We start from the raw sequence: 72,089 nt of genomic DNA, 5'->3' as shown, positions 1-72,089 counted from the left end.
GTTTGCGCCTGAAAGTATCTTCAGGACTGGGTTAAGGTGGTACACACCAGGGCAACTCGTTGCAAAGGTGGAGCAAGCTACCAACACTCCTATCCTAGTATCTCCTATAATGCAAAACACATCTCCTTGCGGATATGTCTATTGTTATGCATTAAGGGAAGGGCCACTACCCAGACCGGTTTCGACCTTTATTGAGGTCTCTTCAGTGGGAGCCAGGCCCAAGTCGAGATATCAGGCAGAAGCATTTGCAGGTCAACCTGCAAATTGACCTGCAAATGCTTCTGCCTGATATCTCGACTTGGGCCTGGCTCCCACTGAAGAGACCTCAATAAAGGTCGAAACCGGTCTGGGTAGTGGCCCTTCCCTTAATGCATAACAATAGACATATCCGCAAGGAGATGTGTTTTGCATTATAGGAGATACTAGGATAGGAGTGTTGGTAGCTTGCTCCACCTTTGCAACGAGTTGCCCTGGTGTGTACCACCTTAACCCAGTCCTGAAGATACTTTCAGGCGCAAACTTTGTTTGCTCACACTTGGATAAAGGATTAAACTAAATTTATTATACTCTAACCAAGTGGAAAATAAACTTTCAATTTCTTCTAATGGGTTTATGTCTCACATAAGTAGGTTGTGTTGCTAACCAACTTTTCACGGTTTGGCAAATTTGTATGTTTCTGTAAAGCTTTGATACTTCCAAAACTAACTACTGTATTAGGATTATAGTAATCTGCTAACTTTTCCATTACTATCAATGATTTTTTTTTTCTTTGCAGGTGAAAATCAAGAAACATCGCAAAAGTGGCAGTTACTTGCTTTTATAGCAGTACTGCTAATATTAGTGACCGGAGAAATTTCCATAATCATATGGGAAGTAGTATCAAAAGCAGGCAACCAAACTTGCCTCATCAAAGAAATGTTACGCCAAGAAAAACACAATTTGCATTGGTGATATATGTAAATTCCTATTTCTGCATATTGCATTGTAAATAATATCTGTGAAATAAATATGTAAACTTAAAAGAACAAACAGTGTCTTTGATGTGTGTTATGTATGTATGTTTAAGTAAGAACACTTTTGAAATAACCGTGAATACACACACGATTTGTTTATTTATTTATTTATTTATTTATTGAACTTTAAGATCTTACTTTTAGACAAATCAAAATATCCGGATGAATTATGAACAAAATATGAACTTGATTAGAATATGAATATAGAAGAAAATACAGATGAGGTATGGAAAAAAAAATGTGTGTTTGAGTGATATCAGTATATAATTAAATTATTCAGAAAAACTCGAAACACGGACACCATCACAACTCTACTCTAAGAATTCCCACCTTTAACAGGAAAGAAAGAAATACCCCATAATGTATTGGAAATTAGTACATCCATCATTAGACAACCAAACAAAACATGACGACAATGACTGATGTGTGTCACCCTGCGAAAATTACAAGATATCTTATCTCAAAAACATCGCCCACAATTCCATAGCCAAACCAAAACACCACGTGATATTTCTGACAGAAGTGGGGCCCAGCGAAATTCCAAACTCAATAACAACAAATATTCGCGTCACGATTCCTTATCTTATCTTGATCTTGATCTTGTCAGAAGTGTCCACCAATGACAACGCGATTACTTATACACTAATATATTTCCCTTTCCATTCAAAACAATAACGTCACTTATTTACAAATAACAAATGACGACATTTATTTACTAATAACAAATGACGTCAATTATCTACATCTGAAAACAACACACACCCACGTCACGAATCCTTATCTCTACCATCACCCATAATTCCATACGCGAACCAAAACACAAGAACTGAAGCCAGTGATACATATGCCCACAGGGAAATTCCAATCATTCCACACCCATGAAGCCACGCACACCGGAAGCATTTGGTTTAAAGTGTCCCACCAATCACAACACGAATCCTTATCTCTATCATCATCCATAATTCCATAGGCGAACCAAAAAAATCATCCATAATTCCATACGCGAACCAAAACACAAGAACTGAAGCCATTCACACAGTTGCCCACAGGGAAATTCCTAACATTCCAAACTCATGACGTCACTCACAATGACGTCAGGAAGCCACGCACACAGGAAACATTTGGTCAGAAGAGCCTCCCCTACTAGGAGCTGAAGCCATTGACACATATGCCCTCAGGGAAAAGCCACGCCCACCGGAAGCATTTTTTCAGAACCGCCTCCCATACTACTCATGTCATCTAGTGTTAATGTCAAGTTACTGAAATAATTTGTAATTTTAGCCTCTTCTCTTTCAGGTACTGACTTCGTTGGGATGTACATCCACTGCATGTCATTATTTAGTGATCGAGTAAGTATTAATTAAAAACGAATGAATGAATTACAGTATAGATTCTGCTTTACTTTTATAATTTTTTGCTTTTTCTGATATTTGAGGTTCACGAACTTTTCACGAAAGCAAGCTTAGAGCATGACCAACTATTAAACTGCAGCCTTTGGATTTGTCGTTCGTAACATGAACCAGACATCAGTATATTTCTGATTCTTCCAGTTTCAAATGTCAAATTTCAAAAATATGACAAGTCTCTACTTTATTATATTAAAATGATTGACCACTCTCTGCTGTTCAGTTACAATTGTGCGAGTGAGTAGGTCAGTGAACTCATACTGTTTACACAATTGTTTAGCAATAGTGCAAAGTTCGTTTCTACACTAAACTTCATGTGGCAGTTTTCTCCAAATCTGAAGCAGGACTTGCTGATGCGCGCTGTTGTTTGAAGTCTGCTACTGAACCATCCATACTGATATTGATATGCTTCGCATCCATATTATTTTTATAGTACCCGAACGTTATATTAATTTCAATGGACTCGCATCCATGTACGTCAAGACTTGTTTATCTACACTCAAATCCAGCTACATCTTGGAAAAAATGGCGTATAATCCTGTAAAGTGTATTCTACCTACTCCTAGCGGGTGTAGCGCTTCTATAGTAGGGCCATTTTGTAGTTAGTTCCAGCATTCTATTATCGCACTGCTATTTTATCTATTAGTTATTATCAATAATAATTAGCAAAGTTTCTCTACTTGTTTTTTATTATTTCTAATATAATGAATATAAGTGGATAGCTAAGAGTTCTGAATATTACTTTTGTGTCTAATTTTTTCACAGGCAGTAGAAATGGCAGAACTCTGTGTAAATAATGTGGCACCTCAATCACATGGCGACACAATAAAAGCAGGATTAGACATATGCAGAGATATAGGCCTTCAAAATCTAGTAAGTAAAATGCATTAGTATTAAACAAAGTGCATAACCAAAGAGCGTATTTGAGTTCAATATTTATGAATTTCCTTTTCAATTTTCTTTTGAGATTACTGTATGTAATTAATATTCAGTCACTGCCTAGCAACAAAATAAATAAATAAATAAAAAAGGAATATAGGTTCCTTTGTTGATAGATGTTTTTGACAGAATAGCACGGATAGCTGTTAAGTTTGAATTGTTTGAAGTAAGCTAGAAAAAAACTAAGGCTATGAGACAAAGTCCAATTTGTTTACGCTCCTTAACTGCATTCTGGCCAGTTTGTCTCTTTTGTGGGAAGAAAAACCTGATTTTCTGGAAGGAAACCCTTCGGAACTCTGTATCAGGGAGCCTGTGAAAGAAATTTTCGTTTAAATTCTATTTAAAGAGGCCTCGTCAGTCTTTTGTTTCGACATCATTGATTAATAATGCAATTACTAACAAATACCCTTTTATTATCACTGATGCCACTGAAATGCTATTGCTTTTTTATTCATTTCAGTATTTTAATTATTATTTTTAATACTTGTATCGTATATTTGACTAAATTAAATTATCAAGAAAATGAATTTTGCTTGTTAATGCTTTATTCATAGTCATCAGGATACTTATAGATTTTAGTCACTTAACAAGCCGTTATTTTTCCTAGAAGTTCGAAAATGATGGGAGGTATTGTCAATACCCAATATTTGTCACCTAAGAATTGTTGATGTTAGGAAAGGGATTCGAGTAACTAAACCTACGATAAAAGCACTCTTTATTGTTGAGAAACACCAACTATAGTTTTTTAAAAGTTAGGGCATATTGTTCTTTATCTTTATGTCTTTAATTAGGAGAGGAATTTCATTATTCGATCATCTCCAATTATCTCAAAAATTTGGAGACCTCAAGAGTTTTAATTGAAAAAGTTTGGTCTTTGGAGAAGGATTTCCGCATAATGTAAAAAAAAAGAAATAAAAATAAAAAGTAAAAAAAAATAATAAAATCTTAATTATCCCATCCAGGATGCTTAAGGGTCAAAGCTGTATAACTCGCAGGTCACCTCCACGTAGCCTTTTAAAGAATGCGGAGAACCGACTACAGCCTCTAACCTAATGTCCTCACCTCCTCAATGTGCACCCTGTTAGGTATTTACCCAGATAATGAGCAAATGAGGATGGGGTGGTAATTTGGGATTAAGCCCACCAAACTGTATTCATATTGAATTAAACCATAATGAAAAACGATGGTACACCATGACAGAATTTCATGCCGGTTGAGGCATCGTCCAGTTAAATAATAAGGCCTCGGCTGTTTTCGTCAGGGAAACATGGAGAAAAGCGCAAAATCAGGTACTGGAACAAATCTCGGAACACATTCCAACTTAGCATTAGCAGAGCTCAAGATTGGTACTATCAACGTAAGAAGCATCGATGGAAAAGAAATTGGTACTGTCAACGTACGAATCATCAATGGAAAAGAAATGGAATTAGCACAAGAATTGGATAAATACCAGATCGACATAATGGCGTGACAGAAACAAAGAAGAAGGCAAAAACAGGTAAGATATTTCTAAGCAACAAATTCAAAATGCTATATTCCGGTATTAATAAAAAGAAAAGGAGTAGGTATAATATTCACTACTAAATATGAGGATAATCTTGAATAAGTAGAGTGATGTAAGCAAATAGCCGAATGGGAAACCGGACAGTTCGACTTGTGCTTTTAGTTCTACAGACGGCAGCTGGCAAAGTGAAAAATGAAAGTTGGTCCTTTTTGGAGATCTAAACAGCAAAGTAAGAAATGATTACCAGATATATAGAAATATTTTTTGAAAATTTGGTGAAGAGCACAAAGCTAATAATAATGGTAAATGCCTACTGGTGATCTGTTCAGGACATGGATTAGTTATTACTAACGCCATGTTCTAACATAAAATATGTATAAATTCATATGGAGAGAAGGTGAAAGAAATAAGCAAAATCACATTCACTATGTTAAAATTGATACCGATGTTTTCCCACTGGCTCAGGACACAGAGTATATATATACAGACGATTTGAAACAGGAAATGATCAATAACTCGTTTTGAGCAGTATGAAACTGAATTTCATATTGAAAAGAAGAGTGTGTAAGAAAGTTTTAAATTGAAACAAAGTTGAGAAGCTTTCAGAGGTGAACTGTAGACTCAAATACACAAACATCATTGAAGAAAAAATGAAAGAGTTTGAAAACAAGAACCAAACTTTGGAGTTTCATTGGCAAACCCTGAAAAATATATTGATTGATTAAGTCAGATAAGCATATGGTTACTGTAAGGATGGAAAAATCAGAACTCCATGGTTGACTCAGGAAGTTAAAGAGACAGTCAAGTAAAAGAAGAAAGCGTATCGAAAATTCTTGAGAAGTCGGTCAGCTTGTGCTCTTAGAGAATACAGAGAAAAATGTAAGAAAGCGAAGCCTTGTGTAAAACTAGATAAATAAATGTCATGGTAAGTCTTGCTAAGAACATAGAAAATAAATATCAGGTAGGTGGCAAAATATTATATTCTAGCAGGAGGCTAATGAAAAATCATAGAAATGGAGGAAAAGTATACTGCAAAAGGAATCGGAATCACGTGAAAACTGAAGATAAAGATATTTTAGATGTTTAGAGTAATTACCTTGAAAGACCGTTAAATGAAACAAACAGTGTCAGCACAGTTGTTGAAAACTCCCAACAGAAATGCTGCCAGGAATACATATTCTTACTTTTTTTATTGAAGTAAAAAATATCATCAAAAATCTAAAATGCGGAAAGGCAGTAGGAGTAGATGAAATTCGACCAGAAATACTCAAATATGGAGGTATAAAAATATTACAGTGGCTGCATTGCATAATTCAGAAGACCTCGTCAGAGGGTTGAATTCTAGATGATTGGAACAGTGCTCTCATAATATCTATCCATAAAAAAGAGAAATAAAACTGAAAGTGAGAATAAAGAGGTATTTCCCTACTTAGTGTTACTGGTAAGTTTTATTCAAGTATATTTGAGAAACGGCTAATAAAAATTGTGGAAGGGAAGCTTGGTGAAGAACAAGCAGGATTCAGGCCAAATAGATGTGTCAGATTCAAATTTTCACTTTAAGATAAATAGTCAAGAAATTTTGGGAATATAAGAATTGGCGTTTGCATTCTATAGCGCTTGACCGCACGACGAAAGGCGTTCGAATCTAGTCGCCGACTAAAGGAACTTTTTCTAAGCATTTTCTCGATCGCTTCCAGAGTTAGTCGATCTCTGGCCATGGCTAGCGGGTTTTGTCTCCCGAGAACTCGGGTTTTTCGTCCCATAAACTCAAAAAAATCGGCCGTCAAACCCACACTATTTTCAGACATTAAAAATGTTATGTTAGGGTTTAGGGACCACCAGACGGCGGCACTTACTAGCCGCCTTCTTCAGTGCGTGCCGATTAATTAGTGATAGCCTTGGGCCAGCTATATCTGATTGGCTACCAATGGAGATTGAACTGCCCACTCAGTCTCCAAAAATTAGATAGGTCTAAGAAACGGCCTCGCCTACTCCCTATACGGGAACAAAAAGGCATTAGCTGATGATTTTGAAGAATGATTTATATTTAAATTTATTGATCTGGAAAAGGCATATTGAAAAGGTGCCAAGAGGAAAGCTGTCCAAAATGCTACAGTTATATGATGTAAATGGGAAATTGTATTAAGCAATACATTATGTCTATTTAATCTTTACATCAGCAGTAAGAATTTAAGGAGGTATAGGAAGATGGTTTGATATTAAATCAGGTGTGTGACAAGGGGGCACATTATCTCCACTGTTGTTCGTGATATATATATGGATAACGTTATGCAGGAAAGTGGTATTAAATCTGTTATCAAAATTGGATATGTTAGTCTTTGCTCTTTACTTTATGCAGATGATGTTATACTTTTAAATAAATCCAGTACAAATCTGTGAGATTCCATGACTAAATCGAATAACTCTTGTAATACATTTGCTATGAAAATCATCAATAAAAAACAAGGACATTGAAAATAGGCAGAAACACTGATAATCTCAACTATATCCTGAATAGTAAACCTATAGAACAAGTCAAACATTTTAGCTCTTTAGGCGTCATTTTTAATGAAGATTCTTTGCCAGGAATAAAGATCCAGAAGAAGACCAAGATGGAGATGGATTGATACAGTATAAAGTGCCTTAAAAGACAGAAATATAAGATCTGATACGTTGGAGTGTTGACAGATAACAGATTAATTTGGAGGAAAATTGTCGATCGGAAGTTCGTAATGGTATAACGTTTTCATGTAGTACTATGATAATTATCCTGTACACCCCCTGGAGATACATATCGGGAATTTTATGATGACAAATATCCCATGCACAGTATCAAAACACTCATAATGGTATAGAACCTTTTTTGGTTGGGATTCACATAAAAAACAAAACAAACAATGCCATTTCTTTTTGAAACTCGTTTACAGGGAATGGTGTTAATGAAGTTATTTGTGTATATTTATTTTGTAGGGTGCTAAGTGCTTTGGAAAAGTAAGAGTTTCTGTCAATATTATTTTATTTTCTTATTTTTGGAAAATGTAAATAATACTTTTGGTGAAAATTACTTGCATTGGATACAAGAAGGTGATTTTCTCGCGTTAAGATATTCCGTTATTGGGATTTTATGGGAAGTATTGTTACTGAATTAACTTTTATCCATTATATTCTGTTAGACATTCTTTTCCTATGATCACAGTTTTATCTTTTCAAAATACCATATTTACTTTCACACATACACGCATTGTTCTGCCAGAACGATGCGTGTGTCTGAAGACACTGAATGTAAGAATATTCTATCTGAAGAGTTAAAATACTCTTGTTAAGCATAGTTTCTTAATTAGTAACATGCGCTCTCACTCTGTCTATATATACCACGATTTCAAGTAGCAAAATTTAATTCAGTTTACAACACTGATTCAACAATAAATACAAAACTGAAAAAGGAATTAACTATTGAATGAACCGCAATACTATAATCCCACATCCAGACTTAAAGTGCTTAAAAGGACTGGCTTAAAAGGGAGAAGCAAGAATGCTTTTCATATTCCCCGTTATCTGTAGAGGACAGTGTAAGGATAAGGTGTTATTGAGCTATATAAAGCTCTGATCATGGCAAGAAGGTAACAGCAATAGCCGAGTCTCAGTAAGAACTTCATTGACTACAGCATTGCCATCCATTACCCTCCCAGGCTACCCATTTTAGTCGCCTCGTACGACATGCATGCATTATCCCGGCCACCACACGGTAGCCCACAACCAGAAAAAAAATTATAATTCTTTTAGAAAAATATCATAAAAAATTTAAATAGGTGTACTGAATTATTTAATTTTATTAATTAAAAAACAAGAATAATCAATATAAAAATCAAATAATTATTATATATAATAATAGATCATATATATAATAATTAGTATTTTGCTGTTTTTTATACAAAGAAGCAATTATTGATGGGTGACATTTTATTATTAAAAAAAACTCGGGAAATATTTCAGAACTTTTGGATACAGTTCTGTAAGATGAGTTTATTGACCATATTTTAAGATTTTTCCTGCTTTTCCTTCCACGGGAAAGGAGAATAATATGGGTGTCGTTTCTGATTTTTTTTTATGCGATTACCGATTTTTTTTTCAATCAGAGAGTGAGACATTTTTTTTCTCTCTAACCCCTTTTTAACTTCAACTATTTTAATGTAAGTATATGCCAATGAGTGGAATTCTTGACACGAATTGCGTAATCAATACACTCCTTATCAATGAGATAGGACTGAGAAGGTAAACTTAAGTAACTTAAGAAACTTAGGTAAGTATTGTTTTATTATTACAGTATATGTGCATTAATGATGAAAGACATCTGCTATGATAGCTTTGTGTGAAGTTGAGTGGCCAATTCAAACAGAAAGCATCGGCAAAGATAAATTTAATACGTGAGAACTGAGCTTCTGCAAAACAGACTATAAAAATATTAAATAATTTAGAAGTGGAATTATGAGAGGTGTATATGTAGTAAACATAAAATTTACTACACATTGAAAAATCTAATGGAACTTAAGAGGATCCAAGTGTGAGATAAAACAAGTAGCATGATTTTTGTTTGTAATAAATATTTTTTTTTTCATATGGTCTCTTTAAAATGAATTTCCAATTGCTATAAGATTGTCTTTACACAGAATATAAGCGGATAAAAAAATGAAAAATTATTAATTTCTCTATCATTCAAAATGGACGGTACACGAACCTTTCATATCAAATCAAATTTTGTATATTAAATACTATACGAAAAGATTAGTACAGCATATTTGTATTTTTCATATTTGTCATTTTAAGTAGAAAAAAATAAAACAGTATGTATTCTTTTCAGTTGGGTAGATGTACCGAAATTCTGATGGGACAGGTAAGAGAATCATGATTTTGTTCTGTACTTACAAGTATATTTTTTATTTAGTAGGATTTGTTCGTATGCACATTTATTAATGTATATGGACCAACAAAACATGCAGAAAAAATTATTTTGAAAACAAATGAAACATCTACTGCAAAAAAACAAACAAAAAACATTGCCTTAGTAGCAGGGGATATGAAATATAGAAAATAAGATAAAAGACCAACAGAGAATAAACAAACTACCACAAAAGGAATTTAAACATCTTTAAAGACTGTGGACTTACTGATGGTTTCAGGTTTTTATATCCGATGAAGAAATAATTCACCCACGTCGCTCCAGGCAATATAGAATAGACATAATTTACCTTGCAATCCATCGAGGAAAAACTGTGAAGAGCGTTAAACATACTCCAGTCGTATTCAAATTAAAACTCAAAGACAGTCTATCCGAATAGGAAGTAGAATAAAGAACCAGAAAAGAGAGAAAAGGAAGAAGATTTAAAAAAGTCACCTATCCTACACTACTCGGACAGAAACAAACAGACAGCTAAAAGGAGAAATAAGTCGATTAAGAAAAGAACTACAATACAAGGAAATAGAAAGTGTATGACTATGGACGTGTTTAAAAACTACAGAAAATGATGAAGACAAAATATCTACTGCCTGACTGTTCGAAACAGACAGCAACGAAAGAAGACAGATAAATGCATTATGAAGGGGGAAACGTTGCATGAAGATGCAGACTTACTGAAGACGTCTCACAAACACTTTACAGCTCTATTCACATAAGAAAAGAGTGATACCATTGAACGAAATAAATTCGTGTCATTTTTACCCAAGCTAACTCGAATGGAGGCTGAAGAGATTGATGCCCCATTACAATATCGGAATACAAGAATACAGTAAAGCATCTCCCAACAAGAAATCGCCCGGAGCAGATGGTCTAACCGGTGATTTCTGCAAAAATATTTTCAAAAGTTTGAAAATTTGTTTATGAGGATGATTAAACAAATGTTAGAAACACAGGCAAAACCAGAAAACCTCAACACTGGATCCATCACCTTACTACCAAAAGTTTACAATCCAAAAAAACTGAAGGATATAAAAAACGGAGAGGTACCACGTTGTTAAATACAGATTATAAAATAATTTCAAAAATTCTCAGAAACAGAATATAGAGATTCCTACAGAAACTTATATCGCCTAATCAAACATGCGCAGTAAAAGGAAAAAATATAAGGGATACCATGACATATCTAAGATTTATATGCTATCAGTTGATCAAAAGACCATGCATATTACTAAGTCTAGACATCGAAAGAACGTTTGACACAGTGAGCCATGAATACATCTTTGAAGACATAAAAGAAATAGGATTTGGAGAAAATTTCAAGAATGGTCAAAAATATTTTATGAAAATGCAGAAAGCCGTAATCATAAATAAAAAAAACTCTCCGCACCTGTCCAAATCAACTGTTCCGTACGACAAGGCGACCTTCTCTCTCTCTACGGCCCTCTTTGTATTAGCACTTGAACCACTAATTAGAGCAATAAACACAAATAAACAAATTCAAGGAACAAATATTCATGGAGAAAGCGAAGTAAAATTACTAGTTTATGCCGATGACAAACACTCACTCTAGAAAATGAAAAATCAACGGAGGAAGCAATGAGAATATTAGACTCTTTGCAAAGGCCTCAGCTCTTAAGGTGAACGTGGCGAAGTCTAGCTGTTTGACGGTCGGCGACTAGAAAAAGGAACCTAAAATACCGGCGAGAATGTTGAGGAAAAAAAAACTACTTGCCAGTATTAGGAATAAAAATTGGAGGCCCAGACATATATGTAGATCAACGGAAAGAGTTGTATGAAGCCATATTAAAAACTTAGTAATATGAGAAATAGACACCTTTCTGTCAGAAGCAAAACTAGGATTTGCAATATGTACTTAGCCTCTCGACTGTGGTACAAAATACATAACATTCCATACCACGGACATGGGATATTAAAACAATGGGCAGATAAAATTCATAGGCTCTTTGCTACATATGGGTTTCTCTATATGAACAAATGCGCCGTACAACGCTCTTACACGAAACAGAAGCTGGAGGTCTCGGTCTAGTTAATATAGACCTGAAACATTGATAATCAGAGCCATAACTGCAGTAAAAGCGCACATAGTAAATCATACTACGGATACCTAATTTCTTATCTATAAAGGTGCCTTCCTGAAAAAAAAGGCATCAGTTCTCTTCCTTCGATCGGTAAAGACCACCAAGAATGCTCACTGAAATGTCTAGAGGATACTGGTTTATAGAAGAAAATTACGACATTGAGAAGTTACTACTCACCAAATCAAGAGCAATATATGAAAAGCTATCTGGAACCATTTCCCCAAAACCTTCAGCATCGAGAACAAAATAGTGGAGAGATCAAACTAAGTTCAGTTTTAAACAACGTATTTAGTATTCCAATAAGTCCGTTCTATAAAACATTTTTTTTCCAAAGTTCATCATGCATATTTGCCAACCAAAATGTGGGCTGTGACAAAAGGAATACCATTGGATGGTCTTACAGCCTGTCATTTCTGAAACACTTTATCACATGATGATTTATTGTAAAAAAGCTGAAGAAAACTGGAGTCTTGCAAAACAGTGGATGACAGAAAATCAAATAATAAATTAAAATCTAATATTTTGGCTAAACGAGAAAAAGTTAAGCAGACTACAAACAATCATAACTATTATACCTATGTATACTATATGGACATACAGGTGTGACCATTATTTCAGAAGGTGATGAAAATATCCAAAGAAAATTCCATAGATACATTCAAGATGTCATGAGGAACTCTTTCCTTTTGAAAAAGATGAACGAAGAGGAATGGGAGTCTTTAGGAATTCACTTTGCATCAAATTAACCACTGCTATCTTTCAGATAGCTGAACAGGAAGAACCATTATGTGTGTGTGAGAGAGAGAGAGAGAGAGAGAGAGAGAGAGAGAGAGAGAGAGAGAGAGAGAGAGAGAGAGAGAGCATCAGTACAAGAGAATTTCTGGAATGCTAATTGAACTTTAAGATATTAAAATTATAATCAGATAACGGTGTGTTAAAATAGCTAACAATTAAATAGTTAACATCAAAGCAAAGGTATTGAGAGTAAAAATCTGAATGCAATTACTTCTAACAAATAGTAATATCCTGAAGGCGGTTAAAGCATATGTAAATATATAATGTTTCTATTTATGATGCATTTCTTTTTATTACTATGTATTTATTTGTTATTGGTTTAATAAAATATACTCATTGGAAGTGGTTTTTGCACTTCTCAGCGTTAAACCGTCCGAACAGAAAGCGTCGTGAATTCGATTCTAATCGCCAACTAGAGGAACGTTTTCTAAGCCTTTTTTCGATTGGTTCCCGAGTTTGTCGATCTCTGGCAGATGCAAGCGGGGTTTTTCCCTCCCGGAAACTCGGATTTTTCCTGTAAACTCAAGAAAATCGACCGTAGAACCCAGACTATTTAAGACATTAAAAATTTTGTGTTAGGGCTAGGAATCACGAGATGGCTGCACTTGATGAGCTGTCTCTTCACTGACAGCCGCTTAAATTAGTGATAACCTTATGCCAGCTACCTCTGATTGGCTACTAGTGGAGATTGAATTGCACAATCAGTCTCTAAAAGTTAGATAATGCTAAACGGCATCATCTACTCCCCTATAAGGGCAGTAAACGAGGCCGTTTAGCCCTAAAGACCATAAAGGCATTACCTGATTTTTTTTTAATATTTCTTCATTAGCCATAAAAGCATTACCTGATTTTTTTAATCTTTCTTCATTAACATAAATTTAAAGAAACAACATAATTACTTAAGCAAGATTTCCTCAGAGTTAACGAGAAATATTTTATTTCATAATTCATTCAGGCTATTTTAACTTTCAACAGTTTTTTTGCTATCCTGGTTGGTCTAGAAATATGAACAGCTTTAAACAGCTGTACGTCATCCAGTATGCACCGACTTGCCATAATCAGAAAATAATCCACAAATTACACCTCTAACGCTAGTTAAGCAAAGTCGTAAGGAAAATTAACTGCAACGGTCATTTAAATTTTTATTTGTTTGTATTTGTATTACTGTATATAAAATATACACGTCATACTCTATTTATATTTTCTGCTAAATGAATTAATTTGCTGCTTTTATATTTCAGCTTCCGCCTTCAGTGACTGAGATAAAGCATGGATCAATTGTGGGTGTAAGTTGTCTTCCCCCCCGTTTTATTTAGAGAATACAAATATGCAGAATGAAATATGAAAGTAAAGGCGATAGAAATATCAATATTGGCACTACCGTTACAAACCAATATCTGCGTCCTCGTGTCTTCTTCCTATGTACATATGTTATTCTTATTTGAACTTATCTTTGTAAGTGAAAAAATCTTCATATGAGAAAAAGAAACTTTACAATAATAGAATTAATAGCGGAAAGGATAATAAATTTTGTAAAACAATTTTCCAGACCTAATATACATTCTTTTTTATTTGGAAAAATGAAACGTTCCTTTGTTATTAGTTTTAATAATATATGTTTAAGCCATCCGTGTATATTTCAGCGAACTAATCAATAACGAGCTATCAAACAGCCAACACAAAACACCTTTAGTCCTTATAAGGACTGGCTTAAAGGAGAGAAGCAAGAATGCTTTTCATCTTCCCCGTTATCTGTAGAGGACAGTGTAGGGATAAGGTGTTATTGAGCAATTAAAGCTCTGATCATGGCAGGAGGGTAACAGCAATAGCCGAGCCTCAGTTAGAACTTCATTAGCTACAGCATTGCCATCCATTACCCTCCAAGGGTATTGGATTGAATGAATCAATCACCGCATCTCACGGTCGACTGATTTTTTTTTTTTAAACATCCAATCTTTCTTTTAAGATAAAGTAATATATAGATTTTCATTTTTGCTGTGTATGCATTTGTGACTATTTTCTTTAACGATATCGCACATCTATCTTCAAAAAGGATACTTAAATATGGAACTTGGTTCATGCAGTCTTATTTATTTATTATTATTTTTTTTTGTTTTACGGATAATAATTAGTTGTAGTTATATCAAATTAACAATATTTTAAGATTTAAAATGTCACAAGAATAACGAGTTAAATATTACAGCCTTAACATATTTGCAATCTTAATCGTTTTTTCCCCATTTTAGCAATGTCTCTCACGTTTGTTGACTAAAGAAAGGACTTCAACGGACAGGATACATGAAGATGTGTTTCGATGAAGCACTGACAAGATCTAAAAAAAAAAAACCAACAACAATTCTCTATAGATACTGAAATTTAATGGATTCGTTCGCTCTTTCCTTGATAGAAAGAAGAAAGATACGAAGGCATGCAAATTGTAGACTGTTGTTAAGATGATTTTGCAATATAAACTCATTCGTAACCGTTTATTTAGGATTTGTATAGAATGTTTTACAAGGATTTGTAAATAACCTGTAATAAAATCAAAGTCACCCATTAGTTCATGTATTACGTAAAGAACAGTAAGCCAATAAGCACTTTACTCTTCAATTACGTAAACGAAACGTTTGCGACAGTAATTAAAGAAGTTTGAAGTGAAAGATACGCTTATTATCCGAAGATTAACCTCTCCAGAATTATCTTCGTAGGTCAGTAAGGAGCCTCCATAGCTCAGTCAGTATACTATATGGACATACAGGTGATTGACGAAGCCCTTTGTTCGCAAAGACCTGGGTTCCATTCCCGTCATTGACGTGAGGAACCTTTCTCTGGTCTCTTTCGACTAAAGGTGAGTTAGCCGGTCTCATACGGAGATAGGTGGTTTTTTCATCCCATCCCGAAACTCGGTTTCGTTCGTCCTCCAGAACAGGCAAACTAGCCCCATGAACACACGTGGATTACAGTCATGAATACGTCTCATCCATATTCCGGTCCAGAGCCTCGATAAAATTGGGGGGTTGGGGAAAGCAATAGTGAACTACCCTGTAAAAGTCTCACCAGGAATACTTTGTGGACAATGCCTACTTAGTCACCTATTATCAAAAAGGACTGAAATCTTCTCAATATCATCTTATGAACGATATTTAGATGAGAATTGCGGAAACATCTATTGCTTAATCTGAAATCTATTTTCTGATCACACCTCATAACTATGTGAACATTTTTCATATTATGACCAATTTTGTTACGATATCTGAGTTAGAATCCCGTGTAGGATGACAAGAACCTTTCTGAGGACTTTTTATCTGAAGGTGAGTTAGCCTGGAGAAAAACCCATGCCAAATTCAGGTTTGGCAGGGATTTTCCCCTCTAAACAGGTCATTTGGTCAGAAGAACACACGCAATTTACAGACATAATAGAGGGATCCCCATAGATCCCCGTAGGAAATTTTTCAACTTGAAAAATATGAATCATTTTAGTGAAGTTTTCTGTTAATGCATTATAAACTTATCAGACTTTTCTGATACTAGAAGCCATGAAATGTCTTGTGATTGATCAATTCCTCCACACTGGTAATAAACAATCGCACTGGATACTCGTCATTCAATTTTGTATTCAGTTCAATTCTATAATCTGTGAATTGTACCATATTCTGATCATCGTTTATTAGAATGTCATTCCTATTATTGTTAATCACAGGTAGTGTCTGTTGACTGACTCCACATTGACTCAGTTCCACCCCACTTAGAACTTTTGCTTTTTTTGTGCTGTATAATTGGTTCTAAAATATATTTCCTTTCCCCCTTCTTTTTTGTTTTCTTGAATATATCCCCAAGATGTTCACACACACACACACACACACACACACACACACACACACACACACACACACACACACACACACACACACACACACACACACACACACACACACACACACACACACACACACACACACACACCCGTCGGTCGGTGACGTGAGAAGCTGAAGGATCTTCCATAGCCAAATTAGCCGGCCTTGGGCGTGAACAGGAAGGTTTTTTTCCCGCCAGTTTATCTAGGGGTTTTTCATCCCACAAAGCAGGCAGACCGGCCTTTAGAACTCAACACTACGGACATAGGATACATCGGGGCGTAGGGCTGACCACCATATCCTGTGAACGGTTTGAGGTCCGATGATTAATAAACCGTCTACAACGCAAGGTAAAAGAGGGGAAATGAAGATGAGATGAGTAGTTATACATTAATTTTTATGTAATTACGAAAAGCTTATATTTTCCATAAATTCTAACACATTACGATTGCTCTAAAGAATACTTTCCACAAATATTAAATGCAAAACTACCTCTGATGAAAAATATTACAGTATGAAAGTAAATATTACATGGTGTATATCGAATGTAAAAGATTATACTGAAAATCATAAAAATACTTAAAGCAATAATTTTTTAAATAAACCAAAAAGAAATATACTCTACATCAGATGATGCAGCAATTTGCATGATATTTTATGCGATATATTGAATATCGCAATAACGATCTATTGAAGGCCTTAATATAGAGAGTGAATCAAAAATTGCATACGTAGGAAATGTTTTTTTTTAAATTATTATTATGTTTTTAGGGACCCTCTAAAATGCCTCAGTCTAAAGAAGAGCATTTATTATAAAATTCATTCTCATGGCCGGAAAAGGAAGCTGTTGCAAGTTTGCAATGGAATTTATAAGAGACATGACAAGCATATCACGCACGACACTGTCAGCATCATCGAGAAATTCAGAAAGATTGAAAGTGTTATTGATTAAAACGAGAAGTAGTCATCTACGAACACTCACCAATGAAGACACAACCGACATGGTGCTGGCAACGTTTGCAAAGAGTTCCCAATAAAGCACAAGACGGCTGTCTGCAGAAAGCGGTATCATTCAATGAACTATCATTCGCATCATGTAAAAGCACAAATGGCATCCATATAACTGCGTGGGTTGCAACATCTTAGCCAAGACAGAGAAGTGGATGGAAATTTGCAAATGGGTAGTAAACACATTGGACGATGACGCTAACTTCCCATCTGGGAACTTGTTTACTTATGAAGCCAATTTTTACGATAATGGAGAAGCTAATCGCCAAAACCTACGTTAATGGAGTGATATTAACCCTACTGTATGAGTCTCTCAAAGATGCAAGGTGAGAGAAAACTGATGGTGTGATATGTGGAAACAAAACTGTCGGATCTGTTTTCTTTGATCTAATTGTTAACTGAAATGTAGTTAAATATGCTGCATGACACGCGATCGTGCCATCCCTGATAAACGAGAATGGAGAATTGACGTCATATTTTCAACGAAGACGAGACATCACTCCATTGCACTTTCTGAGTGCGCCTATGGTTAGATCAGCAGTTTCCGGCTTCCTAGATTGTAGTCTCATGGAGTGGTCGCCGAGGTCCCGAGATGTTAGCACACTGAATGTTTATTTTCGGGGACACTTGAAAGCCATGAACAAGATGTGAAACATGAATCATCTAAAGAAAGCATTCGAAATGCAATTAAATGCATAACACAGATGTTAACGCGAGTTCACCACTGAGTAGGAGAGACTCATCTGGAGGTGTTTTCAAAGGAATGGTAATCATGAAGAGCATGCTGTGTGACTAAAGTGACAATTTGTTAAAAAAATAACCAATTTTTCCTATTTATCGAGAGTTGTGAATCACCCTGTAGTTGTTTCACAAGTAAGTGAGACCCTAATGATACTTAAGAAAAAGAAAACAAACAAAAAACGGAATTTTTCAAACGAATAGTTTAATGTGTTGCTCTGTTTCGTTGGTCAAATCTGGAAATCACTATTTTGATGTTTTGTTTTATTTAACTTAGCAGCGTCCACTGGGGAGGGGGGGGGTTAAAAGCTGTTTCAGTTAATTTGAAATTGGTAGCATTTGAATTTTTATGTGTCCCGATCAGATTTTAATCGTATTTTACATAATTGTCCATCTTTAGCTATTCTGTTGCGTGTGTGTAAATTTCGTATACACAATAGCCAGCTCGTATGTTCCGAGTGAAGTAAAACACTAAATTATGAAAGAAAAATACTTCTACTTCGCATGAGACCATATAGTTATTTTTTAATAGGAAAGACATAGGAGTAATTAATAGGATCAGAATCCAGGTCTTTTCGAAGGGTTGAGTTCGGTTATTTGGAATTACAGCCGAATCAACTACAGTTATAAGGTAAATGCATTATGTGTTGTTAGTTGTTGCTTGTATTCTTGTTGTTTGCCTGTTTGGGGGTACGAAAAATCCTGCTATCTCCCTATAAGAGTGGGTAATTTCCTTCACCTGAAAAGTCGACCGAAAGGCAAACTTCGTCACGTTGATGTCAACTGTGCTACGGAAGGAAACTTACTTCGTAATAGACACTATTAAAACCACAGAGAAATTCATTCCTCATTCTCAATTAAAAAAAAAAAATAGAATTACTTGGATGTATTTTATTTTCATACTTAGTAAAGATTTATGCATGTCTATGAGGCTCGAAAACAAAAATACGGCAGATCGGTTTTATAGCTCTGAAGTAATATTTTTCCTAAACTAGGTTTCATCAAACGAAAAATGACTTCTTGACAGGAAATATACTTACATACTATAGATAGATAAATAAATATATCGAATACAAATACATAATAAATAAATATAAATAAACATGATACAGAAACTAAAACAGAATTTTATTTCCCTATTTAATTTCGAATAAATCTTTGTTACATTCAAAAAAATGTCGTATATTTCTTATGATGTAAAATAGCATTTATTTTGAAAACAAAAAAGGCAAATTATGTTTCTTAAATTTTTATTATGCAGAAAATTAAAGAGAAAAAATAATTATAATTGAAAACAATATCATACCACAGAAGTTCTATACAACTGAAGATTATCTCAATTGCCTGTTGATATTCAAATCATACTACCAATCAACAATACAAATTAAAATAATATTTATATTGAAAAGAACTTATCAACTTTAATGATTGTAATTATATTAAGATAATTAGTAACCAGATTATAAGTAGACTCAGACATCTGTAGCAATCGATGGTCTTCTCTAAATGGCTGTGCACTTGTGAAGATCATTGCGCTTAACTTTTAGGCAAGCATTCCTATTAAAATAAATAAGTTACGTTAGTTGTTATCAAGATTTATATTGTAGAAAATTATAGGTTAATATTCATACGAACTGAAACTAATTTTGTTCATCCACTTTAAGTCTCTAGTAAAGAGGATAGTGGATGGACAGTGTTTTAATATACAAATAATAAATATTTGAAAAGTTCAATAGAGAAAAAAGAAACAAAGAAAGACTATAAGATTATTATCTATTCAAGATTTCAACAGAGGAAACATATAAAGTACTTACTGGAACTACGCCTTTCATATTTGTTGTAGAGAGTTTCATCTAGAAAGAAAAATAGTAATGATACGATTCAATATTTACGTAAAAACGAATGATCCTTTTAATATTTAATGTGTTGGGAAAAGCTTTGACGCAATTAGAATATTTACTATTTTGTTCACCGAACAGATCGACATATCTCAATAAGTTTATCGACATTTAGTGAAGTGTCAGTGAAAAAAAAAACTTTTAACGCCATCTACTCAAATGATTGGCATCTGTAAGGCCAGCCAAAGGTGGACAGATGGTGCATTGAGTTTTGTGAAAATAACAGCTTTGAGAAATTGTGGGCTCCTATTTGTGGAGAAGATAAGGCAGACAGAATAGAATAATGATGTATTCTTGATTCATGTCATTTGGTACAAGTCTGCTACCTGGCAAGAATTTATTAAACGAGGAAAATTTAATGAAAGTAATAATAAAAGCAATTTGAATAATTAGATACTATAAATACCTAGAATTATTAGAAGCCAGTGACATCTTCCTCTATACAACAAATAGCAGAAAAATACGCTAAAGTAGTCAGCAATATTTAAAGAACTAAACTTAATATTTAACATAATTCGAACAATGAATTCTTTAGCTATACCACTTAATCCATCACTGCTGGCATAACAGAATGGACAAAAAAAGACTCTTGGACAAACTGGATTAAAACTCGAAAATTAATGAATGTGATTTATGTATTACATCCACGAAGTAATGTTTATTGGGCTGTATAAGCCAAGATGAATATGTGAATGTGGTTTGCTGCAAGTGAGACAGACTGTGGAAGAAGAAGAAAAAAATAGTTTAAAATTACGACAATAGTACTGAGTAAATGCTCCAAGCTGTTCCTCAAATGAGGTATTTTAAAAAGAGAAAGTAAATTTGATTATAAGAAAGAACAGAAATATATAACTAAATTTATTTTCTGTTACTTTCGACAATTGCGAGACACCGAAAAAAATTGAAAAGAAAAAGACGTGGCAGTGTCTGTAGCCGTATTTTTCCACTTTTCGTTAATAATCACCATCTAAAGAACGCGTTTTCGTCATTTTTTTTCTCTCCACTCACACCCGGTAAAATCCAATATATACTTTTGGAACAGTTTATGTTGCTTATTTTCCCTATGCTTGGATTATGAAATCAAATTAGAAAGAAGAAATAGCTATATTAAAAGAAGAATAACTTTCTCGTTCCTACTGGACGATGTACAAGAAACAGAATGATATAAAAGCAATATATCTGAAAGGGATATTCTATTATTCATTTATGATTTAAAAAAAAACGAATATTTCCACATTTGTGCTCTGGTTCGTTTCTGATGGACGAAAAACCCGAATTCCATATAAGGCTAGAGGAAGACCTTATATCCGGTATGACGCTACAGGACGGATTCGAGCCCGTGTCTTTGTAATTAAAGGGCTCATCTATACCAACTGAACTATGGAGGCTCCATACAGAACTTCGCTAAAACATTACCTGATCAGAGCAAATTGAGAAGCTCATATATAATCGAATTAATGAGAGAGTTATCTTGTTTTGAATGAAGATTGTTTAGAGTGGTAACATAAGGGAAAGGAACAATATTCTTTAACTACAGCTTGGAACTTTATTGGTCGAGTTCTTTGTGAACGATAATCACTATCTAGAAATCTAGATCATTAAACAGAAGTTCTAGAATTTATCTCCAACAGGATAAAAATAATTTAGCGGAATTTTTACTAGATTATTTTGCGTACGTTAGGTAAGTAAGTGAAAATTGTAGAAAAAACATTATTTACCCCGAAGACTCACTTTAGTGAGTACAGGAGTGACACACCCAAGGTACATCATGTTGGACCATGTCTTACTTCATGTAGAGTGGTCCATCGCCCTTCTTTCTTTTCTTCTTGCCCCTACCCCTAATGCTATTAGAGTATTCGAGGGCTAGGGATGAATATTTTCTATTTTGCTATTTCATTGCGTCTTATGCATTGGGAGTTTGCCTCACCAAGAAGGCGGAAGTCTCAACTCACTTTTTTCTCAACTCACTTTTTTCTTGCAGTGACTTCACTCCAAAATTCTAAAATGATTGTGCCTTATATTACATCTCATGCTGCATTGATTGTCGCGCAGAACAATCAGAGCCGCCTTCAGGGCTTAGGCAGAGGGTCCTGTTCGAGAAGTATATTACAAGCTCCAAAAGTCAGTGATATTGCGAACAATGATAACACAGAAGGTACAAGAATAATCTTAGAAGGGAATTTTACCTAGGCACATGGCATGTTCGGGGTCTACAGATGAGCACTGTTGAGATTGTCTGTAAAGAGATGGAAAGGTTTAAAATTGACATTATGGAAATTCCAGAGACCGCATGGAATGCAGAAGGTCACGAAAATAGGATTGTAAGTTAGTTGTTTATTTAGGAGGTAACTAAAAGCATCATGGGTAGCTGTGATGCCGAAGAGAGTTTAGGCAAGAACTCTTCTTGGTTATTATTATTATTATTGTTATTATTATGTGACACCTCCAGGGAGTCTAAAGATTCATTGAGGGTGCCAACAGCATCGAACAATTGTCCCTTTCGACTACTAACCGCGCTCAAACTTGCTTAACTTTTTGCGAGCCATTAGTAGCAGAGGCTGTACCAATCGACCAACCTTTGCTGGCTATAATCCCGTTAATGAGAGGATACTTTGTTTGTATTAGATTTTAGCCTCATCCAAGCAATGTATCAATCGTGGTGATTTATGCACCTCACACAGATAGGTCTGATGAAGAGAGAGCGAGGAATTCAATTAAAGCTTATAGATTGTTTTGGACTGCCTACCAAGGAGAGATGGCCTTTGCATCTTAGGGGACTTTAATGCAAAAGTGGGAAAGAGTATGAGAGTTAGGCCTAAGTGCGGCATGTTTGGTCTGGGTGAACGTAACACCCGTGATGAAAGACTCTTGGAATCTACCCATGCTAATAGATTAGTTTTTACCGATATCTGCTTCCAGAAATACCACGACGGACACCTAGCACCGGTAGGTCACGTCACCAAATTCATTACATCTTGGCTTTCCAAAGGTGGAAGACAAGCATCTCTGATATGCACTGGAGCAGATTGTAGTATAGACTATCAGCTAGTAAGAGCCAAAGTAAGATTAAGACGGAGAAACCTTCCAAGTTAGGCACATCCCACTAGATTGGATGTTAAAGCATTCTTAATGGGTTCACATAAGAAACATAAACTCAGTTGGATAATTTTTGGAGACTAGTAAGAGAACTCACCAGAAATGCTCTGGGAAGGAGTTCAAGGTTATAATACAGGATACAGGTGTGACAACCGAAAGAAGTATCTCAGTCCAATAAGAAGACCAAGAGATTCATGGATATCAGATTCAACGTGGGATCTTATCGAAAGAAGAGCGGTTGGCAGGGACTGAACGAGAAGCACGGACTGAATGAAGAATATAAAAGATTGCATAGAGAAGTCAGAGGTGCTATCAAACTGGGCAAAGAAAAGTTTTATACTAATAAATGTGAAGAGAAAGAGTTCCAAAAGAGGAGGCACAATTACAAAAGGATGTTTCGTTTAGCTGACGTAAAGCACAAGTTTAAGCCCAAATTTAATGGCATAAAAGACAGGAATGGAGTAGTGTTAACAGAACAGGAAATCAAAAACAGATGGAAAGAATAGGTGAGGAACTATAAAGCAGGGAGGATACAGAAAACTTAAGGGAGCTCTCTTACCAGGAAAATTTCGATTTGGAATCTCCAATTAGGCATGCGGTTGAAAGGTAGTTAAACAGCTTAATAGCAATAAAGTCCTGAGTGCAGATGGAATCCAAGCAAAGGTAATTAAGGCCACAGGGGATGGGGAGATAAGAGTGTCTCATAGATTGATTACAAGGATATGGGAGACAGGATCATGGTCTAGAGACTGGAAGAAGTCAGTTTTCATACTACTACATAAGAAGGGAGATATGAAGGATTACAAGACCTATAGAACTATTAGTTTAATATCTCATGCTAATAAAATTTTATTGAAGATCATTGTAAATAGGATAGAGGCCAAAGTTGAGGTAGATGTCTGAGGAACAAGTATGTTTTAGGAAAGGTAAGTGTACCAGAGATCGTATCCTTTGCCTTAGATATCATAGAAAAGTATAAAGAATTTAGATTACTTATGGTAATGTGTTTCATAGACTACTCTAAAGCTTTAGACTGTGTTCAGCATGTTAAACTTTGGGAAGTAATGAAAGGAATGGGTTTTCCTTAACACACTATCAAGTTGATAGCTAACTTGTACAGGCAGCAAGAAGTCACGGTAAGAATAGACATTGGATTAATTGAGTGATTGGTTGGAAAGAGGCAAGGATGTCTACTTTCTCCTCACTTGTTTAGTATATATGCTGAGGACACCATGCGTTAAGCATTGGATGAGATAAAGACAGGAATTAGGATAGGTGATAGATCGATCAATTATCTGAGATATGCTGATGATACAGTACTGCTTTGTAATGACAAGGAAAAACTTAGACAAATCCTTGACAAAGTTGACGAGATCAGTAAGAACAGATTCCAGACAAATCCTAGCAAGACAAAGATTGTAGTTCTCAAAGGAAATACACAGTCTAAAGCTACTGAGAAACAAGTGTACCTTAATGGAGAAAGAATTGAAGAAGTCAGGAAGTTCGAGTAGCTGGGATCCACGATTAATGTCAAGAATTGCTGTTCAGAAGAAGATTAGGAATGGCTAAAACAACAGTGAAAGACTTGTCTAAAATCTGGAAGGAAAAAATCAATCTCCACCAGTACAAAGTTGAGGATTTTGGATGCAGTTGGTTTTCCAACAGCAACACTTATGGATGCAAGACTTGGAACCTAAAGAAGTCAGATAAGAGAAGAATAGCTGCTTATGAGGTGTGGCGTTACAGAAAGCTGTTGAGGATATCACGTATTGAAGGCAGACAAATGGATGTATGCCAGAAAAGATCAGTAGAATTTTAAGGCTCCTTAAGGATACGGACAGAAGAAAGTTAAAATGCTTTAGACACGTTGAAAGGATAGAAGGAGGACTTCTCAGAACAGTAATCAAGGTAAAGTTCCTGGAAAAAAGAAAGAGGTAGACCGTTAATGAGATGGATGGATGGTGTGTCTGGAGTGACTGATCTTCAAAGAGTTGAAGACAACAGTACCACGTGACGAGAACTGATGTGGCTCATCACCAATCATCTGAGTGACCATACGGCATTTGCTGTTGTCCAATAAACAGGTGGATGGATGAAGTAATGCAAAATATAATATTGACATATAAAAGCATGTATATTAATGCCTATCGACCGCACTGGATTACGTACCCATTATTCTTTTTACACATTAATTATACATTACATATTAGTTATACATTCTTTTGTATCCATAATTAATTCTCAGTTATTGGCATTAAACACAGTAGAATATCTTTTGAAATCTGCAGATGGTCCCATCTTTTTAAGAATTGCACATAATTTTATACAGTTTTTATACAGTGATAAATTTTCATACAATTTCTGAAACGAAAAATTACATCTAAGAGTAACTTACTTTCGCCGACGTATCCAATACGCAAGTAAGCAACTGCAAATAAAATTTAATAAATAAAACAGTGAAGTAAAAAAATGCAAATTGATCGTAAGAACAGCTTATACTTGATTTACTTTGTTAACATTTTACTGCACACATCAACTGACTTATTTTAATATTCATAAATTGAATTGACTAGTTTCTATTATTAAAACTTATGTTATCAAATGTGATATATTCGAATTACAAATATCACAACTTGTTTAGTAAGAATATAGGAAAACGTATTCTGGATTTACATGCAGTTATTATTATTATTATCCAAGCCGATGCTTTTGTAGCTACAACAAATATCGCTATTTAATTGAAACTTTTTCTCTAAGTCAGCTCTCAATACAGCAATTTTTTTTTTCTAGCATTAAGGTACATGTACAAAATGGAAAAAGTTTTATGTAGGGTGTGAGAAAAAAAATCTGCATTTTATTAAAAGATATCTTTGAGATTTAATTCCAGTAAAGTTATTATATTATTAAATTATTATTATTAAAATATTAAATTAAAATTTTCATGTTTTATTAATATATAATAATTTTAATAGTTTAATAACAAAATATTTTAATTTTTAAAATATTTTGTTATTAAAAATATTTTAATAACAAAATATTAAAATAAAAAAAAAAAATATATATATATATATATATATATATGGTTTCTTCGATGTTTAGATAATTTTAATAATTATCATTTTTGAGGTGAACATGAAAATGTTAACTACAGAAATTTAGAAATCACTGACTTACCTTACTTCGTTTAACTTGTTCCTTGCATAAAATCTTGCTAGCTTCTTTTAGGTTACCTTTAGCTTCAGGAAGAACAGTACCTAAACACTCTTTTATTAGAATATCATATTGCTGAAAAAAAAAGTGAAAATTAAAAACAAAATATTCATTAAATGAAAAAGTTATATATTTGTAAGGTACACAGTTACAGCATTCAAACATTCAAGGACGGATATTATTGGTCATACTGTTCCTTTAATGGTAGAAGGCAAATTGTGTATAATCGGCAGGTTTATGAGTATTCTATGGAGATGGTTGCAGTTCACTTTCACAAAGATGAACTAATTGAGTTTATCATAAGGATCATTATGTAAACAGAATAAAATATTAACTTACCGGGTCTATTTTTGAGAAGCAGGCAGCAAATTTCTCAAAAAAATATACGTCTGCAGCTAGAAAGAAAGTGACAGAATATATATCGAATACTAATCAAAACATATTCTGCAATATTTTCTAAGATAAAGTTTAATTTTGTTCGGTTTTCTACCATTATATACTAATACTAATTTCGCATGAAAAACTGCTAACATGGTACATTCCGATATCAAATCAAAATAAAACAAGTCCTTATAAGGACTGGCTTAAAGGGGCGAAGCAAGAATGCTTTTCATCTTCCCCGTTATCTGTAGAGGACAGTGTAGGGATAAGGTGTTATCGAGCTATTAAAGCTCTGATCATGGAAGGAGGGTAACAGCAATAGCCGAGCCTCAGTTAGAACTTCATTAGCTACAGCATTGCTATCCATTACCCTCGAAGGGTATTGGATTGAATGAATCAACATCCTCTCAACCCAAAATAAAACAATGCTTTATCATTTATTATTTAACTATTTTCTTAACTTTATTTTTATTGGTATATATACTTTTATGGAAATTAAATTTTTTATTTAAAATATTTAAAAATTATTTAATTTACTTTTATTTATAATTACAATTACCTTATTATTTCATATAAATATTAAAATATACTAATACTATATCCATGTATTTGAACTACAAATTGTCGCAATGTGATTCTCTCTTGGGCGAGCGAGTGTTTTCTTGGGTGAGAGGACATATTGTTTATTTGAAACACTTCTTTTTCTGGTATATGGAGAAACTTTAAAGTTTTTTTTATTGATTGAGGTAGTTCAGTTTTATTATTCATATAGTACCATGCACTTTTAGAATGTGATAATATAAGTTCATATAAACACTTCAACTGTAATATTAAATTTTAAATTTCAAAACGATATAACTTGAAAGTGTGTCGAATATTTATTACAAATGTTCTATTTTATTTATTTTTTTTTATTTAGCTTTATATCATAAAATATGTGCAAACCTAGCTAATTACTATTCTGAATTTCATTATGAACTCATACGGACCTAGGAAGTGGCTAAAAAATACGGATGTTTGTTCCATTCAAAAACGTTTATTTTATTTTATTTTATGTGGTTCCCACCCATGAAAGGTCATTATAATCCTTTAGTTCAGGAGTATATTAAATTCCTTCCCATCAGTAAAAATATTTTTTGCTGTGCACCGATATTCAATATAAATGATACAATACCGAAATGTATCCTGATAAATTTTTAATGCTCAGAAGATATTTGAAAACAATACATATCTAAACAACTGGGAACAAAGCTATATCGATTATTCTTAGCAGTAAAACAACGTTTACTTATCACATAATGCTCGGTAACAATAATAAATTAACAATAATGAAATATTACTATATCCCTACTACTAATAATAATATAATGGATTAGAAAAAGTTTAAGGTGTATTCATAAAATTCAGTATAGTAAAATAAATATCAATTATTAAAATTATTTACTTTTACATACAATGTAATTTTACTTTTTCATCTTAATTATATATGAATAATTTCATTTCATTAAATTCAATAAATATAATTACATTATATTTAGGAAAAATTATTCATTTTGTTTAAAGATAGATTACAAACCACAGTATTGTCTTGCGAATTGTGGAAAGACATAGCACACAGAAGACGCTAAAATGGCTAAGAATAATATAGACATCGTCCACACAGCTGACAACGATATGAACTAAGAAGTATATGACAAACAGATAAAAAAAAAGGAACTGCTGACGCGAAAGTCTGCTAGGATTGTAGAAGATTATCCATCTGAAATATAATACTACGCATTCTTGTAAAAATATTCTTTTGTTCACGTTTCATTTCACACAACTCAAAACTGAACTTTGCAGTTGAAACCGAGCATCGTACAAAATATACAAAAAAGAGTCATATTTGAATACCTCACCAGGCATCTACGTTTTCGATGAACACACGTATACACTGCATATTTTCAAATGGTTCATGAGTATATAGCAGGCAATTCAGTATCTAATATCTGAAATATCTAATATCTAAGATCTAAATACATCTTTGTAAAGCGATCGCTTTTTATCCAGCGTATTCAAAATAATATAAAATGGCTTAGAAATTTACATGAAATCTGTTGATTATTATAAAATATTGAGCTATTATAAAGATACTAAGTAAATAATTAATCTTTCTTTCATTTTTTATAATTGATGCAAATGTTTATTAAAGTAGGAATGTTTTTATTCAGGCATCTCCATGGCGATAGAATAATAATAATAATAATAATAATAATAATAATAATAATAATAATAATAATAATAATTTTTTAACAAAGTTTATTATCTTTCAAAGAAATTACATGAGTGTAGGATACATTTTCTTACACGTTATTAAAATTATTATGATTAGGACAATGTGATACAATAATTATTGTGAAAATTAATAGTAATCCTAACAAAAACAACAGATTTACATTAAAACAGTTAAACAGGTTTTTTTTTTTTTTCATTTTGTAATTTACATTTTTTAAATTTTACAATTTATTTTGATTCACAATTCACATTAACAATTACGTTTTTGTTAATATGCAATAGATAATGCTAAATGCATTCATTTCACTTTTAATAATAATAATTAAAATAAAAAACTCGACGGCAACAGTTAACAATGAAACCTTAAAAGTTTACAACTTTACACTTCTGTACTAACCATGTGTACAATTCCGTACATTACTTTTCTTTCACTTTTCATTACCTCTCAGAGAATTACTATGATTTCTTACGTTACATTTTTCACTCTTAATATTTTTATAATTTGCATAATGTGAATTCATATAGCAGAATAATAACGATCACAGTAATCGTTTGCAAATCTAGTTCACAGTTACACAAGGTAGTTAATATGATTATATGCTGCATTTTACATTTTATTATATACATATATATTTATTTTCCTTTTTTTATTTGACAAAGTGTTAAAAAAGTCATAAAAAGGACTGGTTAGATGGGCGAAGCAAAAATGCTTTTCATATTCCTCATTATCTGTAGAGGACAGTGTAAGGACAAGGTGTTATTGAGCTATAAAAAGCTCTGATGATGGCAGGAGGGTAACAGCAATAGTCGAGCCTCAGTTGGAACTTCATTGGCTACAGCATTGCCGTCCATTACCCTCCCAGGGTACCCATTTTAGTCGCCTCGTACGACATGCATGAGCTACATTGGGGCTATTCCTATCCCGGCCACCACACGGGGAGACAAAGTGTTATCATTATTATACTGCTATTTACATTTAGACTATTCACATCTATTTTAGGTTTAGAACAGAATGTTATATAATAATAATAATAATAATAATTCCCAGAATGTGCAATAACAGAAGAAAGACTTATGGACCAAAAGAATAACATTTTCCGTAACAAAATATTTACTGAACTTGAGCTGCAAGACTTACTTAATAAATCAACAACTCAAGTAACAGCAAATCATCAGGAGGTAGCTATACCAAACTTTGGAATTCAACTCAGTAAGCATCAAGAGAGTCTCCGTAGCTCAGTCAGTATAGACCAGTGTTTCCCAAAGTGGGGCAATCTGAATGTTTTTTTTTTGTGTGTGGGGGGGGGGGGATTAGAAAACGATGTTGCATTCGTCACCTCACCACCGATATAGTCAAAAAATCACCACTGTTGCCGATAAATTTCGGTGTTGCAACTCTGCGTTTCTGAGAAAAAAGCTGACAACACTAGTACAGCAGTCAACATAAATACAGTATCAAGAAGAACTCTCAGAAAAGCAAAATGATGAGTCTATTAGGACTTTATTCAACATAAAAGGAATAATTGCATGGCTTTCTGAGATTGAAATTGACAAAATTAGTACCTCAAATAAAAAGTCTTTGTAGCAGACATCAAGCTCACGGATCACATTAACTTGAATTTTATTTCACGAGTTCAGTTCGATTTGTGTTTTATAATATACAAAGTGTAATATAAAATTTATATTCATTGAAGAAAGTCAAATTAAAAACAGTTTTACTTATGTTCCTTTTTTATTTAAAGTACATATTTATATTATACTTTTTCAGAACTTGGCCAACTATTATGCTAGAGGGGGGGGCATCAAAATCTTTGAGGCGTTGAGGTGTGGCTTGATCCAAAAAAGGTTGGTAACTACTGGCATAGAGGAAGCTGTTTGGTTGGAAAGACATGGGTTCGATTCCCGTCAATGATATAGTCAAAAAGCAACCTTTACCCCGCCATTTTCGACTAAAGCTAAGTTAGCCGGTCTCATGCGAAGGTAGAGGGTTTTTTCATCTGGAAACTCGGATTTTTCGTCCCCCCAGAACAGGCAAACCGGCCCGGTGAACACCCACGGATTACAGTAATGAATGCGTCCCAGCCATATGCTGTCCGAAGCCCGGATAAAATTGGGGGGTTGGGGAAAGCAATGGTGAACTATCCTATGAAACTCTCACCAAGAATACTTTGTGAGTAATGCTACAAAGTTACCTACGTTCGGAAAAACGATTGAATGGGAAAATAAGAAGCATCAAGCTGACGACATACTTCAGAATGTTTTGACAGAAGTGCAGTGTAAAATGAAGTCAGGGATATTGGAATATACGAACTCCATAAATGTCGGTGTAAGACTACCGCCATGAAAAGCTTTACATAAATCTAAGCTAAAACAGCTCCTCCATAGACGCAAATGCTATGATTAAAACCATCACAACCAACAGTATAAAGGAAACAAATCAGCACAGCCTGTATCATTTCAGTGAAGCTTGGCTGCAGACCGAAAGAGCAAAAGCCGAAGATGAAACAATCTGCACCATGGAATATACGGTTGGTTGGTTGGCACGAAAAGTCAACAAACTTCGACCTGATATGAGCAACTTAAAGAGTTTTAAAGAAGGATGGCTGAAAAATAATAGCATCAAAAACAAAGTAATTAACACATAATTTGGCAAACGAACGAATTGCTGAATTTACCGCAGTTAAAACAAAGAATTATAGCGACTGCACAGCAAATTAAAAGATATGAAGCAAGAGTAAACGAATATATACAAAATATGCAATTTCGACAGAACTAAAGTCAGTTCTTTCAGTCTCTCCTGAGAAATACAAATGCAAACCATCATTCACCGGAAAAAGAAGAAACACTCAAATTTTCGAAGTCAATCTGGGATAATCCTATTGAATACAATAAAGATGCTTCATGGATTAAGGAAATATAATCAGAAATGAAACAAAAACAAATGCAAAATGTCATTATCACTAAAGAAATGGTCAATTCTCAAGTTAGAAAATTAAAAAAACTGCAGTGCACCTGGCAAAGACGAACTACATTGATTTTACTCAAAGCATTAACCAGTCTAAATGATCGAATGGCAGAACAATTTAATTATTTGCTGCAGTCAGGCTCAATCGAAGACTGGATGATATCTGGCCACACTTTTCTTTTAATGAAAGATAAGGATAAGGGTGCAGACTGAAGTAACTATCGCCCTATAACATGCCTACCAACTATGCTTAAGCTGTTTACTGCAATCATAGCAGATTACATACACCACTACTTATCAGATTTATCCAATTGAACCAAAAAGCAATTTTTGAAAATCTAGAGAAAGAAAAGACCAGATCCTTATTAATAAAATGATTCTCAGAAATCCAAAAACACAAAAAACTAACTTAAACATGGCATGGATAGACTACAAGAAAGCATTCGATTCCCTCCCACACTCCAGGATCCTAAAATCACTACAAATATTTGGAATTAGCAAAAACATATGTTCCTGTTTGGCTGCTACTATAAATTAATGGAAAACAACTTTAATAGTGAATAATGAACGATTTGGAGATATCTGCATTAAACGAGAATTTTCCAAGATGATTCCTTGTCAAATTGCTCTTCAACATTTCTTTGATACCTTTATCTATGATGCTGAACAAAACAAAACTTGGATATGAAATTCCAAAATGCAATATTAAAATTTACCATCCATTGTATACGGATGACTTGAAGTTATATGGAAAATCATCCCAGCAAATAGATTCTTTATTGAAAACAGTTCGTATTTTCACTCAGGACATCAAAATGGAATTTGGTTTAGATAAAAGTGCGATTTTATTTATTAAACGAGGAAAAAGTAATGATATTAGAAATTTTAATTTTGGTCAAGAGAAACATACGAGTATAGAAGCAATTTCAGCTGACGAACACTATACTATACCTAGGAATATTAGAAGCCAGTGATATTCTTCACTCGAAAGTTGAACAACAGGCAGAAGCAGAATGCACCAAAAGAGTTAGAAATATTCTGAAAACAAAACTAAATGGATTAAACACAATCAGAGCAATGAATTCGTGGGCTATGCCAGTAATGCGATACATAGTTGGCATAATAGATTGGATAAAAGAAGGCCTGGACATATTGCACCGCATAACTAAAAAATTAATGACTGTGCATCATGCAATATATCTACGAAGTGATGTTGACCGGTTGTACCTACCAAGATAACAATGATATTAGAAATTTTAATTTTGGTCAAGAGAAACATACGAGTATAGAAGCAATTTCAGCTGACGAACACTATACTATATCTAGGAATATTAGAAGCCAGTGATAGTAGGTGGACCGGGTCTGCTACATGTGAGACAGACTGTGGAAGAAGAAGAAATTAGCATAAAAAGTTTTTCAGCTAATTTAAATAAAAAGTGAAACATTTGCTCTGAGCAAATGTTTCAAGGAATCACACGAGAGGGTCTTCTAAAAGCAACAGAAAACAAATCCAATTACAAAAAGGAACAGCAAAATAGCCGATATGTGCGCTGGAAAAATAAACCTTTGCTTGGCAAATTTCTTCCAGATTCTTGTTCATGTCAATTTTCTCAAGGAGAAAATTGACGTGAAAAAGACTTGACAATGGCTACAATATGGATATATTTAAAAAGAAACAGGATTTATTGTAGCAGTTCAAGAACAGGCAGTACAATCTAATGCAACGAATGCAAAAATTTTGAACATCAATAATAACAGCAAATGCAGATTATACGATCAGAAAGATGAGACTGTAGAACATCTAAACATCTAATGAATGCCTGCAGCAAGAGAGCTCAAACTGACAAAAATACAGCCATGATCAGGAGGCCAAATATTATTATTATTATTATTATTATTATTATTATTATTATTATTATTATTATTATTATTATTATTATAACGGGAAACTCTAAGGAGTCCTTAGACTCATCGAGGGAGGCCCTAACATCATGTCGAGAACAACTATTCGACATTCACACAGTGTCTATCATACCTCGCCTTGAAATCATTCACAATCATGTCACCAACAACAGACTCTGGCAGCTTATTCCACTCATTCACTACTCTCCAAGTAAAAAACCTAGCTCTAACGCCCCTGCTAACCACATTCTTGCCCAGCTTGTATAACCACCACCAGTCCTATTCTTTAAAATATCTTCTGAATTAATCTTATAGAAACCCTTCAGTAATTTGAATGTCTCAATCATATCACCACTTTTCCGCCTATCAACCAATTTCTGCAACCCACAAATCTTCAACCTGTTCTCATAAGGTTCATTCTACAGACGTGCTATCTTCTTGGTCAGTCGTCTCTGGATCCTCTCCACATCCTCCCCATCAAGAAGAAACGCTGGCGCCCAAATCTGGGCACAGTGGTCGAGATGGTGTCTTATCAAGGCTCGATACAGAGGAACAATAACCTGTTTGTCTCTGCTTGTTAAAGTATTTTTCAGCAACCAAGTGATTTGATGAGCTGATGTAGTCACATTGGGATGTTCCCCCTAAACTTCAACTCCCTATCCACTAACACTCCCAAATCCCTAGCGCCGTAAATCACCTGGAGTACGGTTCCACCAATGTGATATACTGCTGCTAATCTTTTCACCCCAAAATGCATAACCTTAGAACTTTGCCACATTAAATTGACATCCATTCTCCTTAGCCCAGTCCTCCAAACTGTTCAAATCATCTTGCAAAATTTTGACATCCTGTTCACTCGCTATTGCTCTACCCAACTTTGTATCATCAGCAAACAAATGAACCGTTCCTCTCAGATCCTTTTGTATATCGTTAATGAAAAAATTAAAAAGTAGTGGTCCAAGACCACAACCCTGTGGCACACCACTAGTCACAGGCCAACTTTTAGACTCTACTCCTGAATAAACCACTCACTGATATCTCTCTATCAACCGCCGTCCTATCCATCTCACCAACCCTATATCCATCCCCATATGCTGCAGATTACTGATTAGAATTCCATGTGGTATCCTGCCAAAGGCCTTAGCAAGGTCCAGTAGAATCACTGTAAACCCATTACCCAGTTCAGCCGTCACTGTGTTATAAAACGTGAGTAAGTTACTGAGGCATGATCTACCGTTCACAAAACCATGCTGTCCCCCATACAGTATCCCATTTTCATTTATCCAATCCTGTATTTTTCTCTTGATTGTTTCCTGCAAGGCCTTGACAACGATTCCTGATATGCTGATCGGTTGGCAATTTACAACAGCAGTTTTGGAACCTCCTTAATAGGCGGTTCCAAAACTGCTTAACTATTTTCCCTCTTATCACCCCTCTGGACTAACCCAGACCCGAAACTCAAATTAAACAAAATGGTCAAGGTCACTGACAATTCTTTAGCCGCTTCACGTACGACACGAGCTGTTATACGATCCAATCCCACATATGTATTGAAAGTGAGGTTTTGTAATAGACTATTCACCTCCACTTCATTCACCACAATTCCTGTATAAGCTATTGGTTCATTCATTCCTGCAATGTCACCACCTGGATGATATACTCTTGCAAAGTGCTTGCTCAGTAATTGAACTATATCAACGGATTCGGTTACCTCCCCTACCATCGGAATTCTTTAAAATCATTCTGCCATATACATTTTTTCTTTTACTTGCAACAAATCGAAAAAACTGTTTGGGAACCTCTGCAGGCTAAAGCCTGCATGGCTAACGTTCTTTCATAATTCGATATTGCTTTTCTTACCATACTCGTCCCTTCTGGCCTGCGCTTTATACTGTTCATGTACCTGCCGGTCACCTTTCTCCTTAAATTCCCTCCACAGTTGTTTCTTTTTTTGCAGCTCAAGCTTATTGGTGTTATTCATCCATTTAACCCCTACTTGATATATTATGCATGAGGCAATGGCTGACTGGGTATGGAGTCAGCCATTGCCTCATGCAAACACTTCTTAACCGCCTCCTATGCAATATCAACATCCAGTTTTACATATCATGGCACTGAACCAATTAAACTCCAAAGCTTGTAATACTTACCAGCACGATAATTCCACATGTATCCTGTCTTAACTGTAAATTCCATACCTTTAACCACCTCCCAAGTCAAGACCCTATGATCACTCTCACCAGTTGGTGGCACGTGGTCATATTCGTTACAGCCATATTCTCAGATGCAATTACTAGGTCAAGTACTCTCTGACCCCTAGTATTTTCCATTACATGCTATCGCAGATAGTTATCCCTTAATAACCGCATAAAATCCAATTCCTTCCTCCCATGTGTCCTCTTCTCCTTCCACTCAATGTTACCATAGTTAAAAACTCCCATAATAATTACCCTCCTTCCACTCATTTCTTCTATTTGCTTATGCATGCTATATCCACCAACTATTCCATCACCTGGTCTGTAGCAACACCGAACTGTATGTTTTGTTCTGCTAGCCTCAATCTCACACCAAATAGCCTCAAATGTGCTATTTTCTTTATACTACAGTTCTACTTCTATTCTCCTTGGCTGCAGCTCATCATCTTTTATCAATAACACTCCTGCCCCCATTTTATTCTCCCTGTCACTCCTGAACACACCATACCCCTCACATTCAATCCCACTAGCTATATCATATTATGTCAGCCATGTTTCACTAATGCCAATAACCTGTGGCCTGGAAGTGCCAACCGAGGCCTAAAATTCTTCCTTCTTGTTCCTAATACTTCTGGCATTAGTATACATGAATTGCAGAAGCCCATTTGTCCCATCCCTATTTTGATACCTTATACTAACTATCCCATTCTGATTTGTTGTCCTTCGTACTCGCTCGGGCATATTACACACATTCATATACTCAACTGTCTCCCTAAAGTCTGCATATCTACTCCCTCCCCCTTAATAGTACGTATGCAAACAATATGGCTTTTCTACTTCTCATAACTGGTGGCAGCATAAAATAGACAGTATTGGAAAACGAAACAGCAAAAAATATCTCGAACTTTAGAATATAAACTGATTGGTATTTGGAACACAATAGACCTAACATCACAATTATGGAACATCGAGAGATGTCGATTATCGATATCGCATTACCCAGTGATAACAATATTAACAACAAAGAACTGGAAAAATTACTAAATATCGAGATCTGGCAATTGAAGTTGGCAGGCTGTGGCTTAAACACACCAAAGTCATCCCAGTAGTTATCAGTGCACTTGGTGCAATTTCAATTTCAAAAAAGCTATCCAACTATTTACAGCAATTAAACATCAATAAAGTGACCTCATATGATCTACAAAAAACAGCATTACTTGCAACAGTGCATATTTTACGATTGACAAACTATTTTTAGATTCTTGGGTAGAATCTGAATTGATCTGTATAACCAGTCAAATTGTTATTTAAATGATATCTTGTTTTGACTTGGAAATTAATTGTAGTGAATGGCTAATGAGGATTATTTGATCAAGCCATTCTAATCTCACCTACTTCGAAGCTGGAGTTAGCTTTTACGAAGAATGCAGGATTAGCATACATATTTATGTTTGGTATTTTTTATGGGTGTAAAGAAGGCATTCGATGCTTGTAGTTTGGCAAGTAAAAATTGGTGTGAGTGCTATATTAATTGTGTTAGTATAGCTTCCCCAGTTCGTTATTTTAATGTTCTGTAATTGTCTATGTGTTTTAAATTTAGTGGCAGTTCGTTGAGTAGCATGGATATGAGATGTGATCTCACTACAGAGTTGTTGAAGGACCTAGGGATGTGAAGAGTTGTGGTGGGTCGTGTTATAACAACAACAACAACAACAACAACAACAACAACAACAATAATACTTTGCAACAATATGAATATATTTGATACGTTGACAATATTACTCACAGAGTACTTAACGAAAATATCTGTATATTTATATGATCATTTTATATAAAGCTAGGATTTATTGGTTTGTTATTATTTGCATCATCGTTATCGATCAAACCGACTAGTTTGTTAAATAATGACAGATTAAAGATACCAAGCAATTTTTATAAACTTAGTTTTAATCCTTTTTTTCCCAAATAAACAAACAGGCAACTAAGCCAATAAACTTGGCTTACTTACGAACAGCAAGTTTGTTCAACCAGACTTCTGCAATGATTTTGCATAGGGATAACAGAACGAATGAATGTTGAAAAAAAGAAAAGCCTAATTTAATAGGCTCTATTAAACATCATCGAAAAACTATAAGTAATTAAAAAAATCAAAGCACTTGAACAAACATAGTAAGATGTGCAGTCGAATTCTGCCGATGATTGGAATGCTTATGATTGTCTTTAGACGTGATGAATTGTATTATCTGGTGAGATAATGCCACTCTGTTTAAGGCATTTTTAAAAATTGTAAGTCGTTTTCGAGAGGAATATTTCCAAATTATATAAAAAATAGATAAAAGTGCAAAGATATATTATTATTATTATTATTATTATTATTATTATTATTATTATTATTATTATTATTATTATTATTATTATTCCCCCAGAAATATTCCCCCAATCACAAAACGAGACCCTCCACTTGGACCACAATCAAAACAGGCATTATGGTTCCCAACCATAAAAGAAGCAGAATTTCTCTCTGCAATAAATCAAATCAAACCAAACAAAGGCCCAGGAATAGATGGTATCAGACCTAAAGATATAAAGCAACATGCAACTAGTTTAAGTCCTATCCTACTAAAATTAATAAATAAAATATTTAAAACAGGACAGATACCAAGTATGCTAAAGACAGCCATAATCACACCCATATAAAAACATGGAAAAAGAAATTTAATCAGCAATGACAGACCCATAGCAACATTACCAATTATCAATCAAATTATGGAGCGGATCATACTGAAGAAACTCACAGCATACACTGAGATCTTTCATATTATCCCCCAAACACAATATGGCTTTCAGAAAAATAAGGAAACAACATCTCTCTTGGAAGACTTTACAGACGTAATTAATAACGCCTTAAACAAAAACAAAATTGCCATGGTAGTCTTTATTGATCTAACTAAAGCATTCGATACACTTACACATCAAACCTTCTTAGAAAAGCTGAGGCATGTTGGAATAGACGGGCCTCTTCACAGGTGGTTTACAAACTACCTTCAAAATAGAAAGCATATCACACGTATCGGGTCAAACCGAAGCAGAGAGCTACCAGTAACCTGTGGAGTACCACAGGGAGCTGTACTCTGCCCAACTCTATTCAACATTTACACGCACGATATAAATTAGCTACCACTCAAAGGTAAGATATTCCAATACGCAGACGATACAGCTATAATATCCATTCATAATAACGCAAGCATAGCCCAAACAAATATGCAACATGACATAAATGTGATCATAGACTGGCTCACGAAAAACGTCATACACCTAAACTCAGAAAAGACAAAATTAATGATATTCAGAAATCCACTGACTCGACCAGTTGATAACAAATATATAACCACCCAATATCCACTTTCCAACATACAAAACACACAGAACAGCAAAACCACTGGTACAGGTTAAAAGATATAGTTCCCATACGCCTAAAAACACTAGTATACAAAGCACTATGCCAAAATATACTAAGATAAGCTATAACAACGTATGCTTTCTGCGCACCCTACAAATTAAATAGATTAATGTCGCTACAATACAAAATCACAAAACTGATCTTTTGGGAACAAAGAGAAAATCACGACCTTATAAACATCGCAATGTCAGAACAAAAAATACTGACAGCAAAACATTTATGTCACTATGCAGCTTTGCTAAAACATTAAATCGATGCCAACTACAGTACAGTCAGAAATACTTATAACAAGGCCTCAGACTACTAATTATATCACATATAAATACAATAATCACTACGGAAAGGCCACGCGAAACTTCTACATCCCAGACATGATAAACAAATTACCTTTTGAATACAGAAACCTTACAAATTACAATAGCCTGAAAAGAGCTCTAAGGACATAATATGAACAAGAAACACACACCCAAAATATCTTACAAACTTAATGAAACACGATATATTCGTTCATGCTTCCAGTTCAGCGATGTATCAATGCATTCCAAGTTATTGTGCGTGCGTGCGTGTGTGTTTGTGTGAGTACGCGCGCGCGAATTTCTCAATCACAGATTTAGCAGCTTCCCAACACAGCAAAAAAAAAAAAAAATCATGATAACCAACTGGTGTCATCCTCAGATAAGCTTACATATAAACTTCGAGGATGAAAGCAAAGAAATTAGTTCTCATCCAAGATGTATCATATGTAACCAAATGCATGTAATGTACGTATCTCATGAAAACCAATATATGTAACGTATGTATTATATGTAAACCGATGTACGTAATGTAAGTAACACATGTAAACAAATGTAAGTAATGTATCATATATAAACAAATGTAAGTAATGTATCTTATGTAATCAAATGTATGTAATGTATATAATAACTGTAACAAATGTATGCAATGTAATTTAAAAAAATTCTTTTAAATGTAAATCATGAGTTTACACTGTATGTTTGTGAGAATTAGGAAATATAATATTTGGATTGCATATGTGTAAATACTGTTGTATAATCAAACCTTTTCAAACTCCAAAAAAAATAGTAAACTACAACATGTAATATAATACTTCTTATGTAACTCTGAACAACATAATTGTAAATTATTATTATGATTGTTATTTAAAAAAAACTGTTATCATCATTACTATTTAAATCTCATTATATGTAGCACAAAGTGCTGAACCTTGTAAAATAATATACTGAATAGACGATCATTGTACATATGTAACTATTTGAAAGAACAATAAAAAAATTATTATTAATATTATTATTATTATACGGACACCTCCATGGAGTCCGAAGACTCATCACGAGAGACCTAATCTATCCCCTCAATCTAGCATACATTTCCTTGAACCCATTAACAGACGAAGTACTCAGAACTGACAGTAGCAACCCATTCCGCTCATTTACAACTCTTCAAGCAAAACAATCTAGTTCACACGTCCCAACTAATCTTTATTCAACTTCCAGGGATGTACCATTGTTCAAGTGCTGAAACATTTCCCCTACATCTTTCCTATAAAACCCTTTAAACAACTTAAATGTTTCAATCATATCCCCTCTTTTTCTCCTATTACCCAACTTCTGCAACCCAAATACACCTTCAATCTACCCTCATAGGGAACATTCCACAGCCCACTAAGAATCTTGGTCATCGATTCTGAATTCATCCCACCGCTTCCTCGTTTCCAAGAAACTAAGGGGAACAGACCTGAGCACTGTAATCCATACGTGGCCGTATCAAAGCCTTATAAAGAGGAATAACAACTTACTTATCTCTAATTATTAATGTGGTTTTCAATATCCAATTAATCTTATTGGCTAACATAGAAATATGTCCTCTAAACTTTAACTCTCTGTGTACCACCACCCCTAAATCTCTAGCTTCATCTTTTTCGTAGAGTACAGTGCTATCAATATTATTCAGGGCATGCAATCTATTTATCTCAAAATGCATAACTTTATACATTTCTCGACATTAAACTGACACCCATTAACTTTTGGCCATAGTGACAGCCTAGAATGAATCTCCCTGAGGTTCTCCACATTGCCTTGATTAACTATTACTCTACCTAATTTCGAATAATCAGCAAACAACTTGATATTGCCTTTCAGGTTATTTTCTATATCATTTATCTGCAAATTAGACAGTGGTGGTCCCTAGTCGCCTGTTTTCGGCTCGATTCTGCGCCTTCATATACCACTTTTTTGCTATCTGTCCAGCCTCCCTGTTAACCATTCAGCCAGTGTCATATCCATCTCCATTTGTTATAATTTGTGTAACAGAGTTCCATGTGGTATTCGGTCAAATGCTTTTGCAAAATACAGCAAAATCATCGCGTAGTCATTTTCTTTATACAACTCAGCTGTTACTTTATCATAAGAAGTTAGTAAATCACTAAAGCATAACCGACCCTTCAAAAAGCCATGTTGACCCTCATACAATATTATAATTTTATCTACCCATTCTTGAATTCTCTTTTTTACCAATGTTTCTAGTACTCTTACCACCACCTCTGAGATACAGAGTGGTCCATAATTTGCTACTGCAGTCTTAGAACCTCTCTTATGCAACGAATTAGTTTGCCCTCTTTCCGCTCCCTTGGAATTCTACCACAGCTGAGACTTAAATTATAGACCCTAGTCAAAGGCATTGCCAGTTCTCTTGCACATTTTCGCAAAACTCTAGCTCATATCCCATTTAATCCCACTGCACTATTTACATTGAGATTCTTCAATATCCTAAAATTCTCCAATTCATCCACCTCTGTCCTCCCACATTAGTCTCGGCCACATAGGTTAAAGCAGGAACCTCACTAGGAAGATATGCGGTATATGCTTGGAAAGTGGTCACTCAGTAACTCAAATATTTTATCCGCTTCTGTCTCCTCGTGACCATCATCACTCATAGTCATTCTTCTTCTTCTTACTTGTCAGATAACGAAAGAATTCTTTCCAAATTCCTTTGGTTTGATTGGCTAAATTCTTTTCGTAATCTGATTTTGCGTTCCTTGCCACGATAGTCACCTTTCTTGCCTGAGCCTTGTACTGTTGGTGAGTTTGCTGGTCTCGTTTCTCTTTATATACCCTGTACAGGATTTTCTTATGTTTTAGTTCGTGCTTAATGATATTACTCATTCATCTAACTCCTACCTGGTTAATCCTCCTTACCATAGGTATACAGTTTAATATTCTATCAGGAAGGGGTATTTGTTGAACTACAAGGCAAGAGATTATGACCTGTTTAGGAAGAAGCTTAAATCTGTACCATGGCATAAAAAACTGGGTAAAGATTTTAGTAGTGGATGGGATATGATAAGCTCGCGCGGTTAGCCTAGTGGCTTTGTGCTTCGCAACCATATACCTGGGGAAGGAGTCCTAGGTTCGATTCCGGTCGCCGACTGAGGAGCTAAAGGATTTTCCACAGTCATAGCCAAGTTAGCCGATCTTGGGGGGAGGGTGCACAGCAGGGTTTTTTCAGCCAGTGTATATGGGGTTTTTCTTTCCGCAAGCAGGCAAACCGGCCCGTGAACACATAGGGATACAGCCAGGAATACTTAGAGGCATAGGGTGACCATCCTATCCTCGTACTTTGGTTACGAAATCCAAGCATGCTTGAAAGGTTTTTGGCCTTAAAAGGTCTGTTAAAGCCATTGGGATAGGATGGGATATAATTAAGCATCATCTACTGCTTCCTGTAGATTATGCTTAATTATATCCCATGCACTACTAAAATCCTTACCTAGTATTTTATGCCACGGTACAGATTTAAACTTCTTCCTAAACAGGTCATAATCACCTGCCTTGTAGTTCAACAAATATCCCTTCTTCATAGAATATTCCTCATGTTTCACAATCTCTTAAGTTAAGTCTACTTTCACCAATTGGAGGCAATTTGGTCACTTTGATTATGGATAACTCTTCTGAACCTATGACCAGGTCCAATACTCTCACACCCCTTAATTCCCTGCCTCAAGTAATTATATCTTAGTAGGCGAATAAATTCCATTTCCTTCCTACCATGTTATCTTTCTTCCTTCTAGTCTATATATACATAGTTGAAGTTCGTTCCCCATAATAATCATTCGACCTGATCACGTATTACTAATTTGGCGATGCATGTCTTCCAGATCATCTGTGAAACTCCTTAGGCTATATCAACAATTAACTGTATATTTTATCTTACTGGTCTTAATCGCACACCAGATTGCTTCAAATGAACAGCCACCCTCCCGTTTCCTATTCCTTTTGGTTGCAATTCATCCTCTCATCCGCAGTATCCCTCTCCCTATCATATCTTCTCTATCTTCCCTGAAAATACTAAATCCATCACATTCAACCCCTGTAACTGTTAGCCAAATCCAACTAATACCTGTAACACTTGGCTAGGTTGCACTAACCAATGCCCCAAACTCCTCCCTCTTATTCTTGATACCTCTGGCATTAGCATTTAGAACTCGAACATTCCTTTAGTTCCCCACCCAACTTTACTTTCTGAATCGACAACCCTATTCAATATTTTTGCTTGAGAGAACTAGATTCCTCACTTGGTCATTCTGACACTCACTTGCTTCCACCCTAATTGCTTATGTTTCTTATATTTTTACTTCAGCATGCTCGGTGAACAAAGCTCTCTTCAGACACCTACACCACAACCATTCAGATGTAGTCCATCTGCATTTCACAAATCCTTCTTTCCATCCAACACACACCACAGATCCACAAGCTTTATACCATTCCTTTTGCACAATCTACGTATAGACACTTTGGCTATCAATACCCTCCTCCTCAGTTCGCCTCTATCATAGTGCGGTAGGAGACTTACAATCTTCACCTTCTCGCTTTTCAGCTTGCCTCTTCTAACAACTTCTTTACATCCTCCCTCATAGAATACGTCTCACCTCTCAAATCATTTCTACCAACTAAGACAATCATTTCCTTCGACTTCTTTTTGCATCGCCGAATGGAGTGGCTAATATCGTGAATTTTTGCGCCCGGAAAACACGAGTTTCCCATACTTTCATTAAGTACTCCCCTGATCATTGAATCTCCATACATAATTTTCTCCTTTAACTTGTTTTTCTTGTTTGTTCGGTCGGTCTTTATTATTCTTTCGGATCACCTGCTTCTTTCGTTTTTCAGCGCTGCTTAACTCTTGCCGCTTCTGCAATTTTTCAATTTCGCACTTTGTCCTTATGAAGGATAAGATTTCGTTCTTCTCTATTTCCACGACCGCACGTTCGAAATGAATAACATCATTTTTCATCTTATCGTCGGTATTTGTTGCGTTCTCCTCACCTAACAGACACTCACTTTTAAAACACTTAATATACTCTCTCTCTCTCTCTCTCTCTCTCTCTCCAGTTTCAATTTCCTTCCACATATTTTTTTTCATTTTCTAGGCGAATACATTTCACACACACTGCACTAAATAAAATCCCGCAAATTTAAATTGTAAATTTTCACATTTTTAAATCTAAAAATGCGAAAATCTTCACTAATAATTTTCTGGTTGAAAAAACAAAACAAGACAGATATAATCGCTAATTTCACACGAGCGCTAAATTAGAAGACACTCCCAATATAACCTCGAACCAATTTCAAAAGAATGGTCGCGTAAATAATACCTAAACTTCATTCTTTGTATTGAGTATGTATATGTAATAAGTTTTAATTAAGTAGAAATTAAAATTTGACATTTTTTTTAATATGCCGATGTGGCAATTATCATTGCTCTACAATCCTGTTCACAGAATGTATAACACCTTGTAGGATAGTATTACTCACCAACTATCGTAAACTGAAGCTAATTATTGTTCAATATTTACTCCAAAAATTAACCACATAATTGCTAAAAATATTTTATGCAAAATAAAAATATAATTTATTTAAAAAATAAAATAAATTGATATAATTCAGCGATAATAATATTTTCAGAGAATATACTATTAGTAGTAGTATAAAAACAACAACAAAAAAAGCTAACCCCTAGCGGAAATTACATATAAGAATTTATACATACAAGAATAAGTGGAAAAATTCAAAATTACTTTAAATTTTTGCAGTAGACTTTTTTTGACCACTAATTTTGCATGATTATATGTTATATATTTGTTCTATAGAAATCTATTAGCAAGAAACTGTTGCACTCACTACATTTTGCAGGCTTTATTATAGTTTTAAAGAAACAGTTCATTTTCTTGGCTTGTTAGCATAGCTGGAGTTGAAGGGTATAGGAAAAAGTTTCCTATTTTTACATGTGAGTTCGAATTTAATGTGCTATGCGCTGTTTGTCAATTGTATTTACAAAATCGTAGGATGCAAAATGTAATCCATTCAGCTGCACGTTATACATGTTTGTTATATATTTATTTTATAGAATAATCCTGGAACTTACACGATTTAATAATCATAACTTTATATTTACTGATATTCATTTCCCATACTCACAATTCTAGCATATTCAAATCATTTTGCAAGTACTGCATATAAGCCGCATTACCTTCACCGATCGTTGCATCATCAGCAAATAGTTGTATATCACTTGCCAATATCATTAATGTACAGATTGAATAACAGTGGACCAAGAATTTATCTTTGTGGTACACCCACTGGTTATCTTGAATCTTGAGGATTCACCCCCATATACGACTTTTTGATATCTGTCATTCAGCCATCCTCCTATCCACGCTAATATTCTATAATCCAATCCCATATTTTGCATATGCAACAACCATTTATGCTATATCTTGCAGAAATCCTTAACAAAGCTCAAATTAATATGGTATATCTATTTTGCTTATCTAACTCAACCGTAACATTATTATAAAATGTGAACAAGTTGCTCAAATATGATCTTCCCTTAGTAAATCCATGGTGTTCACTGCAAGGTAGAGATTCACTGTCAACCCATTCTTTTTGCAAATTTTTATCAATTTTTCCAGAATCTTCGCCACCACTCCAGAGATACTGATGGCCAATAGTTAAACATATTAGTCTTTGCGCCACCCTTGTGCAATAAGATTATCTTACATTCTCTCAACTCCTATGAATTGTTCCCTGTTTTGAGACTAAAATTATACAGTCTGTTCAAAGACATAGCCAGTTCAGCTGAACGCGCTTTTAGCATCCGTGCTGATATTTCACTAGTCCCTATTGCCGAATTGATAATCGGTTTATGCTACTGTTCCAGTAACTCCTCCTCACACATCTAAGCGTCTTCATTTAGCGTAGAAGCAGCATTGAAGTGTACGTTGCATGCACAAGGCTGATATATATATATTTTTTTTAGCAAAATGAGCACGCATCAGTTAAACAGTTCTTCTGCATTTACTACCACATATCATCTGCATTGAGGAGAATTATTCTTTTACATTCATTCTTTCTTTTGTTTGCAATATAAGGATAGAATTCATTTGAGTTGTCTTTATCTTGCATAGATAGTTTCTTGTCATACACTTAGCTTTCTGTACAATAGTTGTAACTGTTCTGGCCTACGCCATATAATTTTTAGCTGACACCATCCTTATACATATGGTGTTCCTTTTACATGATATTTTTTCTTTCGAATGCTTTGCTTAGTAAGAATGAAAATTCATTTCAGTTGTACTCTATTTATTCTTTGAACTCTAGGAATATATCAATTAAGTATTTTTTAAAATGTATCCCGTGCACTGTTGATATCTTTCCCATCTAGCAACTGATAGGGCCGAATTAAGGATACATCATCATTTCTTACTTCCAAGTTCAGCATGTAATTTTTTCTGAAAGAAACATCTATATACTTCGTCACTTCCCCGGTCAGTACGGCATGATCTTTCTCAACAACGGAACAGTCACCTCTGTAAATGAATTTTTTTTTGGGATAAAATGAGGAAAAGACATTTGTAGTTTAATGACAAACTGTTTATCGACTTTTGAGAGGATACGATGATTTCTTAATCACCCGCAGTAGATGTAAAACTTTCTTGAAAAATAATAGCCGATAAACCTCCATGCAATTCCGACAGTCGTACGTACAGAAATTTGCTTTCGTCTTCTAGTACGAAAGTATATTGTGAAATCGATTCTTATTGAGAAATAAGAATTAGAAACTGATTTCGTAGAAGAAGGTTTGCTAACTCCTGATATGCTGGCCTAGTTGATTACCGTTAATCGTATACATTAATACTTTTAAGAACAAAATAATATCATAATTAGCAAAAATAATAGGATATCTTACTGTGGTTCATAATAAAATAGGGGAAGCCGTACTACAGTAACTGTGGGACGTCAGGGCCAGTCCTAAGAATTTTATCGACCCAATCCAAGCACATTGTGCCGCTCTTTTCCCCTCTTTTGCTGCCTTCATTGTTGTTACTAATATCGAAATTACTGGGATCGCAATTAGAAGTACTTGCATGAGCTCAGAATTTTTGATTTCGGTCAGTTTACTTGTCAGTTTTTAGATATTTATGCAAAGCCCTGCTTTGTTTCTGAATATCGCGTTCTTTTTTTCGATTTTCGTTTGCGATATTCTGATAGCTTTTTTTTTCGTTTATCAGATATATTGGAATGTTAAAATTATTTTAAAAACCAAATCCTAATAACTGTATCAACAAAGTATTATTAACAATCGCTGTACAACTGTATTTATGTATTTTGATTTTTTTCTTTAATTGGTTTACTCTTAACCAATTATCTCATTATGATCGTTTGGTCTCATTGGCTTAATGAGATTTAACCTCAGGTCGAGGTCATCTGGGTTAGTCCCGAGGGGGTGGAAAGAGAGGAAAATAATTCCACTGCATAAAGGAGGTTCCAAGACTGCTGTTGTAAATTACCGACCGATTAGCATATCAGGAATCGTTGTCAAGGTCTTGGAGAAATTAGTCAAGAGAAGAATACAGGATTGGATAGATGAAAATGGGATACTGTATGGGGTACAGCATGGTTTTGTGAAGGGTAGATCATGCTTCAGTAAATTGCTCACGTTTTATAACACAGTGATCGCTGAACTGGATAAGGGTAATGGGTTTACAGTGATTCTACTGGACCTTGCCAAGGCCTTTGACAGGATACCACATGCAACTCTGATCAGTAAACTGATCAGAGTTTACTGATCAGTTTACTGATCAGAGTTGCAACTCTGATCAGTAAACTGCTGCAGATGGGGATGGATATAGGATTGATAAGATGGATAGGAGGGTGGTTGATGGAGAGATACCAGAGAGTGGTTTATTCAGGAGTAGAGTCCAAAAGACGGCTCGTGACTAGCGGTGTGCTGCAGGGTTCTGTTCTTGAACCACTACTTTTCAATTTGTTCATTAACGATATAGGAAAGGATCTGAGAGGAATTGTTCACTTGTTTGCTGATGATGCAAAGTTGGGTAGAGCAATTGTGAGTGCACAGGATGATTGGAGGATGATTTGAATAGTTTGAAGGACTGGGCTGGGAAAATGGATGTCCGTTTAATGTGGCAAGGTGTAAGGTTATGCATTTTGGGGTGAAAAGATTAGCAGCAGTATATCACATTGGTGGAACCGTACTCCAAGAGATTGATGAGGTCAGGGATTTGGGAGTGTTGGTGGATAGGGAGTTGAAGTTTAGGGGGAACATTGCGAAAGTGGCTAAATCAGCTCATCAAATCACTTGGTTGCTGAAAAATACTTTAAGAAGCATAGACAAACAAGTTATTGTTCCACTATATCGAGCCTTGATAAGACCCCATCTCGACTACTGTGCCCAGATATGGGCGCCAGGGTTTCTTCTTGATGGGGAGGAGGTGCAGAGGATCCAGAGACGAGTGACAAAGATGATAGAAGGTCTATGGAATGAACTTTATGAGAACAGGTTGAAGATTTGTGGGTTGCAAAAATTAGTTGATAGGCGGAAAAGGGGTGATATGATTGAGACATTCAAATTACTGAAGGGTTTCTATAAGATTAATCCAGAAGATATTTTTTAGAATAGGACTGGTGGTGGGAGGACTAGGAGCCATACATGTAAGCTGGACAACAATGTGGTTAGCAAGGGTGTTAGAGCTAGGTTTTTTACTTGGAGAGTGGTGAATGAGTGGAAAAAGCTGCCGGATTCTGTTGTGGGTGCTATGACCGTGAATGAGTTCAAGGCGAGGTATGATAGATACTTTGTGAATATCGAATAGTTGTTCTTGACATGATGTTAGGGCCTCCCTCGATGAGTCTGTCGACTCCTTGGAGTTTACCGAAATAATAATAATAATAATAATAATAATAATAATAATAATAATAATAATAATAATAATAATAATAATAATAATAATAATCTCATGGCCAACGATGGAATCTGTAGTAAATGCAAGATAGAAGGCCTTCTGCTATTGTCACATCGTCTGATATTAACACGCACAGTGCGATATTAAACGCAACATAATACTACATTATTTTAAATAATTATGATTTTTTTAAAAAAAATATGCAGTACAATGAAGTTTTATTATGTAAAAATTAGCTAAACACATCCTCAAGTCTGGTTTTATCAGAGAAGAAATAAATGTGATTTATTTGTGATTTATTTTTCGTTTAGTTTAGGCTAATTTTGCCTCCCACAAAACTTGCTGCCCAAGTGCATATGAACGTGAACGTGTCACACCGTTGGTAAAGATATATGTAGTTCCATATTTGCAACCTAGAGAGACAGAGAGAGAGAGAGAGAAAGAGAGATAATAGATAAAGAGAGAGAGAGAGAGAGAGAGAGAAAGAAAGAGAGAGAGAGAGAGAGAGAGAGAGAGAGAGAGAGAGAGAGAGAGAGAAATCTGAAATACATTAGTTATTCAGAGAAACAACAACACAAAAAATCACGATATCTTGGATTTCGAATTAGTTATCTGAGGTACAATAGCACTGACTAAATGGAACTGTACTCGATGTGTGATCAGTTGGATGAAAACAAAAATGCTAGCCCACTGTTAAAACATTCGTAAAAGCTGCTCAAAGAGCCACATTACAATACCCTCCTAATGCAGTTTAAAATGCTATAATACAAGGAAATGAAATCCCGACGAAAGGCTGAATAAAAGGCTCCACAAGAGACATCATTCTCAGTTGACACTTTATTGTATTATTAACGAGATGAAAAAAGTCATTCTAGTTTTTCTTATTTTGACTATCATACTGTTACGTGTAGGCAAAGCTGAAGATGATATTGAGCAAAAAGTGTCTAGTAAGTAAAACAGCATTTTGTTAATAATGCAAATTGACAATTAATTTTTTAAGATCAAGAGATGTCTTGTTATAATATAAAGTGACTTTTCCCCTTCATGGTTGGTGTTACATACTTTTAGATGCTTAGCCTAACTTAGCTGACTTGAGTATTTTTCAAAATTTCCATGAAATTGGAACAAACTTTTAATATTTCTTTGAATATTTTTAAAATCATTTAAATGTTTTTATAATAGCAAAAAATTCAAGTAATTTCAAAAACACCTTTTAAATTATATTATAAAGTTACATATGAAAACGGTTGTCATTTTCAAAAATATAAATATAAATGTATATAAATATATTAATTAAATTAAACGAAAGCTTTTTTCCATGAAATGAGTGTTTTCAATTCCAGAGTCACTAGGCCTAATAATATGTCCGTAACAGGCTACTAGGCCTACGTAAAAAGAAGAATTTCAGAGCCGAATTAACTAAACAAAATTCACTACAGAAACTACATATGTCATGTTCAAACAGAAATTCTAGTTAGGGGTGTGCACACGAGATGGCAGCAATTGTCTATCATACAGTGGTCACCAGTAATTTCAATTTGTTTGTTATATTATAGCAAAGTTAAATTAAGTTATATGTTATTTTATGTTAAATTATAACATTTTAATGCTTTCAATTTCAATTTGAACAGAGAAACCAAAATGTTTAGAAGAAGCAGATATGAGCAAAGCGGTAAGAACAAATTTCGCATTCATTCTGTTTTTGCTTTATTCGAAATTAGTTCATCAAATGAAGCTGCTTCATTTGGTGAAGCTTACATTGTCACAACTCACAACTTAGTATTTGTAGTTTTCATTCTTTATGATTTTGGGTTCATTTTAGCAGTAAATATATTTTAAACATAAATACGAGAATATATACCTTTTATCTGTATACCTACCTATTTGTTTTCCAGGAAATATGTCAATTGGCAAACGACAGAAAAGACTGCTACACACAAATGAAAGAAAGGAACGACTACGATGAATTAGAAGTACGTATTGCACGCACGCACGCGCACACACACACACACGCACACACACACACACACACACACACACACACACACTCATATATATACAGGGTGTTCGGGATAAATTTGACAGTTTCGTAAGGAAAAAGAAAATCTTCTTTGTATCTATTAAATTTAATGAATTGACAAAAAAACATTACAGGCAGAGTTAATTACAATACTATCAACAAGATTTACTCAAAATAACCACCATTAGCATCGATCACAGCTTCAATTCTGCTTCGGAACCTCGAACAAGCTGATGCTACAGTCTCCCTGGGAAGGGCCGCAAAAACTGTTTTAATTTTATCCATTAACTGGGCTTTTGTATTACTGGAAGTGCGATTGGTGTCTTTTTCAACTGCGCCCCATACAAAATAATCCATGGGGTTAAAGTCTGGGGAGTTTGGAGGCCAAACATTTGGACTGGTGAAGTCGTAGAAATTTTCAGACAACCATTTTTGACTTTTCCCAGAGGTGTGGCAAGGGGCCGAATCCTGCTGCCATACATACGGCCTACCATTGGCTACCCTTGTTATCCAGGGCTTGACTACAGTTAGCAACTCCACGAACAAAGCCCGAATTCCAATGCCAGGGTTCTTCAACACCTGTTCCTGCAGATTTGCGAGGAATTCTGCTGTACGAACGCAATCAGATCGTCTGCTAGGGATCTTTCTTCTTGCTACATCCTCGTAGTCACCATTGCAAGTCTCTAGTTCATGCCTGATTGTTTTTACTGTATTCAGGGAGCATTGGGCAGCAGTCGTAATATCCTTATTTTGATGGCGGGCACGAATCATCATGATACAAGTTATTCTCTTCCATGATTCAGGTGGGTTCCAGCTATCCATCCTTTCTGACATCTTGTATATGAATGAAGAAGGGTCCAAACTTTTAAATGAAGAGAAGTGTGTGTTAATACATGTAACTTACGGAAAAATATAATTAATTATAAATATGTCAAATTTATCCCGAACACCCTGTATATATATATATTTTTTTTTTGATTTTTTACTTCTCACCTATTTATGTCTAATAGACTGTAAGCATTTCGCAGGAAGGACTGGCATAAAAAATCTAATTGCGATTGGATATCAGTTGAACCACACATGAAACTGATATTAATTTTTTCAACTAGAATTTAACAAAAATGACTTTTGTTAAACTTTTAATCTATCTATATCTAAATATATTATTATCATTTATCTGAGATCTCCAGGGAGTCCAGGACTCATCGAGGGAGGCTATAAATCACCTAATCCAGCTGTATACCCTCCCTTAAATTCATTCACACCAGATGTACTCAGCCCCTAATGCAAACTATTTCGCTCACTCACTGCTTTGTGAGAGAAAAAAACCTAACTCTTATCCCTTTCTCGACTGGGAACAAACATAACTTCCGTGGATCCCCCCCCGGTGATCTCTCCCCACCTTCCATGTAACGAAATATCGAAATATTTCTTCAGACGATATCCTATAACACCAATTCAAACTTTTATAGACCTCTGTCATATCACCTACCCCCCCCTCTTTCTCCTGTTAGCCGGAGCCAACAATCCACATACTTGCAATCTGATATCATAATCTAAATCCCATAATCCGGATATAATCTTTGTAACTCTTCTTTGCACACTTTCCACAGTTTCTTTATCTCCTTGGAACCCGTGAGACCAAATCTGCGCACAACAACAAGAGGTAAAATGACCTTAAAACATGAACTTCCTTTAGTAAATCCATGCATCATCTTGCTGAGTATAGCTTGTTTGTGTACCCATTTCTGTTTGCGAGTTCTTACCAACTTCTCGATATTCTTCACTACCACACCAGAGATACTAATGGGTCGGTAGTTATACACATCAGTTTTTGCACCACTCTTGTACAATGGAATTATCATGCAATCCTTCCATTCCTGTGGTATCATTCCTGAGCTGAGACTCAAGTTATACAAACATGTGAAGGGCCTAGCTAGTTCAGCTGAACATTCATTTAGCAAACGGACAGATATTCCGTCTGTCCTTATTGACAAATTCTTATCCAGGTTATGCAAGAGCTCTTCAACCTAATTTTCATGAACAACTAACTCTTCATCCAATGCAGCACTGCACTGTGTTACACCTGGTTGATCTATCTTACCAAAGTGAGCACGCATTAACTGAAGAACTTCATTAGCTTCCGACACTAGAGTACCATTTGCATTCAATATAAACATCATTTGCTTTCACATAAATTTCTTTTGGATTACCTTTAGCTTACGCATACAATTTCTTTTCATATTCGGACTTATTATTCGTACAATATACTCGTCACTTTTCTGGCTCGAGCTTTATATATTTCATAACACCACTCGCTCTGGGGGGTGGGGGGGGGGGGGGGTGGGGGGGGGGGGGGGTGGGGGGGGGGGGGGGTGGGGGGGGGGGGGGGTGGGGGGGGGGGGGGGTGGGGGGGGGGGGGGGTGGGGGGGGGGGGGGGTGGGGGGGGGGGGGGGTGGGGGGGGGGGGGGGTGGGGGGGGGGGGGGGTGGGGGGGGGGGGGGGTGGGGGGGGGGGGGGGTGGGGGGGGGGGGGGGTGGGGGGGGGGGGGGGTGGGGGGGGGGGGGGGTGGGGGGGGGGGGGGGTGGGGGGGGGGGGGGGTGGGGGGGGGGGGGGGTGGGGGGGGGGGGGGGTGGGGGGGGGGGGGGGTGGGGGGGGGGGGGGGTGGGGGGGGGGGGGGGTGGGGGGGGGGGGGGGTGGGGGGGGGGGGGGGTGGGGGGGGGGGGGGGTGGGGGGGGGGGGGGGTGGGGGGGGGGGGGGGTGGGGGGGGGGGGGGGTGGGGGGGGGGGGGGGTGGGGGGGGGGGGGGGTGGGGGGGGGGGGAAGAGGCTGGACCGATGTGTTAAGGGAGAATTCTAGAGGATTTGTCCCAAGGTATAAATGAGTTCGGCGGAGTGAATTTCTTGAGTGTACCGAGCTTAAGCAGGATGGGGTTGTGGTCGGACGACAGTTTATTTAGTGTTTCCAGCTGATACTGGTATCTAATGTTTCTGAGGATGACTATGTCAAGTACATCTGAGCTTCCAGCAGGGCTGTGATGAGTACGCTCTGTAGGTCCGGCTATAACTATTGAGTTTTGGGTTGAGTAATTGTTCAGTGTGCGACCTTTATTGTTGATTGTGGAGCTGAACCAAGCTGTGTGTTTGGCATTGAAATCTCCATCCATAATATGGAGTCAGTAGCGCTGAGAATGGAATCCAAATCAAATGCCAACAATGGGATACTAGGTGGGTTGTATGCGGCGTAGATTTTCATGCTGTCGGTATTGTTAGTATGTGATTCAATGCCTATTATCTCAAGGTTCTTGGTTTGTGGGTTGGTCAGGACATTAGGACTTAAACAGTTTTTGATGCATGCGGCTGTGCCTCCTCCACCAGCAGTGAGTCTGTTTGTTTTATACATCACGAAGCCCCGTAATTTAGGGTTATTAGCTGGCCTGAGATGTGTTTCATTAACTAAGACTATATCAGGATGTATCTGTGAGTGAATGCTTACAGTTCAAGGATTTTGTTTAACAGACCATTAGCATTCCATGCTGTTATCAAGAGTGAGTTCGGTTTGAATTTTTTAGACATTGTATAAAGCAGTTAGTATGGATTGGATTTCTAGATAGAATCTCTTTCTGGAAGATGGTGAGGAGCTTGCTTTGCTGAATTCCTGTAGAATGATGGCAAGAGGAAGCACTTAGAACTGATGTTAAGTTGGAGCTTGTTTGCTCATGAGATGAATGAATTTGAGTTAGAGCAGCCTCTGTGTATGTTTTGGTCGTGGATGAAGATCGTGTGCTTTCCTGTGCTACTGATGGTGAGGTATTTCGAACAGGAGGGCAATCTGCTTGGTTGCTTATGGTGTCATTACGTGGGAAGCAGTGTTCCTCTTGCTGACCCACGATTTTTCTGGGTGGAAAAGGTACCCATTGAAGTTTGCGGGGTGAAGTCCTCTACAATTAGCACAATAGGCAGGTGTAGTTCTTGGCTTAGTGCAGGAGCTGGTCTGGTGTTCATCACCACATTTTAGACATCTGTAAGCTGCTCTGAACAAATTTTGGGAATGCCCAAGTTCTTGGCGTCTGTGGCATTATCCTGCCATGCTCTTTTACTTAGAGGTTCAGTTGTAATTTTGAGTCGGCAGATATCTGTCACTTCGTGTATCCTCTTCTGGGTGTTGCTGATTTCTATTAGTACTAAAGGCATTATCCTTTTGTCAGATCTCAGCATTCTGCTAACTTTGATTGAGGTATGTCCTTGACTAGTGACGTCAGAACAGTTACCTTATCTGTTGTGATGCCCTAGGCAACCCCTTGGAGGACCATTTTAAAATTTCTCTCGCTTGCTAGTGCGAAGATGTGGGAGGGCAATTTGGAATTGTCCAGCATTTTAGTCATTTTGCGATAATCTGAGACAGTAGAGGGATGATTCTTAACTCCCTCATGTGTATTACTGCCCTGGAGAAGTTGATGTTTTGTTCCCTAAGGGTCCTTGAAACTGATGTCCACTTTTCTTTGTCACGGAGAATCACTGGTGGGACCATTTCCTTTTTGTCTTCTGAAACTTGAGGTGTTAATCCTTCTTCCATAAGATCTTCAGATGTCCTCCGTCGTTTGGTTACCTGTGCACTTGCGAAGGGACCGTTGCGAATTCTTCCTCTGTATCCTCATCCTCTCCTTCTTGATCATTGATATGGGCATATATGTTTATAAATCCAGGAAATTCTGTATCAAACCTTTTTATTATCTTCTTAAACAGGTAAAGCAACTGCCCTTTGCTAAAAGCTTGAAAAATATCGTCAATGATGTCTATATTGGGATTAAGAGCGCCTTGGTAGATATACCCCTTGTTATGTCGGCAATCCTGTAGGATTGTAACATACTATCAGATCGTGTAGACTCACGATCTGATAGTATGTTATAAAATACCATACATCCACCACTGGTCCTCATAACTGGTGGAGCCTACACTGCCATCAGACCTATTGCATGTTTCATGCAGAGGGGGAAACAGTAGGAATCAAACTGTGTCAGCGCCAGTGCGATGTAAGATTCCAGAAAACCATGTATAAAATCTTATCAGGCTCAATCTAAAATAACGCGTCTCTTCTCGACAAAAGTCCAAGCAAAATCTATTCCTTACCCCATACAAACACGCCTTATATCCTTATAAGGACTGGCTTAAAGGGGCGAAGCAAGAATGCTTTTCTTCTTCCCCGTTATCTGTAGAGGACAGTATAGAGATAAGGTGTTATTGAGCTATTAAAGCTCTGATCATGGAAAGAGGATAACAGCAATAGCCTCAGTTAGAACTTCATTGGCTACAGCAATGCCATCCGTTATCCTCCAAGGGTCTATATCGACTTCTAAATATCGACTACAAACACGCCAAAAATACATCCGCATTCAATAACAAATTTATCACAATTACGAGAAGGTGTTTAGTGTTTTACTTGAATAAGATTTTGTATTTTTCAGAAAAAATGTTCTGGATGCGAAGAAAAACACAAGAAATTTAAAGTAAGTAGTAAGTGATATAAATGTTTATTAATTACTTTATTTTTTCATAGCACACAAGGCATTGACAATAGTTCCACTGCTTTTATTTCAACCATTTACAAAAACATAACATGCTGTCAAACCTTTTCACGCAAAACAAGGCAAATATTGAACAAGAAGTGTGACTTATTTTACAATAAAGGAAGATTCCTGTTATGAGTATATGTATTTTCCTCGCAGTAAGAATGAGAAATTCTTTTTGTGTATCTTGTGTCTTCGTATTGAATATTTTTGTCAACTTGGAACATTTCCTTGAGAGAGAGAGAGTGTGTGTATAAAGAATCGTGACTGCTGTAGCTTGAAACTGGATAAAATATGTTCAGTAGATAAGCTGGGCTGAAATAATTGTTAACAGTTGTACTGCAGTAGTGTGGATTCAGTAGACGCCCGAAGGTTCACAATTCATATATAACAGGTGCTCAATGGTTCACAGAAAGGCATATCAATACGACACGACCATGTTTATTTCAAATCTCCTACACCTTTTAACTTGCTACTGCAAAATAAATATCGGACACTACCAACAAGTTTGGCCTACTGAAATTTCAGTTAAACAAGACTTTGAAATTCCACTTGGATCATATCGCAGGCTTTCCCAGCCTTTTTGATGTCCAGTTGCAATTGATGTTCGACAGCTGGATGACTGGAATTGATGGATGGTGAACTAGTACTCATCTGACAACAGCATAAAATAAGACCACTAAGAGAGGGACTGGACAAGTAACCTGATAATCAACGTAACACTACAAGTTGTACATTTCATTAGAGTTGTGGAAATTGAGATAAATTTAAACTTCCAGGAGAACCAATGAAAATGACTGTCACTAAAAAGTTATTACTTATATTCTAAAACTACCTCCTGTGCTACCAAAAGCTCTCAGAAGCTTACAACGTGGGCAAATGTCTCATTTCCTATTGTCTTGAACTCAACAAGATTATCTTCTATGCCCACGGTGGCCAAACTGCGGATCACGAGCCGCATGTGGCTCTTCTTAAGTTTTATTGCGGCTCAACTAACAAATAATTTTTTTTATAATTTTTCTTAATTTTCTATTGTTTATAATTTAATTTTTCTATTAACTACATTATGTTCGGCAATGTAGTTATATTTATATTACCTTGTCAGAAAATTTAAAAAGATCAACAAAAGAATCAACTGGCATTACAGACCAACTAGAATTAGCAATTTTTATTCGTTTCGTTCTTGAGGACGGAGTGAGGTGAGAAGAATTATTAGATTTAATAGCATTAAAAGATAGTACTCGTGGCGTTGATATTAAGGAAGCTTTTGATGTTGCCCTTAAAAATGTTCCAACAGTAAATTTGTATCTCTTAACAATTTCTGGTAGGTAACCATGGCTCTTGCTGCAAAAACTCTGGCCACTCCTGTTATATGCTAATGACGTATTTGTAATTCAAATGGATTAGAAATCCATCGATATATTTTTTCCGTTATTGCGAAAATTCCACATGATCAGTGTCCTCACAGTGAAAAGTATGTTTCAGACTATGGTGGTGATATTTTACTTGAGCAATTTCTTTATCGCTTGGTACTCTATTTAACATCACTGATCATTTGACGATAAGTAAGGTAAGATGTAATACCATTCTAGTAGTCCTCCTTCGGCTAAGTGAATACCTCGGTGGTACTTCTATCTTGCATTTACTGTAATACCGCAGTTTTAACCAATGGGAATTTCTGATGACACACACACACACACACACACACACACACACACACACACACACACACACACACACACACACACACACACACACACACACACACACACACACACACACACACACACACACACACACACACACACACACACACACACACACGCACGCACAGTGGGGTCTGGAAAGTTCTGATAAACACCTAGAACAAAAATTAATTTATTTTATTTCTTCTTATATATCTTAAAAGAAAAAAGAACAAATATTACAATTTTGAAAAAAAAAATATGGGGATTAAAGGATTTTAAGATATGTTCTTTTATGTGATTATATCAGTTGCTTTAATATCATTTTTGTTCAGATCATGCATGCATATATTTGTTTATTTACATAGAAATGTATGAAGTCGTTTCTTCCCGAAAAGAATTAGAATGAAGATAAACCTGACAGTTCAAGAATAAAGAAATTCATTCATTTATTTTTATTCTGTTCAATAAATACGCCAGTAAATTATGTTGCACAATTTTAGGAATGAAGTCAATTTAATAAAGATTTTTCAACATCTTTAGGAGTTTTGTTTACTCATTTATTTGTAACCGATTTAATAAAATGAATTTTTTATTATTAATTAAATGATTGGAGCTTTCATATAAAATAAAGAGTTCTTATTTCACACCATTTTCTATCACATATACCATTATTTAATATATTTATCACGTACCAAAATAATAGACGAGCGGATATATGATGTGAGTCCTTTTTAAGGACTTCCAGGGTAAAAAATGGCAATGCTGTAGCCAATGAAGTTTTAACTAAGGCTCGGCTATGGCCGTTATTACCCAGCCATGACTAGAGCTTTTTAACTCAACAACACTCCATCCACACAGATTTTCTTCATTCAGATGACGGGATAAAGTTCTTTTAAGAACTTTATCCCGTCTTTTAAAGAACTGGGCGGGATAAGAACTTTATCCCGCCCAGTTCTTTTAAGAAATAATAGACGTTCTTCACGGAAGAAAATCCTGCACAGTTAAATTCACTAACAGAATCAGGACCGAAAAACAGCATCCCATCTTACTCAGGACTTTCGTTGCCTAGACAATTTAGACTAAAGAGATCGTCTACTTTAAAATATGATCATTTTAAAGTAGACGATCATTTTAAAGTAGATTCATTACATTCGTAAACAGATCGATTTAAAGCACTTGTCTATCGAAAAGAGCAAAGAGCCATTCTTTTCCACTAAACTACCAAAATAAAACACAATGATTAATAATGAAGGGGATACAAATCCTTTGATGTTTATCTGCCAGTAAGCGAAACTCTAAGAACTAGGACTAAGATCTATGAGTTTCATACCGAAAAACTATCGGAAAATCCAAGTGTAAGTAACCACTTGGTAGTACAACACCAAGGCAACTCGTATCAAAGGTGGAGCAAGCTCCCTCACTATCCTGGATATTTTCTCATAATGTAAAAACACAGCCCCTAGGGGATGTAATACTGTAATTACATTATGAAGAGAGTCCACTACTCAGACCGGTTTCAACCTTTCTTTTGAGGTCTCATCAGTGAGTAGGTAGACCTGGAAGATAACAAGGTTTAAGTGAAAATTTGGATTTGCCGATAGTTTTTCGGTATGAAACTCATAGATCTTAGTCCTAGTCTTAGAGTTTCGCTTACTGGCATATAAACATCAAAGGATTTGTATCCCCTTCATTAAGGTTGCCAGAAAAATAGCCTTTTGGCTTTTACACAATGATTAACTTAAACTCCTAGAACCATGTTCAAATAAGGACTCACAGCAGGTACTTAAAAGAAAAGGACCTGACACTAGACATGACTTAACACGTTCATTGCCAATCACGCGATATCGCGCGATGCGAGCCCCAACCAAACAGCCGAGCACGCGTTATCGCGTGAACGTCGCTAACTAAATAAAAAAAAAATTGGCCACCACACGAAATTCCAATTTTCAGCTTGGCAATGAAAGTGTTAAACAATAAAAACCATGTCATTGCCTAGGAGGTTCTGGGGGTTTTCTAATTCTACCTGAGGCGAGGAAATGCAAATCAAAAACACAGCTGGCAAAACAGCTTCAAACGTCACTTGTGAATTAACAGCCATACAAGCAGCTTTAAAGTTTTATCTCTGTAATCCAGCAATAAACATCAGAAGGAATAATCATGTACAGCGACTCAAAATCCGCACCTGAAGCATCTAAAAATGGAAAAACAAAACTCACACAAGAATTTCATGAACATTTAACAACGCTAAATTTGAAAAATAAGAACTGTATACTGCAATGGTACCAACCCTTCAATATTTACATGGGTTGGTACCATTGCAATGAAAGAGCAGACAGACTAGTCAAAGAAGCAATATACTTATCTCACAAATTACACTCACTACCACTAACCGATGCTATTTTTCTCGTAAAAGTACGATTGTTAAAACAAACTACCAAGAAAAAGCATGAAATCAGCGAAATTAATGAAAATAGAGAAAGAACCACAATCATCATCAGACGAAGGATGCAACATTTCAAAGGTATAAAAATTCAGCCGGTCGGTACTAGAAGCTATGAAATATGCAAGAACTGTCCAGGAGTCGAACTAACACCTGCCCATATCTATTCGTGTCCAGCAATTGCCGCTGCTCTACAGAAAATTGACAATAACCCTAAAGAAAAGCTCTATCCCCATCAAAGTTCAACAGATTGCCAAAACAGTTCTACAGGCTCACGGTCATACTAGAAGCTCTTCACCAACACGACAACAACAACAACAACGTACAGAGAATACCGTGCTTTGCTACCACTCCAACTTTATAGTGGGCATGGTCAATATATAAAAAGCCGTGTGATTCTTAAGGGGAAATCTCTTCCAATTATAGGCGTCGGTTACCTCTTGCTTGGACTGTACAATATTGCAATCAGAACATCTGAATGGAATACTTCTTCGCTGTTTTCTAAGATTTAAGTTTCCTTTTTTTTTTTTTTTTGAATCAACAACTAGAAGGCCCAAAGCCGGAGATTGTGACAGAACAATATAATAACTTATGCCAGCTTTCAAACCAACTGATCGTTTCAGGCACCAAATGAAGAACTGGTACAATCTTCCAGTCTTCCGGGATTAGATAAGAATAATGAAATATTATTCGATAATTTACTTAAAACAGATAATATCTAATGGGGAGATGTGGACAGTTGTGTACAATAACCCTCAAGTAAACGTAGATTAAATGGAAGTTCCACAACACCAGAATCTCATTCTCTGAATTATATTGGGGTCTCGATAGGTTACTTATATTTTCTATAATCTCTTAATTTCTTTCAGATGGATTATCTCCTGGTTATTGGTGACCCACGGATCTAGCTGGTGTCGTTCTTTTCATGTCCATTTGAAGAGTGTCAGAAGAATAAGGTAAAATAGCAAACACACGATATTCTTTTTATGATTACTAAGTTTGAATAGAACAGAGATTCCTTGTAGTGCATTGTTGAACACATTGTTAATTTTTCCATTAGCTTGATACAAAAATGTATTTCAACAAAAGACATGTTTTTTGAGAAATATAAAAACCTTCTGATTATATCTTAGAGTTCAATTATGATTTTCATCCTATTAATCTATGAACATTGAATAATTAATTTAGCTTTTATTAATGTTCACTCTAGAAATCGATTACAATGTTTATTTCCTCCATGCGTTGCACGAAAGTCTGTACAAATTATGATATATAAATATTGCAGAACTATTCGATCACAAAAGAAATGAAGAAATAATGAAAGAATTAAACCAGGAATCAGTAATAGGAAAAATAAAGAAATATAAGCATAAATGGATGAAACACGTTGACAGAATGAAAACAGAAAGATTACCAAATCAAGAATTAAATTACCAACTGTTAGGAAAACGAAAACCAGAACGTCCCTAAAGAGATTCATCAAAGGAAAGATACTCCCTGTGTGTGTGTGTGTGTGTGTGTGTGATTAGTAATCAGTGTTATTATTTCAGAAATACAGTAGCATCCTCATATGAAGCACTGGTAGGTTAAGTAGATTAACGCGTAGAAGAGTTTTTTTATTTTTTTTTATTAAAACGATAGTTTATTAAATCTTATAAAATATGTTGTATGCAATTTCACACACAAATATGGTTAAAGCGTGATTTTGTGTGAAATATTTTATATATTTTTAAATGTTTTTCATTTATAGTTTAACTTTTTCCTATTTTTGATTGTTCTGAAGTCTGAAGGCAAATACAGTAGAAAACAACGCGATCCCTTCTGCATTCGTGTAACTAAATTAAACTTAGACAAGGATGTAGAAAGTGGAACTTAAAGAGAATACGCATTATTGGTGGATGACTATACAAAGAGAACTTTTCCCTTTTCTCATTTAAAGAAAGTGCATTAACTACATTCAGAGGTTTAGATAATCGAATTACAAACTCAGGGCAACACAACTTTATAAAGTATTCTGCTCTGGTAAGTTTTTAATTGTTTTCTCTGACTTATTCGTTCTTTTTCCTCTCGGGTGCATCAGCAAATTTTGTTTTAGTAGCAATGCTACTTTTCAAGTTAGAGGATGGTGATTCTAGAACAAGGCGGTTTTCCGTTGCCTTCATTGTCCAATTATTTATGTCTGTATATATGCGGGTATTTATGAGTTCCGTTTGCCTGTTTTGAGGAATAAAAAACCCGAGTCCCTCCCATCCCCTTAAAAAACAACAACAACCTTAAACCATCGTATCAGACAGGCTAACTAACTTTGGACTGATGAGTTCTGATAAAGGTTGTTCGTGTTATAGACCGAATTCGAACCCTGTTTTGTGTAAAGGAAAGTATGAATGAGTTTTTTTCTCTTTAGTATAACAAGCATACTTACACCATAATTCAAAACATACGGTTCTTTAAATATATTTACATTTATATATTCTTTAAATTCTCATATAAAACGACACTGTTTTTACAATGGCAAGAGGATCTGACTGGATAAATTGTGGATACTAAACATCCGATGCTGTTCCTTGCAGTCAGCAAACTGGTTATAAGAAAATATGCCTAGATGAGACGTTTATTTTTGTTCAAAATGTCTGATATTATTTCCCTAATTTTTCAAAGGAAAAGACGTTATCTTCCCTATCTCGAGTGGTGATGGTTGTGTTCTTTCGTGATGGTTTATTTTATTGCTGCAATACAGCTAAGTTTGAATAGAACTGAAATATTCTGAACGAATACACTGAAGGTTAAGTGAACGGCTTTATATTTTGGAAACGCAGGTTTTACACATTGTACAGTAGTATAATGGTTTAAAAACGCAAGCCTCCGTAGCTCAGTCGGAAAGAACTGGTTTCGATTCCTGTCTATGACGTGAGGAACCTTCATCTGGTTTCTTTCGACTAAAGGTGAATTAGCCGGTCTCATACGGAGGAAGGAGGTTTTTTCTACCCGGAAACTCGGATTTTTGTACCTCAGAACAAGAAAAGTAGTCCCGTGAACACACACACACACACACACACAAGGACTTACAACCATAAGATACATATGCTTAATCCTCATTAGGAGGACTCAAACCGTCTCCCTAAATGGACTGGGGAAGAAAGAAGGAGAACGCCATATATAAATAATTTTTTGTATTGTTTGTGTAGAGAAGTTAACGGCTCTCCTGTTTTCTTTGCTATTCCGCCTGCGGCAAGGAGGGATAGAAACATGTCTTAGGTGCTGGATTTGTGTTTGAGGTAGTGTGCGTGTGTATTTCCAATTTTTTTTATATTTTGGCAGATATGAAGTTAGTTCTATATTTCTTAGTGTGTCATGTATTGTTTTCAGGTTCAACATTAAATCTGCAAGAAATCGAATACTTAGATTCCAAATCATCTGACTATTCATTTTTATTAAAAAAAACAACGTTATTCAATTATAGCTTTACAAATAACCGATGCCGAATAGGAAAAAAATCATTAGATCTTCAAGAAATCGATCAAAAAAAATTACCTCTCCAAGAAACACAAAGAAACTTAAGGTTTACGAAACCCAAACCGAAAAGATCCCTTCCCCCCTGAAAGCAACTACAGACAGGAACACCCAGAATACACACAAATCAATACTCAGGAAACTGTAAAATCCACTCATTTACCCACCCCCAACAAGAATACATTTCAACATCCACAAACAACAAACCTCTTCCTTTTCATTATCCCTTCCATGAACATACACTGCTTGAAAAAAAGTTAATGGATACCATAATGTGCAGAACACATTATGGTATCCATTAACCATCCTATTGGATACAACACGAAAACTGAAATCTTCCTACTATACTAAACATTCAGAGTCAACTGCAAGTAGATCGCTAACTGCAATACTTAACACGGAAACAATAATAATTTATTATTAATGATCCTAACAATGCAGCTTGTCAAAAATATTATTTCCAATAATTGTTTATTGAAACAAATATACCTTTTTTGCATCAATTGAGAGTAATATTTTATTCAAATTATTGCATTTTTACAATAATAATTTTTCATAGAATAATTATTGTTTTGAAGCTTTTTATTTCCTTTTATTCTAGGTTTTAGTAGAAACACTTTTGATAAAATATTACCAAATGTATTCAACTGTGAATTTAGTCAATTCCTCAAAATAAAAACGAATCAGCAATACACGTGACATATTTTGCAACAATAAGTTGCAAATGATCAAACCTCGTGAACATAATAAAATTGTTTGATGCAACAGTGCAGCTGTGAATCTTGTGATAGGAAAAACCCAAGGATTGTTAAGATCCTCACAACATCCTCGAGCAAGTTAGGACTGATTGGGAGCACGCAAACACAAAGTCGTGCCGGGTGATAAAGATACGCATCTTACGAAAATATTTATTCAGCATCTGTGGTACCATTCACGTCTATGTGGTGTAACTATGAAACAGGAAGAATTCTGCAGACTTTGTTAAGGCAAAGACAGGTGAAAAAAGAAGTAAAATTGCTCTAACATTGGGTGATCCTGTACAAAGTGGTTCGATTTGTATTATGTTCGTGTACTTCTATCACTTCTATCAGTGTTATTTTCATTTTGGTACGTCATCTTCCGAGATATTGTAACAAGAAATCAATGTAAGTGCAGAATCTTCCTCCTCCTTAAGAGTATAAAACACATTGAGAGATGAACTTACTTGCATTTCAGCACTATCAGTAATTCGCTATGATGAAAATCAAAGCCCTGATTTTTTTCGTTTCGTTTTTGGCATTTTCTTTCGTATTGGCAGATGAAGAAAAGCACAAATCGGAAAACCATACCCGTAAGTAAAGACACATGGACGTTTAAAAAATCCTTAATTGTTGAGAAAAAGTGCTAAATTGTCGTTATTACAAGAAAGATTATTAAATATCCATTGTGATTAGTTAAGTAAAACTAGTAGACTGGAACGAAGAGAATATGTTTCAGTTTTGCACACTTCATAGTATTTCGATAGAATGGATTTCTGTTGTTCTTTTAATACGAATTTTGAATTGCACCGTATAAACCGGTTTCTATCATTCATTGTCAGTTGTGTTTAATACTATGAAGAATTTTTTCATATTACAAATAGCCAATGTTTTGTATTTCAAATATAGTAACGATGTTTGGGGTATTTTAGTTATAAATCAGGTTAATTTTGGTACTCAAGGTACTTAAATAAAATGAAGAAACCGAAGGAAAATTAATGAAAGAACGTCAGCAGCAAAAAAGTAAACAAATAAAATAAGGAATAAAAATAAATATTGAATGTATATATATAAAATCAAATCCATAGAAACCTTCATTATATACTTTGGCAGTCATTTAAAAAAACAAGAAATAATGTGCAATAATGATAATAGTATAATCGTAGATACATTTCAGATATTCAGATTTTAGGTGTTTTTCCAAAAATGCATTACCAACCAATAAGATTCGTTTTGTTTCATTGTCTGTAGGCTAGGTATTTTTTAGGACTTTTCTGCATTCATTTTATTTAAATTTGAATTTGGAATGTTAAACAATTTTTATATCATTTCCACAAAGCGATTTATTAGTGCAATTTTTCCTTTAAGGAAATTTATACGTAAAATTATCCGACTGTTATACAAGCAAAATAGTTACCACTTTAAAAACCACAATGTTCATAAAAGAAAAGTTAATTTTCCGACGTGTAATAATAAACAACTCATCCCACAATACGGATTGATTACCCTATTATCGGAATGGATTCTTCTTCTTCTGACATGCGCACAAGTTTCGAAGGGTCTCGCATCTGTGCGCATACAGCATCTCCCATTACTGACTCTTCACCACCTATTCTATTTCCTATCTGCAGCTTATCTAGTGCTACATGAATGATGTGCTCCTCACGGATGGTGTAAACAAGGTATGAGAAAGCGTGTATCATTGCCTACTTGAATTTCATCAGATAAAACTGCCAGTTTGTTCTATGCTCTCTTCATCATTCTACAAGTTAGCTATGAACCCGATAATGTGTTGAAAAAAAAACGATGACATACTTTATTTGGTTCATTTTTACGATCTGAATACATTCAGAAGTTTCTGAGTATTCTATGAAACTTTATATACTTCTCGGTAATTTACCTGAGGCATAGGATACAATCTTTACTATCCTAACCTTTCCTGAAACCTGCTTATTCCTAGGGAGAATACGCCTCAACTTTGGTCTCAGTAATGTTTGTTCTATACTTTTCAGTTTTTCCTACCTTTCCTTGTGCAGTGGATGAGTACCAAGTGCCATACCCTTGTCTTTGATGGTCTTGCAATTAGTCTATCAGATACTCGTATACTTTTATTTCCTGTGGGCTTAAATAGCTGTGCCTGGAATTAAGCTGTTTGAGTACTCTTTTATTTATTTATTTCATTATTTTTTAACGACACCGAGGGAATTATTTATCACTTAATATCTTTCTCGGGTGGGGATCTGTCTTCGAAATTTACCTCATCATCTCACTTGTAGATTACCTCACAGTACTCTTTTCATTTGTTTTTTAATCTCCTGTTCTTCTGGTCATACTCTTACAAATGACATTCCATTTGAACATCAACTTTCGCTTTATGTTCCTGAACTAACTCAAAGCTTCTCTGTTTCGCCTCATCTAATACTCCATATTTATTCTATAACTTCAGCTTTATTAACATAATATTTTTCCTCGATCTGCCTAATAGGTTTCATGCATAATCTTTTATAATTTTAAGTGAGTATGATCTCATATTTATTCTGAGATCCACGGGTCTCTTAGTTTTTTAATTTGGTTTAGACATTTCTTAACTGTATACTGAGTTACATGTTTAACTCCTTACTAGAGCATTCGAAGTGTCTTCTCCTCACCAGTCTCCAAAAGGACGGCAAACCTTTCTGATTTTTCTTTTATGAATCCCATAGATTTCATTTACAGAAGGTTTAACAATTTTATAGTAATAATTTTCTTTTTTTAAATGAAAGTTTTGAAAGAAAAGGTTGAGATCCTCTGTAGTCATTCAATATCGGCAACAATCTGGTTTGGGAACCATCTAGAATTGGAACTTTAATCGGAGAGGTTCGCCTTAAGATGGGTTAACCGCTCATATACGAAGGTGCGGAGATTTCACTTCTGCAAACTCGGGATTGCATCCGGCAAAACCAAATAAACTGGCCAGCGAATACACGTCGTGACAGAATTCGCAGACTCTGGTAAAAGAAAATAGCATACCTTAAAAGTTAGAATTATGCAAACACAAAGAGTATAATTAAGGAAAAAAATAATGTAATGGACGACAAAATTAAGATAACGCATGATGTTAACGTGATAATCCTGTGTTATCAGTTTTCTATGACGTCATAATCCAACCATCTTCGATGAATCAATTGTAATACCTTATAGTCCTTATAAGGACTGGCTTGAAGGGGCGAAGCAAAAATGCTTTTCATCTTCCCCCGTTATCTGCAGAGGACAGTGTAGGGATAAGGTGTTATTGAGCTACTAAAGGTCTGATCGTGGCAGGAGGGTAACAGCAATAGCCGAGCCTCAGTTAGAACTTCATTTGCTACAGCATTGCCATCCATTACCCTCCAAGGCTATTGGATTGAATGAATCAATCACCGCATCTCACGGTCGATTGATTCCCCCTTTCTCAAATTATCTTAAATTATAACAGTCCTTATAAGGACTGGCTTAAAGGGGCGAAGCAAGAATGCTTTTCATATTCCCCGTTATCTGTAGAGGACAGTGTAGGATAAGGTGTTATTGAGCTATTAAAGCTCTGATCATGGCAGGAGGGTAACAGCAATAGCCGAGCCTCAGTTAGAACTTCATTGGCTACAGCATTGCCATCCATTACCCTCCAAGGGTAATGAACGAATCAACCACCGCATCTCACGGTCGATTGATTCCCTGCCCAACCATTATCTCCCATAAATTATAATACAGGCTTTAAGACTGTAATTAAATATTTGCTATTTATTTTTCGGAGAAGTGTGTCTTATTAATGGAGTTTTTCCTTTAATATTCTAAACTCTTGAATTTATTTATTGATTATTGTTTTGTGGAATTATGTTATTCAGAATGTTTATAACTAAACATGTTGTTTTATTTAGGTTTTGTAGAAAACTTCCACATCTTAATGATAAATATCAATATTATTTATAACAGAAGCGGTAACAACAACAACAATAATAAACTGATAAGTGAAATATCGAAGATATTTTTATATTAACGATTTACGATAAATAAAAATATTTATTTTTGCAGCTAATCCACGAAGATACTTGAAGAAATGTCAGAAGGAAACAAATCTGCCTGACGAGGTATAGAGAAATATTTTCTCTATTTCTCATAGTTTTTTATTATGATTTAATTCTCATATGAGTGATTTCTCATATATAATATTTAACCCACTAACTTATTTAAATTAAAAATCACTACAAACATTTAAATGTAATCCAATTTTAAGGATTTAAAATAATTTATTAAATATGTTATATATTTATCAAATAACAATGATAAAATATGTATAATATATAATAAATATAATATAATAAATACACGCAGAACGCAGAACATTGCTGGATAGATGGGTGAAGCACTAATGCTTTCAAATTCCCTTCTGTCTGTGAGGGTGGTTCTTTGAGTGGAGTGTTATTGAGCTCTAAGCTCGCCCTGTGAGGGCGTTGAGATTAGCTACATTCAGCTGAGCATAAGATTGATTTGGGTCTTTTGTATTTGTAGCATTGTAATTCGAAGCTTGTTTGATCAGCTGGTTTGGATGGTTACTTGCCTTGATGAAGAACTTTTCTGCTTTTCTGGAGAATGGAGGAAATATAAGGAATTCTGACTTCTCTATGAAACTGGAAGTTTCTTAAGCCATGAGGCATCCAGAATCATCCTCAGACATTTGTTCGGTATCCTTTTCAGTTTTTGAATATTTGAATTCGAGGCATGACTCCATGCAGGAGATGCGTAAGTGATGACTGGGCGTATTAATATTTTATATAGCAGTTTGTTACGCACATCCAGCTTGCTTCTTCTGTTGATCATGGGGTAGAGTTGCGCGATTACTCTAGATGTCTCGAGCCAATGTGTTTTATATGATTGTTGAATTGTAGTTATTTGTCGAGTATCACTCCTAGGTATTTAACTTCGGTCTGCCATGGAATCTTGACTCCTAATTTGGTGAATGTCCTTCTTGTACTGGACATTCTCTTTGGAAAACATTACAGCTGTACTTTTTTTGGGTGGGGGGTTTACTTGAATCCTCCAATCCATCATTCGCTTTTCTAGTATATGAATACTGCTTTGGAGTCTACTGATTGCAAGTCGGGGACTGAGTGATCTTGCTAGTAGAGTGGTGTCATCTGCATATAATGCTGTGATGGCTGCCCTAGGGTTTCGGGGAATATCAGCTGTGTAAATTGAAAATAACAGGGGGCCAAGAGAAAGCCCTGAGGCACACCAGTTAGGATTTTGCGTCTAGTTGATGCGATGTCATTTATTTTGACTTGCGTAAATCTGTCTTTGAGGTATCTATTATTTTTATTAGCTTAATTGGTAGGTTGAATTCTCTGAGTTTATGAAACAATTCCTTGTCAAAAGCCTTTGCAACATCTATGAAGACTGCAACAGTATGAAGGTTCTAATTATAGCCTTTTGTGATTTGCTCAACCAGTTTGTGTATCTACTGTTAGTTCAGCTCCACAATCAACAATAAAGGGTTGCACACTAAACAATTACTCAACCCAAAACTCAATAGTTACTGCCGGACCTAGACCTACAGAGCCCACTCATCATAGCCCAGCTGGAAGCTCAGGTGTACTTGACATAGCCATCCTCAGAAACATAAGATACAAGTATCAGCTGGTAGCACTAAATGAAATGTCTTCCGACCACAACCCCATCCTTCTTAAACCCAGTACCCTCGAGCAACTCACTCCTCCACACTCATTTATACCTTGGGACAAACTCTCTACAATTTTCCCAGAGCAAAGACTGATTGGTCTGTAACTTTCTGGGAATTGGGGGTTCTTTCCAATTTTTTTGATAGTGATGATGTCGGCAGTCTTCCAGGTTGTGGAAAAGTGCTGAAATCGGAAAGTAGCATTGATTATGTTAAATAATGAATTATAGCTTTTCTGGGAACTAATTTGATTATTCCGTTGGTGATGCGATCTGGACCTGCAGCAGATTTCTTGTTCAGATGGGCTATACTGTTTGTTATTTCTGCTGGAGGAGTAGGTGTGATAGGTTCAGAATTCTCCTTTTGTTGTCTTAGGACTTGTTAAACACGTCGGTGAATTTTATAGATGAGGTTGAAGTTTAAATTTTCATAAGAGGGGTTACATTGTGTTTCCAAGTTATCAATTACAGC

At 35.5% G+C, this 72,089-nt stretch overlaps 3 protein-coding genes across 3 annotated transcripts in view; 2 read left to right on the top strand and 1 right to left on the bottom strand.

Moving 5' to 3' along the window:
• The window catches only part of LOC150099458 (uncharacterized), a 28,367-nt gene extending 14,341 nt beyond the window's left edge, over window positions 1-14,026 (top strand). The window contains exons 2-5 of the mRNA XM_090404364.1: window positions 2,310-2,362; window positions 3,185-3,292; window positions 9,721-9,753; window positions 13,952-14,026. Of these exons, the coding sequence (XP_090260490.1) occupies window positions 2,310-2,362; window positions 3,185-3,292; window positions 9,721-9,753; window positions 13,952-14,026 (269 nt within the window). The remainder of the gene's footprint in view (window positions 1-2,309; window positions 2,363-3,184; window positions 3,293-9,720; window positions 9,754-13,951) is intronic.
• A 5,517-nt stretch (window positions 14,027-19,543) lies between these two features.
• Window positions 19,544-28,653, bottom strand: LOC150099457 (uncharacterized). The gene is made up of 6 exons (XM_090403616.1): window positions 28,472-28,653; window positions 26,854-26,909; window positions 26,479-26,589; window positions 25,700-25,732; window positions 20,125-20,163; window positions 19,544-19,867 (listed from the first exon to the last, which is right to left on the bottom strand). The coding sequence occupies exons 1-6, from the start codon at window positions 28,545-28,547 to the stop codon at window positions 19,847-19,849; spliced, it is 336 nt and encodes a 111-aa protein (XP_090259742.1). The 5' UTR covers window positions 28,548-28,653; the 3' UTR covers window positions 19,544-19,846.
• A 37,474-nt stretch (window positions 28,654-66,127) lies between these two features.
• Window positions 66,128-72,089, top strand: part of LOC150099456 (uncharacterized) — a 13,315-nt gene continuing 7,353 nt past the window's right edge. Inside the window, exons 1-2 of the mRNA XM_090404223.1 lie at window positions 66,128-66,522; window positions 69,977-70,032. Coding sequence (XP_090260349.1) covers window positions 66,426-66,522; window positions 69,977-70,032 — 153 coding nt within the window. The 5' untranslated portion in view covers window positions 66,128-66,425. The remainder of the gene's footprint in view (window positions 66,523-69,976; window positions 70,033-72,089) is intronic.

This window comes from Typopeltis vanoorti, chromosome 14 (genome assembly GCF_054136105.1).
Source record: "Typopeltis vanoorti isolate ZY-2024b chromosome 14, IOZ_Tvanoo_1.0, whole genome shotgun sequence".
Lineage (NCBI taxonomy): Eukaryota > Metazoa > Arthropoda > Arachnida > Uropygi > Thelyphonidae > Typopeltis > Typopeltis vanoorti.
The sequence above is the reverse complement of the archived record's forward strand: the minus strand, read 5'-3'. Positions and strand labels throughout refer to the sequence as shown.

Bases quoted from the DNA above. Each gene is read 5' to 3' on its own strand.
- LOC150099457 (XM_090403616.1), bottom strand. From the start codon at position 28,547: ATGTCTATATTATTCTTAGCCATTTTAGCGTCTTCTGTGTGCTATGTC. The intron at 25,733-26,478 runs GTAAGTCAGTGA...TTTTATTTGCAG, and splicing joins AACAAGTTAAACGAAGTAAG to TTGCTTACTTGCGTATTGGA. The intron at 19,868-20,124 runs GTAAGTACTTTA...TTATTTTAATAG, and splicing joins ATATGAAAGGCGTAGTTCCA to GAATGCTTGCCTAAAAGTTA.